The sequence below is a fragment of the Urocitellus parryii genome, chromosome 5 (assembly GCF_045843805.1).
Source record: "Urocitellus parryii isolate mUroPar1 chromosome 5, mUroPar1.hap1, whole genome shotgun sequence".
Lineage (NCBI taxonomy): Eukaryota > Metazoa > Chordata > Mammalia > Rodentia > Sciuridae > Urocitellus > Urocitellus parryii.
In genome coordinates, this window is record NC_135535.1 from 45,889,623 (window position 1) to 45,961,711 (window position 72,089).

The window sequence follows — 72,089 nt, forward strand, 5'->3', positions numbered from 1 at the left end:
TGTTTTTCCTATATGGCACTTATCATAACTCACAAGTATAAATTGACCCGCTGGTTTATTTGCTTTTTATCTAGGCCATACTACACTGTACAATCTACTGAAAGGCTGAGATTATATTTGGTCTATTATATACCCAGCACTTAAAATATATTTGTTGAACAGACGAAAGAACAAAGTTCTCCGAGCTGGTAAGATTCTTACTTTCAAATCCAGAACTTTCTGAAGACAGAGGCTTTGGTTTGTACTTCTCTGGATAGCTCACTGCCTCCTCTGTTTGAACCTTCATCTCACAGTCTTTCTGATGGAGCCAGATTGTCTTGCCTGCAAGCAGAGCTGCCTGGCACGTCACTGCTTCAGGCAAAAGCAGAGCCTTCCATTCTTGAAAACATTGTGTTATTCTGATTTCAGTGGACAATGTTTTCACCCTGCTGTCTGCTAGCTTAATTAGAACCTGCCCTCCTCTTGGGAGGGCTGCCTTGTGCAAGGTGACTTCATAATGAACAATGCTAACATTAAAGCATTCAAAGGATGTCAAATGGCTAGGAAAGCTGGAGGAGGATTTTAGTGGAGATAAAAGGGATAAGAAAGAGGGATGCTGACAAGTTAGAATGCAGTCTTTGGTTTTGCTTTGCTACTTTCATGTTAGGTTACAATACTACAGCAGGTTTAATAAAAGGAAGCACTGGCTTTTGTGCCAAAATACCTAGAAAGTCTAAAAAATATGGTAATGATACAAAAAAGTTGGTGAGTTGGGGAACAGGTTTTGTTAAAGGATGATTGTTTTTTAAAATTATTTTCTTTTATCTCTTTAGAAATTCCTTAGGAAAATTTAAAAAAATCACATTTAATTTTTTCTTTTATTCATTCAGTGTCTGCATATAGAGACACAACATTGAAGAAATGTAGTCCCTTGTTGACTTCATGCTAGAAGAGAAAATATAAATAGGCACCAAATGTAATAGAGAGTGCTTAAATTGAACTATGGGGATGTTATAGTTTGGATCATAAACATTCCCTAAAGAAGATGTGTTGAAGGCTTGGACCCAGTCTGGGGCGCTACGTACAATACTGGTACTTGTATTCTTTGGTATTTACCTAAGTGAGTTAAAAAACACTCTCCATATAAAAACTTTAACATGAATGTTTACAGCAGCTTTATTCATACTTGATAACACATGGAAGCAACCAGAAATAGGTGAAGAGAGAAAGAAACTCTAGTATATCTCTACAATGGAATATTAATCAAGCCGGGCGCAGTGGCACACACCTATAATCCCAGTGGTTTTCGAGGCTGACATAGGAGAATCACGCAAGTTCAAAGCCAGCCTCAGCAATGGGGAGGTGCTAAGCAACTCAGTGAGACCCTGTTTCTAATAAAATACAAAATAAGGCTGGGGATGTGGTTCAGTGGTCAAGTACCCCAGAGTTCAATCCCCAGTACCAACCAACAAACACCCCCCCCCATAACAAACAAAACAAAAAGAAAAAGAAAGAAATATTATTCAGCATTTAAAAAAGTGATCTATGAAGCCATTCTTAATGCAGTGATCTGAGTCTCAAGTTCCAGGCCTGCACTGACCTCAGGCATGGTCTTGCACACCATCACAGGCATGAATTTAAATGCATATTTCTAAGTGAAAAAAGCCAATCTGAAAAGGTAAAAGCTCTATAATTCCAACGGTATGGGTTCTGGAAAGGGTGAAACTATGGATGAATAAAAGACCAGTGGTTGCTGGGGTGGGAGGAAAAAGCTTATTCAGTAGACCACTGGGGAATTTTAGGGTAGTGCAACTATTCTGAATGATATTGAATTGGTGAACGCATGTTACTGTACATTTTTTAAGTAACCATACAAAGACTGAACTCTCAGGTAAATTATGGACTTTGATAGTAATGTGCCAACACTGGCTCATCAACTGTAACAAATGTACCACATCAATGTGAGATGTAATGGGAGAAAATGCGGTGGGGGTTGGAGAAGAGAGCTTTCAAGAATTTTTTCATTTCCATTCAACTTTTTTTTTTTTTTTTTTGGTAAAATAAAAGGACCCACTAGGAAGGCTTCCCTATGACCCCCAGTGAAAAATAATTGGACACAACAGCATCAAAATAGAAAGAAGTAATCAAAGTTGGTGGGATTCTCAGGGCTGTTCACATTTGAAATATCACTTCTATCTGGTGGATATACCTTGGGGAAAACACAATAGAGCTGAGGCTTTGACCCTGGGGATACCTGTGAGAAACCAGCCCTCTTCCTTGGCTCTTATCATTAACTTCTTAGCTTTAGCAGAATCCATGTCTTTGTTTTTTCCCTTCTGAAGAATAGTCTAACATGTTCCAATTTGGTCTTTTTACCAATTGTAAAATGAAGGAATTGTAAATATGAAAAACAATATATATATATATGAAATCTCATCTTATCAGACTTCTCTATAGCTCAGCAGCTGCCCATATTTTATATATATATATATATATATATATATATATATATATATATATATATAAAATCAGTGTCCAGGATATATATATATATATATATATATATATATATATATGTATATATATATATACTTCCACTCCTTTAAGCTGCCTAAGCTGTTGATGCCATCTATCTAAGCCTTCTCCTTCTCCCACACTCTTTCTGGAATACAGCATAACTTAAAATTCTCACCATAATTTCCCCTTGATTTATCACTCCATACTTTTGAATTTTGATTGGATTTATTAATTCAGTTAATACATGCTATTTCTTATTAATAACTTACATAACTATTATGTAAGATATGGATTCAAGTTGATATGACTACAGCCATCTTGAATCATAATTACTATGATTGTTCCAGAGTGACAATAGCTGGTTTTTCTTGCATAATTTCCCAGCAAACCAGAAATAAAATCATTAAAGTGGTATGTAGAGCATTCCAATGGGAACCTGGTGCCAGAGATGTGTCTGACTCTCTGTTGTAACTTAGGATGAACCAGGTACATTCCATCTAGGATGAAGTCACTTTTGCCCTGACCCATCTATAGGCTCCTCCTCCTGACTCAAATTGTGGGGATCCACTTGGTGTTGCTGCTATTAGTAAATACTTCTATCAGTAAGGCCCTCAATAAATTGTACTCCATGTGATCCTGGATCTGTTTTCTTGAGTCTTAGAACAACCTGGCACCTGGTTGTTTCAGAACATACAAAATTCCTAGTTACTATGGTATTTGAGAGAGATTTATGAGTGTCAATACAGAAACTCCGTATTTATATTTTTCTACATTGTACTAAAATCTAAGCTGGTAACTGCATTTATGATTTCTTACAGGCTTTATTTCCTCAATGAAAAGTTTAAATTTATGATACAACATCATAATATTAATTGTACATATGGTAAGAAATTCTTCCCTTCCTTTTATATGGGAAAATGTTCACTTCTCTTTGAAATTCCCAGTGGGCAGTGAAACTGTATAAACCAATATTATCCCAGATTTCTTTTATTTGCGCTTCCCTTTATAGCAATGATTGTTTCAAGTAAATAATTTCACTTTCATACTTCTCATTCCGTCTTCAGTCCTTTCCATTTAGGCTTGGTCCCCACTGTGTGGCTAAAACTGGTCTACTCTCAAACACAGCAGTAATTCCCATGCGGCCCCAACAAGTCTCATCTTACCAGACTTCTTTCTCTTTAGATCAGCAGCTGCCCATTTTTCCTTAAGACACTTTCTATTTCTTGCTTTTGGGATAGCGTGCTGCTGTTTTTCCTCTTAATTCACTGTTAACTGCTTTTCAGTCTTATGCATTTAATCTTCCTCTTTCGGACAACTTTAAATATTGGTATGCTGTAGGGGAAAAGTCAGAGTTCTGACATCATCTATCCAGGACTTCTCCTTGGGTAATTTTAATCCAATACTTTGCTTCTGAATATCAACCTTATGGCTTGGTTGCCCACGGTTGCCCAAATCTACATCTCTAATCCTGAAAATTTCCCTAAGTTTTGCATTCATGTATTGAGCAGGCCACTTGACATCTGCACTTGGACATCTGATGGGCTTCTCAAATCAGAACCTCTTCTCCTTCCCTAGTTTTCTATTTTGGTGACATCCATGTCAACCAAGTGGTTCAAGTTAAAATATGGATGGCATCTGTGTTCCCCACTTTCCATCACTATCAATGCTGATTTCATCTCTAAAGCTTATCCTAAATCCATTCCTTCCTCTTCGCTATTCTCATCCCAACCAGCCATTGTCATCTCCTTCCTGAATCACTGCAACATATCACTTTATTGTTCCAGACCTGCATTCATATCCAATAATTCTTCTATAAACTTCATTCTTTTTTTCTCTGGCTTACAACTCTGCAGGATCTGGACTGAAGGCCTTCCTCTCTGAACTCATACCAATTTCCTACTCTACACCAACACTGACCATCTTTCTCTAGCCTGACACATTTGTGCTCACCTTAGAGCCTTTGTGCTGTCACCTGTGTCTGTCTATGATGCCGCCCTAGGTCTGAGCATGTCTTGTGTCTTTTTTATCAGGCAGCTTCAGTTTAAATGTCACCTCTGAGAGGTTCCGCCTGATGGGAAGGAGTTCCTGCAGTTACCTGGTAACATAGGATCCTGCTATTACAAGGTGATTCCTTGTATAATTATTTGTGTATTGTTTGTTTGCTGTCTCAGGCTGATAGAATATATGGTCTGTTAGTGTGGTGTAGGTTTTATTTTTCTCTTGCAATGCAGAAGCACATAGTGGTGATTATAATCTTCCAGTCACTATGTTAGGAGTAGGAATACAGTGGTACATACAAATAGATGCTTATTATTATTATTATTAGTATTATTATTCAAAATCAATTCATGTATTTAGATAACTTTGCAGTTTATCTGTTCATTGAAGAAATATTTAAATGCTGACTATATTCCAGGCTCTCAATACATGGCAGTGAACAACAGAGAAAATACCCTGGACCTGATGTTTGAATTCCAGAAATGAAATCCAAAGGAAAATAATAGGTAAACCAATGTGTAATCTAACAAGGATAAAACATCTGTCACTGCAGAAGAGGGAAAAGAAGAAAGGGGAGAGCCCTGAAGGAGGAATACATTTAGAAAGTCAAGGAGTCCACTGGGGCTGCAGCAGCATGAGAGGGAAGAAAATGGGAGTGAGCACAGTGGGAGAGGCAGCCAAGGGCCCAGTTTATGTGGTTTTGGATTTTATTCTAACAGTGATGGGAATCCATTAGAGAGTTCAAAGCCGGGGAGTGACATAATCTTTTGCTGCACTGAGAATTGCTTTATGAACTGTTTTCTTCTCAGAAAGCTCCCAGGGTATTGGCTGAAAATACAGTGATTCTCGAGAAACTTGACATTTCTGGCTGATAATACTTATGCATCAGGTCCTATGCTACCAGCACAGAAATCCTGGAATATGTTCCCATATTTGCACATTCCATTTGGAGGGTCTTGGCCAGGCCAGTCCTTCTGGCTTAACAATACCTTTCTGCACTCATGAACAAAAAGAAAAAAGAGCAGAGTACTCACAGGAATTTCCTGGCTCTCTGAAGCTTCAAGTAAGAACATGGCATGATAAATTGGTATTCAGAAAGAGTTTGGGTCCTTTCTACAATGTGCAAAAACAAAACACAACAAAATAAGGAAGGGGACTCCTTTGGAATATTTTCTGAAGGTTTAATGATTTATGTAGGCCAAACAAATTAGAGATCAATGTGATTCTGTAAAGCAAAACAATCTCTGGGATTGGTTCTACCCCGGGGCATTCAAAAGACTCCCAAGAGTAGCTATTTAAAAACAAAAAAATTCTGACTTCCTCACATGGTTGACTTCTGGAGAGGCACTTTCTGAATCAAGTAGAGTGTTAATAAGTAAGAGAATTACTGAGAAGGTCAGAGAAGTAAGCATTAAATGTCTAACCATAAATGGAGAAAGAAACTAAGAGAGAGTTCTGGGAGAAATAGTCTTTTCACTACTGATTTCTAAAAAAGACTTATTTGGAGATTGTGTTCTTAAAGACATGAACTTTGATTTGATATGACTGAAATTGGGGTAGTGTATTTAGAGGAGGTGAAGGTAAACCAGGCTATTGTCCTCTGTCCTCAGAATAATGGTTAAGTGTTCAGTCATGGGTTTCCTGGTACATCTTTTATCTTCTCACATTAAGAGAAAATCAAGTTTTCTCAGTACTCAAGAAAAACTTAAAATAGGATTCTTTGTGGTTTGAAAAAAATGTTCATTTAAACCAGAGAATGAATTATTTTCTACCTGAGTTTATATGGAATATATTTTGTTGTTTCTTACAAAGGTGTAAAATGGAGGTTTGGGATTTTCTCATAAGTGATCTTTATAATGACTTCCTGTTATTTTATTGTCCTCTGGGAATCAGAAAAGCTGTGTGATACATTCTCACCATGTGAGGCTGAATAAATCTCTCTAATTTGGAATTAGTCACTTGTGAATCCTAATTTGTGTTATGTGTACAATGTCCATGTTTATTTCTGACTGGTCATGAGACAAGCCTGTGTAACAGTGTAACATTTTGTTTGGGTTCTTTCAGTTTGAGAACTTGGTGTCCCATACAAGTGTTAAATTTTGCCACCTTACTCTATTATTGTTATTATTTCACTTTTAAATTCTGTGTTGGTGGCCCCTACTTATTTCCCTACCTCTTAATCACTGTTAACTTGGAAACTAACCACATCCAGACGCTAATGTGTACCTTGTGAACTTGCTAAACAAAGGACCAATTCAGACAGCTCACAGAAAAACAGGTTGGCATTTAAACTTCAAACTTACAAAGCAAATACCCAGGCAAAAATTTGGCACAAAAATAGACTATTCAAGACTCCTGGGCTGGTGATCACAAGGCCCTGTTTTATATTCTTTATTCTCTTGTTGGGTGTTGTAGTCACTAGGCACAAGTCCTAATTTGAAGAGAAGAAAAAATAAAACTGACCTCTGAGAAATCAGCTAACAAAATAATAGAGTTGGACTAAGAAATCAATCAATCATAAGTAAAGAATTTTAGAAGTATCGAAAATGCAATTAAAAAAGTGATCTTGGAGGGCAGGCTCAATTACAATCACAGCCTGGTAAAGGAAAACCTTGTAAGTTATCATATGACCTTGTCTAGGGACAGACTGTGATCCCAGAGAGGAAGAGCTGAGTGGAGTACAGACAAGGTGACCTTGAGAAGGAAGACTTGGGGGAGGGGGTGTCTCAGCAATATGCAGGAGGAGGATGCTAAGACCACTGAGAGCTTACATGGGAGGGTTTGACTATTGGATTCTGGGATGGTTCTAGACTCAACAGCTTATCCGGTCTCTGCAAAACATCTACTGACCCTGAACTGAATTTATCCCCCAGACACCACCTGTGCATGCTCTGGCTTCTGTGACACTGTGTCATAGGGATAGGATTTTCTGAACAGGGCACTGTCTTATGCTGGATAAGTTTTGGGATACTTTTCTCATGAAAAAGCTAAGAAATTGACATTCTGGCTCCTGGAAAAGCATTTAAGATGAACCTTTCCAAACAAGCAGATCACCCATGGAAAGGGTGGCTAAGCTGAGCTTTGGGGACTATCAAAATAAGGACCTGACCCCAACCCTCACCCAGCATCTCTGGCTTTTTTACCTCAACTTCCCCAAACTATGGTAAATATAAAAGGAATATAATCACTGTAGTGAGGCCTAGTAAGAATGCACAGGCAACTCTAATCCATTAAGGTCTAAAGCTGCATTTTTAATCACTGCTCTATTTTGCCTCAATTTTTACTCATAAACACCAACCAATTTTGGTGATCTAGAATTTGTTTTTCTAAATCCACAGTTTCATGTTTTTCCTTATGAGACCTAAATGGATAGCTTTACATGTAGGTTCAAATAATGAATATTAGAATAAAAATTTCTATAGGAAAGAAAGAATGTTGGCTATTAGATAGTGGATACTTGCAACTCTAAGTCACACTTTATTTATGAGCTGGAATTAATATTAGTAGTTCAGTGTGCTGTTTTAAAATGTCCTGCACAAGAAGAAGGGGGACCATTCATGCTGAGTGGAAATGTATGAAGAGTTTTTATAAGCCAGGCCGTGAAGTACACTGGATAGGTTGTGCAGAGCAGTGAGCTCACAGGAAAGCAGAATGTTGATCTCAGGAAGGCTGGAATCAGATTAGAAGACAGCAGAAGCCAAGGCTCTGCTCCCATGAGAAGACCACAAAGCCCAGAAGTGGGCGACTTTAGTTTTCCAGAAATAAAAAAAAAAGGATTCCCAAAATGAGAAATACTAAAAGAGAACTCTTCACTCTAATTGTTTAGAATGCAGGACCTGATGCTCTTTCTACATCCCCAAGTACAGTGTAGAGAATTTTAATATCATTTTCTTCCTACTGTTACCAACCTTTGAGAAAATGAATTGATAATTCACAATGCCATTAAAACATATAGTATAAAGTGACAGTTATGATGGGAGGAATTATAAAAGAGAAAGGTATCTTTTCTCTAAAACACATGATCTGCTTTTTAAACTACCTATTCTGTTGAAAAGTACTTTGGGTTACTAGATTTTGGAAACTAAAACACAAAGAGAAATTATCATTTCACAACAGGCATTGTGAGAGCAGGGATTTTTTATCTTGTTTTGTAAACTGCTGTGTCTCTGCACCTACTATAGCCTTTGAAATATCATTTGTTGAATGAAGCTTTGAGTTTATCTTATAGAGGGGAAGATAATACCATGAAGAAAGTATGAACCAAAATGCTTGTTTTTTTGGATCAAATTCTGTTTCACTCTGTTTTGCGCTTCTGTAACAAAAAAAACCCTGAGACTGGATAATTTATAAAGGATAGATTTATTTCTGGAGGCTGGGAAATTCAAGGTCAAGGGGCCCACATCTGATGAGGGCCTTCCTGATACATCATCCCACAGTGGAAGGCAGACAGATAAGAATGTGTGTGTGTGTGTGTGTGTGTGTGTGTGTGAGAGAGAGAGGGGGGGGGTGGGGGAGACTGTGCACACAGGAGAGTGGGGAGGATGAAGAAATAGTATGAGAGAGGGAGGCTGAACTCCTTTTTCTAACAAACCCACTCCCACAATAATGCTGGCAAAGCCTTCATGACATAGTCATCTTTTAAAGGGCCACCTCTCAACCCTGTGGCATTGAGGGTTAAGTTTCCAACAGATGAACTTTGGGGGTGGATTCAAACAAGTCCCAAGTGTAAGTCTGATTTGTCTGGTGACCCAGAGAACGTACCATAATTTTATAGGGCATCCAATGGTCCTCTTCATATCGTGTCTTCTACCCCGAGCATAAAGGATCTCTCTTTCTCTTTTCTCTGCCAAAGTGTCCATGCTGCTAACTAAACCTAGTTTAATGATGATTCCCTCCCTAAAGAACTATGGGCTAGAGAGGGAATCACTAGCTGAACTTACAGGAGAGCTGGGCACTGTTAACACACACTTTCATTTCCAATGCTAGCTTCTATGGCTTCATAGAGAAGGATCTCTGACTTTCAGGCATAAAGGATCAAATAGGAGAGAGACACAAATAAATGAATATAGGATGGCAACTGCAGAGTCAAGGTCTGTTCAAATCACTTTAGTGTGAGGACTGAGAGGTCAGAGCCAGGGCAGCAGATGAGGAAGGGAAGCCTCTGCAGGCCAGGTGCCAGTGGAACTCAACACCAAAAGGTGTTTGTGATAATTCACCAGGTAGAGTCTGTAGAAAAGGGTATTCCAGGAAGAGGGAACAGCATGACACGGAGGCAAAAAAGACCACAGTATGCTAGAGGCCACTGAACTAATTCTGTGTTTATGGAGGCGTTGGGAGTGGAGGCAGCAGGGAACAGTTCTGCAAGTTGGGTGCCATGTGCTTCCCAAGGAGTTTGAAATTTTTCTCTTAAGTAACAAGAAACCATTCTTAGGTTGGCTTTTGATAAGATGAATTCTTGAGTGCTAGGGCTGGTGGGGAAGAGGCTATCAGGGAAACCTATTAGGATTCTATGGAAGGGATAAGAGAAGACGACCCAGAGATGGATAATGACAGTGGCTAAAGGGTGAGATGCAGGAAACAGGGATGAGGGAAATTTAGGAGCATGACAGACTATGGGGAATTATTGATGTGAGGTAAGAAAGAAAGAAGAATATGAATTGACTCGACAGTATTTAGCTTGGGCAAGTACCATGCAATTTGAACATTCACTGGGTAGGAAAGTTACAAGAAGGAACTGTGCCATATTGGTTTTGAATTGGACTGGGAGTTCTATTCCACAGAGTCATTTTCCTGTAAAAGCACATCCATTGATTGCATTTCAGCATTCAAGAATGATTTAACTACAGACTGTATTCTCTTTAAGGAAATTTTGTGTTCACCAGGAAATCTATTCCAAACCGAAGATAAGAGGTACTCACTAGATTTTTTTCAACAAAACAACATTTAAAAATGTTTTTCTTTTAATTTTATCTCTATGTGATATCTAATTGTTTGGGGACTACAGATTCTTTTGGTTTTCAACTGAAAACTCTTTTTTTCACTCATGGATTATCTCATATGCACTAAGAAGTGTATAAAATTATTTCAATTTCCTAGGAGGAAGCAGCACAGAACATGGGCAGTGTTAGTGATGATTTAAATATTAAGTCATTGTTATTTTTAGAACTAGTTCTAAATTTGGCTTTTAACACTAAATATTATTGCCAATAATGCATTGGAATATATTCTCTTATTGTTAGAGAATAGGATTTTATGTTATTGAAAGTTAGAAAAATATTCTTCTTTTGGAAGAAGTCCATGCTTGGGCTGGGGTTGTGGCTCAACGGTAGAGGGCTTGCCTGGCACATTCGAGGCCCTGGGTTCAATCCCCAGCACCACATAAAAATAAATAAATAAAACAAAGGTATTACTGAAAAATAAATATTTAGAAAAAATTTAACCATAAAAAAGAAGTTCATGCTTGCTTATTGTATAGAATTTATAAAGAGTTTAAGGAATTATTTCCTCAATGATTTTTTGAAATATAAAGTTTATTTTTTAATTTTTTTTTATTTGGGGAACTCCCTTTGAGAGTCAGGGTATGGAAACTGGTGTGACCCAGGTTGTTTATGCAAAGTGGTCTACACCTCCCTGATTAGATCAGAGATTTTTTGTCTTTATCTGGATACAGTTGCTTTGCATTAGCATTAGAAATAAACTGTAGAATCTACAGTCAACAGATCCATAGCTGCCTTTCCATTTAATTTTTAATTAACTAATTAATTTTTTTGGTCCAAGAGAATCCAGAATCCAGAAACTGAGTTAGTGGGATGGAGCTATTGCTACACATAATCTATCAGAAGAAAGAAAACACAGTGTCTGCCTTTAAAAGAAACCAAGCTATCAAGACAGGATATACACTATAACAAGAAACAATGGGGTAGTCAGAGAGTAGCTTTTGGGAATTTTATTTATTATTATTATTATTTGCATTGTAAAGAAATAAAGATGAAAACGGAATGATCTTACATTAAAGGCAAGGCTGCCTCTCCCTCTCCACCTCCTGCCACTGTGATGCAGTTAAAGCAGCTCCCTGGGATTGTTTTGAAAAAAAGTCAGAAGCTTTGGAAGGCAGATACATGTAATGGTTGTTTCACAATTCTGAGATTAATGATAAAAGGTTACCTAAGCTTGGAATTTTAGCACACATTTTACTGCATTTGGGGGAAAAAATTGTATTTTTGACAAAAATACAACGCAAAAATGAGTTGAGACACAATGTCCCTTTACATGAGAGCAAAAAGACCTATTTCCCTATGGTCCAAACAGAAGGCAGGAAAATAAGGCTGTGGTTTTCTGAAGTCTAACCACCTACTATCTTGCTGTGCCATTCTCCCCTCTGCTCCAACAACCCTCCCTTAACTTGATATCTGTTTACTTTACAGGAGGCAGTTTTTGAGAAAGGATCATAACTCTCCTGGCCCAGTTCCTCAGGAGCCATGACAAGCAAAAGCACAAACTCGCCTGGATATAGCCTTTGGGATATTTAAATGTGTGGATTAATTTTTTATCCATTTTAATAACTGGTTTTCTCTCTTTTTTTCCCCCTGTCTACTTTTTTGCTTTCTATTTATGCTCTGAGGCTGTGGACACAGGACTGTCTGCAGGCAAATAGTTCCAGAGCATACCTGAAGGACAATCTTCTAACGAATAGTTAATTTCACTGTATCTGGATTCCTGCTTCTTTTTCGAAATGGCAGGTGCGAGTCCCTGTGTAAAATATTCTATGTTTGTCTTCAACTTCGTGTTCTTGGTAAGTGTTTTTCTTTTAATTATCAATTTTATGCAAGAAAGGGGATCCTGATATAAATATCGTAAATAAGAAGAGACTCTATACTAGAGAAATAGGATGAGGAGGAAAATGTATTTTCCATTTATTTGTTTGGATTATTCTTTCTTTGGTTATTTCAGCAATTGAAAATAAGCCAATGACTCAAAAAAAAAGTGCACTTCAGGGTCTGTAAGGATAAACACTGCATAAATGTTTTGATATCGTTGCAAAAACAATCAGAGGAAAAATACCCCTTAATTAAAGGAAAATTATTCTTAGTTATGTATCAATCAGGGCTTTTCTGTTTAGGATTCTTTGGGGAAAATGTGCTTTGATTCACCGAGAGCCTATCTCCTGATTTTTTTCCTTTAACATTTGGGTTTGAAACAGGTGACTAACTAGTTGTGGGATGAGAGAGACAGGAGAAGAGGGTCATTTTCAGAGCCTCAAGGAAAAACAATGGATCTTGAAAAAATTTAGGGGAAAACAATAAAATTATTTAATCACAAAAAGATTAAACTAGGCTAGTGGATATGTTTGAGTATTTTAAAAGTTAGCATTTTGATGTGTCATCAACCTACTTTTAAGTGGCAGGGTTTGTATTTAGCAAATTATATTTCTCTTGAAAGCCTATTGAGGTAGACTAAGTTGTAAGTAAGTTGTAAGTAGCATCTAACATTGGAAAATGGAAAAACACGGTGTGAAAGGGTAGGCTGGGATGTTAATAATTGACCTTATCATTTTTACTATATGTAATACAGCTTTAAAACTGTCCAGAAGTAAATTAGTAGAATAGTCAAAGTGCTTAAATAAGAAAAATCATGTTGTATTCTGAATTGAAAAATAGATCATATGGTACAATGAGAATAGAACTGTTTTTGCTTTTGAATTTGGTTGTCTTTAATAACCAGAAAGCCAGTATCTATGTGTTGGTAAATTTATACCCTATTAAAATGATGATGAACTTTATTAAACTTAACTACATGAGTACACCTTTATTGCATAGAATAACTTTCCATTTAATGGTCAGTAGCCCTAATGAATACAGATGACATACTGGTAAATTAAATAAATGAGTATGTGTAAGTAAATAAAATAAAAAGAAGGTTTCTTCTTTCTTCTTTCCCTCAAAAAATGGGGCTGCTTCTAAAAATATGAAATGAAGTTCATGCACATATGTACTTTTAAACATTAGTTCTGATAAATTTCTTCCCTTGAAATATTTAAAACATTGGGAGTAGAATATAAAGAAGCAAATGCTTATGTTCTTTGGCTTAGTGATTTGTTTTTAGCTGATTTTTATGGAGAGTTTCCAACATTCACAAAAGACAAAATAGGCTAAGTGACCCCAACACCCAGCCCAGACAGCCTTGAATCCACAGCCAATCCTTCTCCATTCATACTCATTCATTTCCCCATCCCCTGCTATTTTGAAGCATATCTTAAATATATGCCACTTCATTTATCAATATTTTAGTACATATCTTTGAAAGAAAATACTTTCTTTGAAAAGTGTAGCCATAATATAATTATCATACTTTAAAAACTTTATGTGAATTTCTTAATCAATTCTGAAATATCTATCTAGGGCTCAAATTTCCAGTTGCCTCAGAAATGTTTGTTAGGATTCCGATCCAAATAAGGTCCATACATTGTGATTGATTGATATTTTTTTTTCATGTCATTTGTAGTTAATCTGTAGATTATCCCTCCCACATCATCTTTTTTCCTCCCCTTTCAAATTTTATATAGTGATGTGTGCTGTTTGGCTTATCACATTTTTCTATGGTCTGAGTTTTTCTGTTTGTGTACTTAAAGTGTAATTTAATATGTGTTTTTGTACAATCTGTAAGTTAATTTTTGCATGAGATGGTTTGATAAGTTTTAGATTTGTTTTTTTTTCTTTGTATAACTGCCTCATAAGCGATAATGTATTCTTTCATCAGAAAGATGTGTCACATTTTTGTAATGATGCTCAAGTGCTCCATTTTTAGTTCATTAAGAGATTAAAATTGCTGATATTCTAATTCTATCAAGTTTTCTTCACATATTAGCTGGAAAATTTTCTATAAGGAGAATATTCTCATTTACTGATTTACTTTTTGATTACCAATGGTACTCACTATGTGTGTGTGTGTTTGTAATTTAATTTAATTATGTGTGTATCATACATAATTAAATAAAAAGTAGCATAAATACTTCTTTCTTAATCTTCAGTTAACCGGTTTTCAACAGTGATAAGCTTGTCTTTAAGTATCCTTATGAAATAATAGGTGAATTTCATTATAGTTCTTTTCCTTATTGATGTGCCATTTGTTCCATGTTTGACCCTTAGGAGCTTCTTCAAGTTGATTTCTGAGTCTATTTGACACGATCCTAATAACTTTGGCAACTTCTTCATTATGTGGTATATCAACATGTTCCAAGATGCTTTTTCCTGCCCTGACTTGTAATCTGTTATTTCTCCAGGAAGTTCTAAGAATTGCAGTTGTTGTCTTCTTTCTATGATACAGAATATATGTGGTCCTTTTAAACAAACCAACTGTCAATATATTAATAAATGTATGGCTCCCATTGTAGTAAGATGTCCCAAAGCACCAAAACCAATAATAATCTTCAAATTCCAAAACAGTAAAAAATATGTCTTTCTTGCATAAAAGCAGTATGCAAAGTTGGTATTGGTTGTTAATTCCTCCTTTTTAAAATTAAATAACAGGAATTTGCAATAGATCTGAATGTTTTTTTAAAGAGAGAGATAATTTTTTAATGTTTACTTTTTTAGTTTTTGGCGGACACAACATCTTTGTTTTGTATGTGGTGCTGAGGATCGAACCTGGGTCGCACGCATGCCAGGCGAGCGCGCTACCGCTTGAGCCACATCCCCAGCCCCTAGATCCAAATAATAAAGACAATCTAGGATAAGAGTTTATCATAGATCTGGGATTATATATTTAAGACTGAGGTTCAAGGTCAATTGTAGAGGTCTATACCACATTGTCACCAATTTCCTGGAGGAGCTCCGATGGTTCTATGTTTGCCATATCTATTTGTTTCTCTGATAACACAAAGTCTTTCCCACATTGTGGAGTTCAGGTAGATGGTTCTAACTTCCTTCAGGGGCTCTTCCTGGCAGCACGTGTCTTGGGTTTTATAGTCTCTTTGAAAGAAATCTTGAAATGGAGTCTTTCAGCAAGAAAATCAAAAGCAACGGTTTTAAAGATCATTGGTTATTTATTAGCCAACACGTGACACCAGTATTTTAAATCAAAATCTAGGCAGTAGGAGGGGTGGTTTGAGGTTAGGGAATGTTCTTGTTTCTACTCCTCCATCTACTCTCAACCCAGAGTTCATGGTTGGAATTTTATGATCCTTCATAGAAAATTAGCAATTTGTCACATTCCTAATGCTCACTTAAGTAAAAATTTTAATGGTCCCACTGGTGTGGTTTTCTGGTAGATGCCCATGGCCTTATGTTTTCAAATGCATTCTTTTCTGATGTAACTTTCAAAATTAATTTTTTGCAAAGTAGGGCCAGATGTTGAAATATCTCTAAGATACGCATATGGTCATTTAAACTAATCATGCTGGTTTCTTTTGGGAGAGAACTTGAAATATGCCATATAGAAATGCAGGAATTTCTGTTTGTTAGAATTACTAATTGAAGAGAAATATGTAAATGCAAAAATCATTCCTAACCATTCATTCTAAAGTTTGCTGCAAATTAGAGAGTTCGAGGTGCTATAGATGATAGAGAAGTTATAGGTACAAAACCTATTTCTCTGAGTCTTATATTAAAAATGGATGAAATGTCCAAATTTATTTTGCTCTTCTCAGAAAGTCCAGGCCTTGGAGTATGGTAGATCTTTAAACTTTCTTAGGGTTTGGAGTAAACATGGAACATGGGGCTTTTTGCTTGAAGACACAGTAATATATGACTAGGGACTGAGTGGACAGTCTTAATGAGGGGAAATAGGATGAGGTAAGAGAGGCAAGATGAGAAGAAGGAGGCAAGCTGTACAGGCAAAGGTATTAGCAACTGAAAGAAGCCAAAGCATGAGGAGCCTTGGAGACAGCAAAAGATTTTTTTTTTTTTAAGATGGACACAATAACTTTATTTTATTTGTTTTTTTCCAGAATGCATTACAATTCTTATTACATGTATAGAGCACAATTTTTCATATCTCTGGTTGTATACATAGTATATTCACACCAATTCGTGTCTTCATACCTGTACTTTGGATAGTAATGATCATCACATTCCACCATCATTAATTATCCCTGCTCTCTCCCTTCCCCTTCAACCCCTCTGCCCTATTTAGAGTTCGTCTATACCTCCCATGCTTCTGCTCCCTATCCCATATGAATCAGCCTCCTTATATCAAAGAAAACATCCAGTATTTGTTTTTTGGGGGATTGGCTAACTTCACTTAGCATTATTTTCTCCAATGCCATCCATTTACCTGCAAATGCCATGATTTTATTCTCTTTTATTGCTGAGTAATATTCCATTGTGTATATTTGCCACATTTATTTTTATCCATTCATCTATTGAAGGGAATCTAGGTTGGTTCCAGGGTTTAGCTATTGTGAATTGTGCTACTATAAACATTGAGGTATCTGTGTTCCTGTAGTATGCTGTTTTCAAGTTCTTTGGGTGTAGACTGAGGAGAGGGACAGCTGGGTCAAATGGTGATTCCATTCCCAATTTTCCAAGGAACCTCCATACTGCTTTCCATATTGGCTGCACCAATTTGCAGTCCCACCAGCAGTGTATGAGTGTACCTCTTTCCCCATATCCTCGCTAACACTTTTATTGTTGTTTCTATGCATAATAGCTGCCATTCTGACTGGAGTGAGATGAAATCTTAGAGTGGTTTTGATTTACATTTCTCTAATTGCTAGTGATGATGAACATTTTTTCATGTATTTGTTGATTGATTGCATATCCTTTTCTGAGAAGTATCTCATCATGTCCTTGGCCCATTTATTGATTGGGTTATTTGTTTTTTTTGGTGTTTAGCTTTTTGAGTTTTATGTATATCCTAGAGATTAGTACTCTATCTGATGTGTGAGGAGTAAAGATTTGCTCTCAAGATGTAGGCTCACAGATTTGCTCCCAAGATGTAGGCTTACCTCAGATTGTTTTTGCTGAGAAGAAACTTTTTAGTTTGAATCCATCTCATTTATTGATTCTTGATTTTTTTTAAATTTTTTTTATTGGTTGTTCACAACATTACAAAGCTCTTGACATATCATATTTCATACATTAGATTGAAGTGGGTTATGAACTCCCAATTTTACCCCAAATGCAGATTGCTGATTCTTGATTTTAATTCTTGTGCCACAGGAGTCTTATTAAGGAAGTTGAGGCCGAATCCCACCTGATGGAGATTAGGGCCTACTTTTTCTTGGACGCAGGGTCTCTGGTTGTATACCTAAGTCCTTGATCCATTTTGAGTTGAGTTTTGAAGTGAATCTGGGAACCAGCATTTCATTGTCTATCATTGTGTGTGTGTGTGCTTTGCCTGGGCCCCTAAATTGAATGTGCTCAGAATAATTAAAAATCTGGAAGCAAAGTAAATATAACTCTAAGATAGGGGTATCTTAAAAATAATCAGACACAATTATATTTTATTCTATCAGTTGAAGATGCCCCAAGACAAAGACTTAAAAATGGCTGAAATGTGTGACCTTTGTAAAAACAGTGATTGCCTGACATTATACATTTAGCCTTGGTTGAACTGGGATGCTGACAAAAGGTGTAACAGCCCAGTGGCTGAAAAGAAACAAATCACTTTTCTAAATAGCAGTATTTTTATTATGGAGTGCAAATTTAGGAAATAGTTTTGAAAGAGAAGAGATACCTAGAAAAAAATATCAATTTAGTAACAATTACTGGAGCTTAACCCAAGGACAAATATAGCATTTACTACTCCATCTTCTAGGGAGTAGATACTTTTTTCTTAATTCATAGTTTTTGTTGTTTAAATCAGTATAAAAAGATCAGGGGACAAACCCTGAAGGTCATACTAGGGAAAGGGCTCAAAGAACCATTATGATTGATGCTCAAATAGAGGAGATGAAATAATTTAGTATTAATCATAACTCTGGAATGATCATTTTTGATAGAAAATAAATTTACTTTTAAAGTCAGTCAAAACATTTATAAATAATTTTGTGGTAATAGACTGTGATCTTTACATGTGAATTTCTCCAAATAAAATGAGAATGGTATATTTCTTTTTCTTTTTCTTTTTTAAAATAGTTTGAAAGAGAGAGAGAGAGAGAGAGAGAGAGGGAGAGAGAGAGAGAGAGAGAGAGAGAGAGAGAGAGGAGAGTTTATTCAATTTTGAAATCTCTAAAAGAATTTTGTCTAATTGTGAAGATTGAATTTGGGCAAAATGTTCTTGACTTCTGAAATCATTTGATACTCCTTTTCCATGCTGATGTTACTGACAAAGTTCAGTGGCTGAGAAGACTAAATGTTGCCACTTAATTGGCACATTTGGTTGATTTAATGAAATTTATATGTGGTTTACTTTCTAACTACTTTGCTAAAGTGAAGTAAACAGTAACACAAAGAGAGAGTTGGTATTTCAAAAAAGTCACACTCTTATTCTGTAAGCATTCTTAAAGTTTTCTATTTGACAGTTTAGTAAATACCAGTAAGCATGGTGATCACAATTAGCTACTAGGATAATTAATATTAATTTTAGTCAAAGCTAAAAGCTAGAGAGACTATCAAGACAATCAATCAATATAAGTCTATTTGTGAAAGAAGAAAAAGCAAATATCAGTTAGCAAATCAAACAACAACAACAACAACAAATCCAGTGGTATAAAATTACTGAAAATCTCAGAGGGTCTCATTATCATTTGACACAAATTCGCACAGCTTTATTAGCAAATAACTGCTAACAAGAGCACTTATTTCCATTAGCAAATGAAATTAGAATTTTGTGGAAGGAAGTGAGGCGTGGGGGAAGTAAGGGAGATTTTTTAAGTTCCAAAGCTATTTTTGTTTTTGCGTAGTTTGTATTTTAGGGTGTAAAATAATTGCATTGGTAGGTGATAAAGAGCTTTACCTTTCAATCTCATTATAATAATTTCAATTATTTTATAGAAGTTGAAAAATGCAGTAGGGGTAGATTGGTTATGAGTTGCCTTGAAGTTTTCCCACATGCCTGTTATCTCTCAGGATTTCAGTTTCTTTAACCAAAATGAAGATTTTGGACCTGGATAATTTTTGAGGTCATTTAGGGAGCACAGATTACATTCAGCTGCTCATTGAACCTCCCTACTTGGTAACAAGGCCCTTGACCTTATTTCCATTGCAAACTTAATAAGAAACCATTAACAGTGCTGCTGGAGGTTCCAGGCATATGGCTCACCCATACATGAAAACAAGGACGCTCCAAGGTCAGTGGGTTTTGGAGAACTCAGACGTTCCTTTGTCAAAGCACGGAAAGGTAAGAAAGTCTAGAAAGTCCTCCAAGTCTGGTATGTTACCAGGGCTGCTCTCAACATATCTATCTAATAATAAATCTTTGATTTTTTTTGAATCCACAAAATATATATCTTTATTTCTTAAACTCTGAAAGACAAGGGTTTTCCTTAACACTAAAATAAAATGTGTTTTCCATTTTATGTGTTGGCTTTGCTCCAAATTAAATAATCTGGTAAAGTCATTAAAGGAATTTAAGACTTTAAGTACTGTTCTCCATTGTTCCTTTACTCTGGCTAAGCTTTACTACCTAAAAATGCGTATTTTTAAAGAGTTTATTGAGGTTCAAAAAGTATTGGTTGATATACATCTTTGTTGCTTAACTGAGCATTTTGTCAAATATTCTACTGTTTCCTTTTGATTCCAACTTCAACCTCCCTCTTACATTTTGAATGAATATTTGGTAATTAGTTATTCCCATCTTTCTCTAAGATAGCTTTCCAACAATAAGCCCACAGGCACTCTAAGGATCTTTTATGTTTAAACTGTTGTGACTTATGTTTTTTTGTGTAATTATCTAGCAGAAATGTATGATTAGAATTAAATCATGAAAAATAGTTTTTCCCAAGAGATGACTTCTTGGCTATAGATCTATGAGTGGACTAGGAATGGGAAGCAGAGTTACTCTTGTCAAACTTGTGTATTATAATACTTCAGCAATTATCTATATGAATATTCCTTAGTATGACAGTTGTGTCTGTCAGGCTGTAGTGTACAATTAATGACAAACTATTGCAACCAGATGGATAAGGTGTTTGGAAATAGTGTTTCATTTTATCTTAATTGTAACACTCTTTGTTTTTTCCTGCAGCTATGTGGTATCTTGATCCTGTCAATAGCAATATGGATCCGAGCAAGCAAAGATGGACAAGGGGTAATATAAAAATAAATACAATGTAATCTTGCCCCCAAATAGTTTCTCTTATAATAATGAAAGCAATGGCAATATTAATAATACTAAATATTTCTGTAGGTTTTTCTTAACTGCCTCATGTAATTGTACTGATAATTTGATTTTATAATTCAATCAAAATTACTTACTATGTTCCTGGCACTGTGCATGGAACAAAGAAAGTAATTACTATGCATAGAATAACCTTCTGGAGAGTGGAAGAGGTGTTATCCCACAATTAGGAAGAGTTCAGTGGAAGTGGAGGTAGAAAGGGGCCAACGTGGAAATTTGACTCCTTCAGTATTTGTTTATGGCTGGCTTGACACAGCTTGGGGATGTAGACCACTGCTCCTCCTCCCCACCCAGAAGAACAATTTATATGGCACCAGGTATTGACAATCTTTAGCTGATTCCTAGGTGACTGGCCCCAAAGGAAAGAACATGAGAAGTACTCTTGGAGATGAATGTACATCAGTGTTGTAAAGGTAGCAGATCTGTCACAGCTAGCATCGAGGGCCACCCCTTATAACAACAGGGGGCTGATCATGCTAGTGCAACTCTGCAGGTAGCTGCACATGCCCAGCTTCTTGCTATTTATGCAGGATCAACATGACCACTTCCCATCACTGCAAGCCTTTCTATCCCTGGGGCAAAGCTCTTACTAACATTTCCACAGGTTTGAAGGAAGGTTAGTTCTGAGGGTTGATTCTGGCTCCAACCTTTGGACTCCACATGTGCTATTTCTGCTCCATACCATAGACTCATAGTGTGGGAGGAGGAGGGTGGAGGTGAGAGTGTGGGCAGATTGTTTTGTCAGTTCCCCCAATATAATACTTACAATGCTACCCTGGCACTATCTCCTGGGTCCCCTGTTCCCATTTTTCTTTTCCTTCCTCCCTCCTGTCAGGAGCAATCCTTTCCTCAATTTATTATTCTTACCCGATGTAAAGCAGTTGACTTGTTCTTGGTTTTTTTACGCTATTGTCACTATTCACGATTGCAATGTCTTTTCAAAAGTCTTCCTCTTACGAGGCAATTTGATGTCTATTTGATAGCTACAAAGATAATATGAAGCCAGTAATTATGACAATGCATTTTCTATTAGAATTTATTATGTGGTGCAACTAAATGCCTTTGGACACAGCCTGGTGGAAAAAAAGCAAATTAACATCTGTTTTGCTTCCTTTCCTAAAGTGGTTGAGTGGTTGGGTTTTCTGAAAATTTATTTAGTTTTTCTTCTTTCTCTTTTTTTTCTTTTTGTAATTTTCTTTCTACCCTGAGAACCTAGGGAATCATTGTGGCAATTAGCTGCTTCCTCATTCTGGGCTTCGCCTCGGTGAAGAAACTGGGTGGTGGGGTGGTTGTGGCAAGTAGTCGGTAACTCCCAAACTTATCATTTTCATTTATTACTTATTCAGATAAATGCAACTCTGACTGCCTAATGGCCTGGGTCTCTGATGTTTGGGTCCAAGGAGAATACTGGAAAGTGTGCAGAATCGGTTTGACTTTGGAGCTCATAATTGGGCACAGAGACTAACAGCCATTTGAGGGTGCTTTGGGTCCTTCAAAGATGTGTGTGCAGTCTGCATTTTATTTTATTTCATTTTCATGTTTCTGGTTGACAGTCTCTTTCTCCCAAGTGTTTCTGGTAAACAAACGTGGTGTTTAGTCTGTAAAGGAACTGCACACATTGAACGTGTTAAAGGAGAACTGTTGTCCTTGAGAGGGTGTGACTCCACATCTGGGGAGGGGAATGTACTAATGGGGCTCGACAGCATCTTTAGTTACATTTTGACTCTTATGCTGTCGGCCTCTTACCCCGAACGAAAGTCTCAATTGGCCAGAACAACATTAACCCGCCTGACATGGGAAATTGTTTTGATTTACATTAATCTGAAGTCAGTGACAAAGAATGGGGACCGAGAGAAGATTTGATTTATTACTGGAAAAACAGAGGCAGCCATTTTAGAAGAGAAAACATGGGCTTAAACATGGGCTTAAGGTTTTCCGGGAGGTGGCATCTCTTTCTGCTCAAGTGTCTCAGAGGGACCTGGTTTCCTCAGGATAAATTTTGCACCACGAGGCAAAGTGTGCTGGTAGCCATCTTGTACCAGCAGATCCCTTCTACTCTAAAGATGACACCCAAATGCTCCTCTTTCAGGCCCAGCCATCCCATTTCCTATAGAAAGCCTCCCCTTGTCTTAAGATACACATAGACTCAGTGCTCACCCAAGACAGCTTTTAAAAACCTGCTATGTCTCTGTGGGAGCAAGCATCTCAACTGGGATTTCTACTTCATTCTTTATAACAATAGCCACTTGGTGAGCTGGACTTGGAATAGTGACTGACAGGCAGTCAACACAGTGGTTTTTTTTTTTTTTTTTTTTTTTTTTGCTCAACTGGCTGTGGTTCACTCTGCATGGTCTGTCCCCAGAAGTTCCAGTACAGGTGTAGGTATTTGGCCTATTCTTTCTAACTCTGGGCTATGTATACTAAGTTCTAATAACCCAGCTAGAGAGTCTCCATCCTTCCGTGTGCCTTAGGTTTGCCTGTACTGGCTGCAGTGTTCTGAAGAGCAATATTTGATAGTGAATTCATATAGCTACTTAGGTTTTTATTCCTTAAGGCTGCTTTTTGGTCCCATCTATTTTGACCCAGATGTCATGCCTGTTTAATTAACAAAAATGATTTTCCTAGCTCCAAATCATAACAATCAAACAAACAGAAAACCCCTAAAACAAACAGAAATCTTTAGGACATAACCAAACTTTCAAAATATGTAAATTGAAACATTATTTGTAAGCATAGACTTTTGGAGACAAAAGAGTCTTTGGAAATCACAGACCTGACCCACTTCCCTTTTATAAATGGAAAACGGGGCCCAATGAGTTAGTTGACCATCCTAGGGTTACAAACCTAGTGATTTCCTAGGCCTCTGATGGGACTATAGAGCTTCTTTTTAATGCTTTTATCATTTCTATACATTTCTTCCTACTCATCGTTGAATAAAGGTTTTCTCTAGGCTTAAAAATTAAGCCTTTAAAACAAAAGAATTATTAGTAGTGGCAACAGTTATTTTTGTACTGACTGTTAAGGGAGGTGTGACCTGTGGGCTGCATGGCAGATTCTGGGAGGCAGACTCTTTGAGTGGGTGGAGGGACTAGTGCCCTTCCTAGAGACCATCTAGCAGACAGCAGCCGTGGTGGTCATTATAGGAGACAGATGGACTACCCGCCTCAAAAATGTTAACATCTGGTGTAAGCTGTCACTCTAATTGTGATGGGCTACTGGACATATACCTGGAGGACATTGGTAGACTGAGGCTAGGAGTAATGAGAGTGGTGAAGAGGAGGGTGCTGTGCTGCCTGCCAGGTGAACTGAGTTATGGCGGATATGTAGCCCACCTACCATGAAAGGCCCTAGGATGTTTGCCTCTCATCTGAATACTTAACAGTAGTAGGTAAAATAGAGTTTCTAGAATATGCCTTCTAGGAAAGAGAAGACAGAATTGATATTCAATATCAAGTACTGGACTTTTTTTTTTTTTTAATCAAGATGCAAAGCATTTTTATGAACCTGAAAAAGTCCCTTATGTCCCCTTCAGTGAAGTCTCGCCTCCTTCCTTCTTTGCTCAAAGGAATACACGGTTCTGATTTTCATCACCATGGATTCGCTTGTTTTGGAACTTTGTATGTATGGAATCAAAATAGTATTTACTCTTAATAAAGGATTCCCCCCCCCCACACACACTCAACACAATGAGTCTGAGATTCATTCCTATCGTTGTGTATATCAGCGATTTGAAGAACATGGGCTTTTTGAATTAAAGTAATTAAATTCCCCTAAACACATGCTTTATAATGCTAGTTTATGTATAAAATGCAAAATATGTGAATCAAAAAAAAAGAGTGAAAAGTAGCTGGTCTTCTAAGCTTTGAAAAACAGTTTTTAAAAACCGTTACATTTCTTCCACCCAACTTTTAACATTATTAGAAAAAGATAAGGCTGGAAACATTATTCAGAAAAGTGGCAGCTTCATGAAATGTATGAGGGTTGATTTTTGTTTATTTAGTTTATGGAAATGTTCCAAGGGCCTCCATCCGGGTCTTGTACATAGTTGGAACTCAATGGATATTTATTGAATGAACATGAACATCAAGGAAAAGAGTTTCTGTCATTAATTTCTCTCTCTCTCTCTCTCTCTCTCTTTGTTTTTAATTTCCAGGCTATTAATTCTGGGGACAATGGGGCTAACTCCCATTCTTCTGTGAATATGTTGATTGCTGTAGGTGCCATCACCGTAGTTATGAGTTTCCTGGCATGTTATGGTGCTCTAAAAGAGAATCGCTGTATGCTTCTTTTGGTGAGTTCTCCAGACATTCCAACTCTCAGATTCTTGAGGATGATCTCCTGTCCCCATTCTCTGTCAAAAAAGACTTGCCAAGATTGATGCAACTTTAACTTCTGTTTTGAGGTTTGATTGTAGACACTAATGTGGTTTAGATTTGGCTTAGCCTGGTTTAGATTAGAGGACGTTCTGAGAGGGGGTATATTTTAATCATCCATCCATTCATTCGTTCACTTTGTTTATTCATGCAACACGACTGCATAGTTGTATGTGCCAGAGAGTGTGCTAAATGACATATGAGATCTAAGGATAATTAAAACCCACTGGGGAAGAGTAGTCAGTAAACAAAGAGCTGTAGTGTGGGAATGGTCGGAAGGGCAAGGATGTAAGAGGGAGTTTTCAAGCCAGAGGCAGAGGTGACTGAATGGTGACAGGGTGATGACATTTCCAGGAAGACAGCCTGGCAATCCAGAGCTGACAGGTTTGGGCAACTGAAAGGCTTTGGGTGTGGTGGGAGAGTGGCAGAGGCTATTTTCAGTCAATGATAGGAAATGACTCTGAGTGGGAATTATGGCCAAATCTTATTAAAATGCCCACATGCCAAGCTAAGAAAATGTTAAGGGAGAGAATCAACTTTGTCACTTAGAAAATTTCCAGGAAGATAGAATGGGTTGTGATAACTCATAGGCATTCACTTGTCTGTTGGGGGGGGGTGGGGAATACTGGGGATTGAACTACTAGGATGCTTTATCACTGAGCTACCTCCCCAACTTTTTATATTCTTTTGTATTTTAAGACAGGGTCTTGATAAATTACTGAGGCTGACCTCAAACTTGCCATCCTCCTGTATCAGACTCCCAAGTTACTGTGATTATAGGCATGTGCCCCTACGCCTGGCTACACAATCACTTTAAACATATATAGTAGAAAATAATAGATGAGTATGGTAAAAATGTTTAAAGAAATCAATTGTTTATCATATATAAATCTGATATAAGCATTTATCAAAGAGAACTTAAAACTTATTTTTCTAATAAAATAAGTATTGTGTCAGTCCTTGAAACCCTACTTTTAACTGTTTATTGTTAGGGGAAACAGAAACAGAGTTTAATAGAACTCTAAGAGCATCTCAGTGTTGTTTTAACTAATAAGGCCTCATTTGCAATTTGAGGACTTTAATTACTTGAGAAGCTTGTTTAAGAAAAAACAAAACATTAATCTGGGAGCCTGTATCCTTCAAAATTATGATTCAGCAGATCTAAGGCAGATTTCAGGAATCTACATATAAAACAAGATGCCATGTAATTGTGATGGTGGTGGCAATACTGTTCTGAAGCCAGCTCTGCATGTGTTTGTAATTGATGAAGAAAGCAAAGGAGAAATAATAGTCTAACAAATTCACTTATGTTTTCAAACTGTCCTTCCTTTAATATCATGCGGATACCAATTGTCCTATAAAGTAAGTTTTGTTTGAACCACTTTCTTTGATCAGTCTTTGAAGCAAATGTTCCTGAGTAGTAATGGACCCCAAATTTGGAGCTTGATACAAAGGGTGGAGGAAATAAAGATTGTGGCTAATATTTCAACTGCTATCTGATGCAAGTTGTCAAGAGTGTGTCATGCTGAAATGTCCTAGATGTTACTAGATGCACTGAAGGTAACAGATATTACTTTTTTCTTTTCTTCTCTCCAGTTTTTCATAGGTTTGTTTCCGATCCTGCTCATGCAGTTGACAGCAGGTATCCTAGCAGCGAAACTCAAACCTGAGGTGTGTACACAGAGAATATTTGATAATTTTGGAAAAGTCTAAAAATTTGAAACACTATCTCTGATACGAATAATCTAACAATACTTCTCAATTTTCAGACTCAGCGTGCTCTGAAGGCAACTCTCCGCGAAAGTGCACAGCTCTTGAGTCAAACAAATGAAGAAGGAAGAAAATTTCAGAAAACCATGGTTACATTCCAAAAAGAGGTAATTAGAATTCATATGTCATCTGGGCAGCTGGGCATAGTTATTCCATGTTGGTTTCACTTTTTAAGGTGTATTTCTTAAAGGTTGAATACCCCCCCCCTTTTTTTTTGCAGATTTTAGCTGATCATTCTTGTCACCTTGCAATAAGAAAAATTCAAGCATATTTGTATTTATTTTTTTCCCAGATTCTTATGAAGTTTTGAAGTAGTTTAGGACACAGAGTAGGAAGATGGGTTTATGGCAGATTATGACAGTTTATGACCCTTGATTGGGTAAAAACCATAATTCTTTTAAACAGTAGCATATCTGGGATATTTCTCAGTCTCTCTTCCTCCATAAGATGATAATAGCTAACATTTTCACTGCTATTTACTTTGTATCAGATATTATATTTAGTAGCAAACAATACAACAACCCCAGGAGATGGTGTTTTAGAATGTTTTGTGTTGCTGTAACAAAATACTTGAGGCTGAATACTGTATAAAAGAAGATGTATTTAGCTCATGGTTCTGAAGGTTCAAAAGTATGGCAACCTCATCTGCTCATCTCTGGTGAGGGCTTCATAAAAGTTGGTGCTACACTGGTAGGAGCATATACAGAAGAGATCACATGATGAGATAGGAAGCTAGAGGCTAGCAGGTTCAGTTTTGCTCTTTTTATAGCAAATCATTCTCTTGAGAACTAGTTCACTCACTGAGTGGGGCTGATCATTCTTGACCCTTACTAGTAAACTGACCTTGGACAAAATGAAATAGAGGCTTCTGGGTTAGGTCCTGAGTCATATTTGCTGCCCACTGTTCCTGGAATGTAAGGTCTCAGTGCCAGCTGTGGGTTTCTAAATGTTCTGTTGGAATATGTTCTTCTGATGTGCTCCCATTTTTGTGTAGAAATCCTGTGCCTGAAGCTCCTTGTGTTGGTAGTTCTATGCTTCTTTCTTATTATCCATTCTGTTTTTCTTCTTTATGTTCTTATCTGCTTTTGGGAAAAGGGTCCTACCCTAAACTCTAACTGGGTGACCTGGGGTATCCTATACATGCACAGAAGTTGCAGAGGCTGAGTGGTTTTCTCTTTGAATTTCAAGAATTCCCCCAAATACTGTATTAACATTGTATGGAATGTGTCCTTCTTGGGTTCTTGGTGATGACTATTCATCTAGGGGTGTTCTACCATTCACTCTATCATACAGGTTTTGTTCAGCTGTTATATTACTACTTTCCAGCAAGTTCCGATCAATTTCTTCCATAACTGTTTACAAACTGCTTTGTCTTGATGTTGAGATCAGACATCAAGACAAGCTTTAGCTTTTCTGCCTCCTACTTGGTCTCCTCTATTTCTCTATGCCTCCCAAAGGACACCTAAGGCATATTGTACAAAATATGAACTGACCTGTGAGTGTATTTAGGAGATTTAAATTCTATTTGACATGCAGTGTCCATATCAATTAATATTATTCAAGATTATGAGATCAGAAAACATAAGCAATTAGTCATGTCTACCATGGGAACAGGAAAGTGGTTCCCCCCACCCCCGCCAAGAGTATCCTCTTTGCTGATTTTGACTTTAGAACCACCTGAAATTGCTAGCTCTTTGTCATAGGAACATCATCTGAGTCTTGTGTTTGTACAGTTCAGTCTTTGGGCCTAATTACAAGGCTTTATATTTGCCTCAGTTGAATTTGTTAGTTTAAATCCATTTTTTGAATCAAATTTGAAACTTGATTCAGTCTTCCAGCATGTTAATCATCACTCCCATCTCTATATCAACCATAGTGTTGAAGAAATGCTTTCTATGTCTTTATCCAAATCTTTGATAGCAATGTTGAACAGATCACATTTAGGTGAGAGCATAACAGACACATCAACAGATGACAAAAATAAAATTATAGCAGCTAATCCATATTATTAAGAGCATTCTATAAGCCAGGCACTGAGCTAACACCACTTCATATCTTCATATGGATTTTCTACAATTTATGAATTAGATGTTTTTATTAGGAATTGTTCTTATCTGAATTTTCAAATTAAGAATCTATGACACAGAGAGGTTTAAATAACATGGGTAACATGATCACCTACCCATTAAATGGGAGTGCTTTCAATAATCTGGCCATTTCAATGCCTCAAAGTCTGGAAGATCAGCCAGTGAAGGTTCTAGTTTCTTTAGTCAATTTTTTTTCCTTGCCATTTCTGCATGAAGATTCTTCTCCCTAATAGATTAGTTAGGAGCAAGATGAAGGATAATGTCTTTTATCTTTTTCATTTAGTAATATTATGTGCCATATGCCCTGAGTGATTGGGCTTATCACTTCCCTTTTTTCTTCCACAAACTTGGCCAAACTTGATGCCGCCTTTAGTGTTTTGTCATGTTTCTGTCTATGCTGGGCCTGAAGCTTACTGACATTATTCTAAGAGCTCCAGCTTGCATTTGTACTTCCCTCAAATATTTAAAAGACGCCTATGCAAGTTCATCTCAGCGAGGGCCCCTGGAGCATGCTCATTGGTCTTTGAAATACCTCTCGTCCTTTTCCTCCTATCAAAAGTGATCAGAAATCATGGGATAAAAATCATAATTTTAACACTTCTTATCTCTTTTGAGCAACAGTTCTTTAATGAGACCTTAACTCTCTTGTGAAAACTTGGAAACTTCTTTGCTAAAAATCTAGGATACCTAGACCTAACTCTGCTCTCTTTTCTGTCTAGAAAAAAAAAATTAGAAGGCAAGTCTTTACTTTTTAAAAATCAGTTTTCTAAGTTCCTTAGACTTTTGCATCTTAGCTCAAATTTTCCTGTTATTACTTAATTAATAACTATTAAGACCAAAATGAAAGATTCCTTTATTTCTGCTTCTATATTCAGAGAACTGGGCGAGTTGACTTACTTTATATTTTAGCATAAGAAACATGTTCATAATGATATTCAGAAGAATATAATTCAATGTATTAAAAATGTTTTTAATCTCTCAATGACTGTTTTTATTCTACTTTTCATTGAACAGTTTAAATGCTGTGGTTTGATCAGTGGACCTGCTGATTGGGGAAGTAATTTTGAAGAAGCTTATGAGTCATGTAAATGTTCAAATCCATCAGATTCTTGTATAACTTATACAGGAAGATATGTTTATAAACAGGTGGGAACTAAATCAAACTTATCACAATAAGTGGTTCTGTTATTTTATTTTCCCAATGAAAATCTCTACAAAAATTTGAAATGCAGCAAGTACAATGGAAATCATGATATGAAAATCTCAGGAATTACTCAAATAAAAAGGAAATACTTACTGAAAAATAAGAGCAGAGCTGGACTCAATAGTGCATGCCTGTAATCCCAGTGGCTTGGGACACTGATACAGGAGGATCACAAGTTCAAGGCCAACTTCAACTATTTAGTGAGGCTCTATGTAACTTAGTGAGACCCTGTCTCAAAATTAAAAACAAAAATTTAAAAATGGCTGGGAATGTGCTCTGTCCCTGGGTTCAATCTCCAGTACAAAAAAAAAAAAAAAAAAAAAAAACATAAAAAGAAACAGATATTAAAAAAAATAAAGTATTTCATTAATTTCTTCTATGGGTTTGGTATTATTTAAACCCAACTTTAGTAGGTCAAAGTAACATTTTACATGTGAAAGCAAAGTACAAACTAACATAAAAGTTTATTTTGGCCTGTTTTTGGTGACCTTAATCATTATTCTCTTTTTTCCCCCCTATTGTAGACTAAGTTCCAGAAATAAATATTTTCACTTCAGCTTGTAAAATCAGGCCTCCCCCCACCCTCCCAAATCAAAGGTTTCTTTTCTCAAGAAACTGTACATGTGTAAAGAAAGGATGTGACATTTAAGGGTTTAGGTTCTGAATGTTTAATGTACCTACAAATTTACCTATTGCAATTGAGAAGTTGCTTCAGATATTTAAAGTCAATTTAAAAGACGATTTTTAAAAAATGTGTTTTAGATGCCATATCTATGTGACTTGTGGATATTAATATGTATTTGTCATATTTCTTTTCTGAATCAATTCATCAAATATTTACAGACTACCTATGTGCTAGCCTTTCTGCCAGCCAGTTGAAATCTATTCTTGAACAGGGTACAATGTTTTACACATGGATGCTCAAATTAGGAAGAGAGAAATGTAATCAGGCAATTTCCATTTGAGGGACTGTTGGTATTGTGGGGATAGAGGAAAATTTGGGTATTATGGACCCAAACTAAATTAACATTTGAAGTTCAGGATATGTTTCACAAAAGGATGTGACATATGTCCCTCACCAAAGGGCTTTTCATAAACTGTTCCTTCTGTTTGGAAGGAATGCATAAAAAAGTAACAGTTGATATTAGTGTTTCATTTATTTGCTGTTATTCTTCACTGCCTATTATGTGTCAAATAGACCCTTGCTAGAATCAGACATGCTTCAGGATCCTCTAGCAAGTTATAATCATTTGGGGAGAGAGATACATAATTATTATGATTCACAATGAGTTAATGTCTATAATATCTGAAAATTATTTTCAGTCTGGTATTGTTTGAGCTTAGTGATAGCTCCTGAGATTAATATATTCAAGGAAATGAAGTATCTCAGAAAATTTTCTCCTTCTACTACTGATCTGTGTCATTGATCTTATTAGAATAATAGAGACTGTTCTGAAGAATTTCTAGTACTAATATTTCAAAATAACTGATGGGGGAGAAATTATTTGCCAGACTACCATATTACTATGTCTTTTCATCATCAAAGTAATATTGCTTACAAATTTTATTCTTATTTTTTATGTTCTTCCTTGTCCTTTATTCCCTACCTAATTTTAGAGGCACAATATCTTCAAAGAGTAGGAAATAAATATAGTGCAAATGAATGTAGTTTCCACTTAGGATAATGAGGAAATGACTAAATTCAATTGCAAATTGCTGTCTCCTATAAATATTAAACTCAAAGATATTGTGCCTCAAGGTTTTGAAAAGCCTATTTTTGAAAAGTATTATCAGGAGAAAAAAGAAAGATAGTCCCTGTAAATTCACACAACATTCATCTGAATGTAGGTTGATAGCTGCCCCAGGTTCCCCAAAGGAAGGTCAGAAATTTATAAAATACTTGCATCTGTCATATGTCATTTGCAAGAAGTCTGGAAAAATATGAAATCTGGAATGTCCATGATTCATAATTCTTTTTTCATTCCAGTTTGCCAAGATAGCTTCCTTATCTTGGGGAAAAGGGAAAGAAAACCCCTCAAGTATAATAAGTGTGACTCAGTAGATACTATCATTAATCTCTCAGTTAACCCTAAATGACATGATAATCTCCTCAAATGCTTACTGCTTTGGATTGGATGTGCATAGAGAAACCCACTAAATTCAGGATGAAGGGAAAAGATAAAAGCCCATTGGAGAACTTTTATTTTATAAGTAGTAATATTTTATGAGCCTTTTGTACACATATGACTACCATAGGGAAGATACATTTTATGGCAATACGGGCAATACCTCTACTACACTGTGTAGTATTTTTCCATTTTAAAAATTATCCTTATGGTTTATAATTGTTGGAATTTTTAAATGTGGTCTGAAATTATTTGAAATTAGAATTGCATGTTAATTTGAATAAGCATCAAAAATACAGCAGAGGGCTGGGGCTGGGCCTTAGTGGCAGAGCGCTTGCTTAGCATGTGTGAGGCACTGGGTTCGATTCTTAGCACCACATATCAATAGATAAAATAAAGGTCCATTGACAACTAAAAAATATTTTTAAAAATATAGCAGAGAGATCACTTTCTAAATGTCTTATCTAACATAATAGCATAATGGCAGACATAATTTTTACCTTCTAGGAGATATCAAAGGATTTTAAATTTTTTGTTTTAAAAAACATGATTAGCTACAACTTCACCCAAGTACCTCTCTGCTGCTGATTAAAAACCTAAAATAGCCAAGTGTGGTGGCATACAACTGTAATCCCAGTGATTCAGGAGGCAGAGGAAGGAGAATCACCAGTTTAAAGCCAGCCTTAGCAAAAATGAGGCACTAAGCAACTCAGTGAGACCTTGTCTCTAAATAAAATACAAAATAGGGCTGGAGTTGTGGCTCAGTGAGTTTAATATTCCTGAGTTCAATATCTCTGGTAACAACAACAACAACAAAAATCTCTAAAATATCTGAAGTTAGGATAAAATTTATTATTTATCATGTTTACAAGTTTTAAAAATTATAATTTTGGGAGATATTTGTGAAAAAAAAAACACATGGTTTATCATTATCGACCCCTAGGTTCAGCAACTCAAAAGTTGAAGCAAAGTTTGCTCCTCAAATTCTTTATAATTTAGGAAGATATTAGTATAAAAAGTTGTTATTTATAATAAAAGATCCTCGATTCAGTAATTACAAAATTGAGCAGAATTTTGCTACTCAGATGCTTTTTAGTAGATGAACAAATCACAGGAGTTGTAACCTTCCAAAGCAAGGGGGTTAACAGGGAGGGAAGCAATAATCCAATTGCTTTAGGTTGAGTGTGATCCTTGGGAGCAATATAAAAAGTTGACCAAATGAATAAAAATCTTAAATAAATAATTATTAATTAAGGTCTACATTTTAACAAAAGGTAACTTTTTTTTTTTTGAACAGACATGTGAACCAGTTATAAGAGCCTCGGTTTCAAACCACCTTGATGTAGTTATTGGACTATCATTTGGATTGGCAGCTGTCGAGGTACAGTATAATCTTGCATGATTTACTCTCGAATCTATTGCTTGTCCATTAGTTCTTCCAACAAATATTTATGGCAAGCCAAACTAAAAACAAAAACAAAACAAAACAAAACAAAAAAACAACAACAAAAGAAACAGATGCTTTAGGAAAGCATGGGGTACCAAGTGCCCAAGGGCCAGCATCTCCCTAAATCAGCCTTGAGTCTGATGGGGGAGGATTAGAGCAGGGCCTAGGCTGCTATTTCTGAATGATCCTTCTATTGAGGAAAAAGTAGAATTAATTTTTATGGGATTCTTGATCTTAGATAACCTTTCCCCTTTGAAAAACAGCATAAGGGTTAAAATTTCCTGAAGTGAGAAGGAAAACCACCAGGATAAAACAAAGAACCAACCTTTATAACTTCTGATTTCTCATCATGATTTTGAAACAAAATAAAAACTGAAATCAAGTGTGGAGAGCTGTTCTCCTGTTATTCCATTCTAGAGAAATCAGTAAGTTCTAAAGACCAGGGGCAATTGCCTCTGATTTTTCTCAGCCTCAGTACTGTAAATTCACTTGGAGAAGTTTTCAAGGAAGCTCTGACTGGGGCCTAGGTATTATTCTCAGCAATTTAATTATTGATGTTGAAAAAAATATTCTGCGTAGAAGACATCTTGATGAATTTTCTTGGCATGGACTTTCAGAACCTGAGAAATGCTTTTTACATGGCCTAAAAATCTTTGCCAACAGGATGAAATGAAACTGTTTCTGAGAAGCATTTTTGGAATTATCCAGATCTTAGGTAATTTAGATATCAAGTGAGTCAAATTCACACACAGTCCTATTTCAGAGATTAGCAAGAATTTACGCAATGTAAGGTATCTCCTGGTGAATGCCTCTGAGGTCTGAGCTCCACCAAGTGCTATTTGCTTCACTCTTAAGAAATATCCTGCAGCATCCCTTTAGACTTTGTGATACTTTCCACCTCTTTCCCATGCCACATCATTGTCTGACAGGAATTTTAGTGGAGATTAAAGCGATTTAGTGTCTTACATGGTCATTTAGGTTATAGGTAGAATTTCTCAGCCAACTATTAGACAAAGGGTAGGTATTATTAGCAGCAAATTGGACTGTTGACTATTACTTTCTTACAAAGCAAATGAATAGATCTAAACGTGAGGCATCCTCTATTGTAGGATATGGCTCTCTTTATTCCTGTCTGATGTGTTATCAAAGTCAAGTGGCAATATGCATTAGGTCTATTTCTTGTGATTCTGCCTTTGGTTTCCTTGCTCTATATTCTGAGTTTATGTTAATTTAGAAATAAAAGCTAATGTCCATAGAGGTGAGTGAAGACACATTGATACTCACACTTGTATAAACAAGCAGCAACATGCACATATATCTTAATAGAATAGAATTAAATGCATGATTGAGGACTGGGGTGTTGCTTGGTGGTAGAACATATGCCTAACATGTGCCAGGCCCTGAGTTCAATACTAGCACCAAAAGTAGGTCAGTGAATAAATGCATGAATGAATGATTGGGAGCATAGGCTTATAATGAGGTATTGAATATTGAATATTGGCCCTATTATTAAATTTCATGTTAGACCCAACTTCAGATGATTGATTATGACTGGCTACAAGTCACAGATGATTTTAAGAAGCTTCTTGAAAGCAAAGCCAAAAATAGATAAATAAAATATGGACATAGTCAGTTGTGAAGATTGGTGTCTCCCATATCCAAAGCATTGCCAAGACTTTAGATGCATCTAGTGGAAAAATAAAATTACAAGAGGAAGAGAGCATTTCAATATTTTATGAAATTGGTGTAATCCATGTACTTGTTACATGTTTAGATATTTCATGGGTTTTTCTGTACAGGAAAATACCTTAATAAAAACCTTCAATATAGTAATTTATAGGTATAGAGTTTTAGTCAGCTTTTTCGATGCTGTGACTCAAAGGACCCAAACAGAACAACTGTACGGGAGGAAAAGTTTATTTCAGGGCTCACAGTTTTAGAGATCTCAGTCCATAGACAGCAGACTCTATTCCTTCGGGCTCAGGGTGAGGATGAACATCATGGCAGAGGGTATGGCAGAGAGAAAGCAGCTCACATGATGATCAGAAAACAGAGAGAGAAACTCCACTAGTCAGATACAAGGTCACACCCCCAATGCCCACCTCTTCCAGTTACCATTCAGTTATTCTCATTGGGATTAATTCACTGATTGGGTTAAGGTTTTCACAACCCAATCATTTCTTCTCTGAATTTTCTTGCATTTTTCTGACACATGAGCTTTTGGGAAGCATCTTACATCCAAACCATAACAGAGTTTATATATGGTGCTATCACAAAATATGACACTTATTCATTTTTAGTTAGATCAGTTAAATTAAATATGATTTCCAGACTATCTATAAATATGCCAAATGTTTGATTCAAAGAACGTTTTGCAACTCTTTTGTGATATTGTCATTTTGTGTAGTTTCTCAATCTAAAGCCTGCCTTCCCTCTTTTGTTTTAAAGAAAACAAAAACCATTTTTTATACTTTCTCCATTTTATTAAAAAAGAAGCTTTAAAAATAGCCTTTTGTTGTCCAGTCTGTAAAAAAAAAAAAAAAAAATGTGCCCTAAAATGTCCTATGTTCTTAGTCATTAGGACTAATTGCCTAACATTTAGGTGCACTGCCTCCTGCTTCTCTGTTTTTCAAATTCAAATTTAAAAAGACACAAAAATACATAGAAATTTTCTTCTACTAAATCTTTTAAATGAAACAAAGTAATTATCTCCCTGCAGAAAATAAATTCAGACCATTTCCATGGGGAAATATGGGGACAAACAGCCAAAACCTTCCCACCTTTAGACTTCTGCATAGAATTTGATGGGGTGGGTCATGGATTATAAAAGACTTTGTTAAGACAATATACCCTAGGAGTTCTTCTCAGATTGGATGCTAGGAATCTATACAGAATGCTTTATTGTATTAAAAAAATTATCCCTGAACATTTTTTAAAAATTTCTCATTAGATTTAAATAACCAGATTATCTCTCTCCTTAAAATGATAACAGCAATTTATAAGCCTAGAAAAAAGATTAACACTTTTTTCTTCACTTTCATTTAAAAAAATAAAAAGCCATTGAAAACTGTCAGTCATCACATTGAAAATTATCCTGACAGGAGGTCCTAAGAAGAGAGTGGTTAAAAGAAAAATTGGTTAGCTTGCTTCAGAACATGGGAACCTATGCATACCTCTTGGGAAGTTTGTCATGAGTCTGAGCATACAGTATAAAATGATGGATCTCTTTTATTTGCTATTTGTTTGGAAAGATCATAAAAGTTCTTTACAGAGACAGTGAAATGCAAGAAACCATCCTTGTCCTCCAGATTTCAAAGTTTGGGATCAGGTAAAAGAATTTAGTCCTGAATTTTGTGACATTCTCATTGAAAATCATTACTTCAGAGAATTTATGTCTGTTTTCTTTCTAAGAAGGAAGAAATACCAGGCAGCCATTCTCCTTTGAATTACATTTCCACTAAGGTATTAGTTAGCAAAAAGTCTCACGCACAGTAGGAGTGTTTGAGATGACTCAGCATAAGGGCACCTTGCCCTCCCTGCTACCCTTCAAAGGGAACTGGTAGGGAGAAAATTTGAGATTTGCAATGCACATAGGTCCTTTCTGTCATTTCTACATCAAAGCCACCACATGCAAGTCACCAATTTAGAGCAAGTTTTGGGGTCCCTTATTCTTGGGAGAGATAATGAGATGGAAATTATGCCCCATATTTTCAGCTGTATTTTGGCACTTCAAAGGAAATTCCTGAATTAAGTGATTCTCCCCATATTTTAGAAATTTTTTTTAAAGTTTCTTCATTTTTCTTCTTCTAGGCAATGCCTAAAACTATGGCGAGAGAAATTCTAGACTTGATTTTTATGCAGATAATCTAAACCAGATGACCATAGCTTTTTTTTATGTAAGCAATAGGTATATTTAGGCCTCAGGTCCCAAAGTTACAGGGAAAATGCTTTACAGAAAGACATGAATGTTGGAGAAAGGGGAAGGGGTCCTTTGGTGGTAGTTACTACTGCACAACTAAATAGGGCTGTGGAAGACTGAATGGTAGAAACTCCTGATTAAGACAAGAACAAAACCTCAGAACTTTCTTAGTAGTCTCCTGTCCCATTAGAGTCTAATTTCCCCAGAGATTCAGTAAGACAGAATTTTTTCAAATATAATGTTCTTTCTGTTTGTTTAATAATGTCTCTAGAATTTTGCCTTAAAATTTCACATCCATCTCTTCTTTTATTCTCTAGGTACTTGGTATGGTGTTTTCTATGATCCTGATTTGCCAGATTGAAAAAAGATGAATTTGTTCATGGATATGATAAGCTACCATCAGTTCAAACCCTTTTGCAATTTTACTTTGGCTTTGTGACTTTAAATATATGAGTGTTGTATATGTCCAGAGCAGCTGTCTTACTAAAATGCCTCCTTTAACTATAGATATCTTCCATACTTATTGAATATATTTAAGATTTTAGGGTCATAAGATAAATGATATTAATATGTATTTTTACTCAAAATAAAAATTACATTAGTTGGTGCTTTTTTGGGTGTCTGATCATGGTGTTCAGGTGGCTCTATGCTTATAATGTTCATCTGGAGCCACCCAGTGGAATAACCTTCATTTCCAAGTGACAGGGGCCATAGAAACAAGACTCTTGTGATCTGTAGCAGGCATTAGTGACAAAATTGAACTAAGTTGGGAGTTAAAATGATTGAGAGTGTTCTGGCTGAGTTGCTACCACTTTTCCACTATGCGTCACTGACTGCTAATAGTGCCTCTCTTTTGCTGCCTACATTGTGGGGACAAGAACTGAGAGCTCCCCTCCCAACCGTTGAATCTCTGGAATCTTTCTGGATCTTCCTCCCATGTACATCGGTTTTAAATACTTTTCTTTCAAGATCTCAGAGATACTCTTAAAATTCACTTGTTATTAACGTATACTATATATATTATATTTAATATATATAGTATATAAACAAATCTTAAGTGCATACCTTAAGAATGTGAATAGGTATATACCTGTGTAGACACCATCCAGATAGAGATGTGAAACTTTTACAGCCCATCTTCTCCTTCATGCCACATCCAAGTGGTGTGCTGAAGCTGGCTTATGCCAACTTGCTCGAGCAGATTGTACGTATATGTGCTCCAAGTCTCCAGTCTGGGTTCAGTGCCATCACCTTGTTAACTCGTAACCCACCATAATGGGAGTATTAACACCAAGAAAATTGGCAAATGGTATAACATTTGGGCTCTTATTGTTATTATTTTAAGAGATGGTTGGTAAACATATCTATATACTCCTTCTCTTAGAAAATAGCTTCCCCACTGTAACTACTCTTCTGAGGACCATTACTATAGATTCATACTGCCTAGTCTTAAACCTCCTCTAAAGGAAATAATAAATCATGCACTCTGGATTATTTTGCTCAGCATTTTGTCTGTGAGACTCATCTATATTATTGCATGTACCTATAGTTCATTCTCATTGCTATGTGTAATATTCCATTGTATCTGAATACATCACAATATATTTATCCATTTTTATGTTGTTGGGCATTTGGTTGCTCTATTATGAGTAAAGCTTCTATTAACACTTTTTACATGTCCTCTGATACATATATGCATTTCTGGATATATATGAAGAGTGGAACTGTTTTTTTATATGTGTTTAGTTTTAATAGATTCTGCTATGAAATTTTCTAATGTGGTTGTAATAATTTATACTCATACTAGAAAAGTGAAATGTTAAGGGGTTATTCTCAAACAGGTTAGAGTGATGGCCAAGAACTGGTAATATGGGGGAGCCCTGCTGAGTTAGGACCTCTTTCTGTGCTTCTTTATTAATCATGAAAGATAACAATGCTTCCATGATCACATTCTACCTTCCAGGAACTAGACCATAAACTGTTTTTATGACCTAATTTCTTCTCATCACATCCTTATGACCTTATGACATAAATACTGTTATTATCCCCATTTTGCAGGTGAGAACATTGAGGCTTAGAGAAGTTAGGTAACTTACCCAGACTCGGTAACTGGCTGAACTGGTATTTAAACCTTAAGAAAGCTTTAAATCTTGATTGCTGATTATGTTGGCTTTCCCATAATCTACCTGTCAATAAAATTGCCGTATTTTGTTATGATTACCTGTTTATATGTGTTTGCCTCTAATATAATGAAACTCCTTGAAGATTGTTTCTTATCTGTGTTTATGTCTTCAGTGCACAGCACTTGGCACAATTATAATTGGCACTCTGTAAATTGAAGTTAAAAATAATATGTACTGAGAGCTTACTATATGTTTAAAAGTATTCTAAGAACTTGGAACAACTCTTTTAGCCAGAATAAACCTCTTACATTAGTGCTATTATTAGACCCATTTTAGAGACAAGGAAATCAAGGCATGAAGAGATGCACTTTTCTTAGATACTGCAGTTAATAAGGGAAGGAGTTGTGATTCAGTCTAAGTGACTCAAAACCTGTGATTCTTATGTCTTATCATTTTGTCTGCCTTATAATGTTGAGAGTAAGAAATTTACCTTTGCGCGCTGGGGATGTGGCTCAAGCGGTAGCGCGCTCGCCTGGCATCCGTGTGGCCCGGGTTCGATCCTCAGCACCACATACAAACAAAGATGTTGTGTCTGCCAAAAATTAAAAAATAAATTTAAAATTAAAAAAAAAGAAATTTACCTTTGCACAATGTCAGACACATTAGAAGCTCAATAAATATTACATGGTATCGATGGTATAAAGAACTTTGCCAGTTGGCATTGAAAGGAAACAAATCTTCTGGCCCTTTCAAACAATGAAACTTTAATGCAAGGTCCTGTCAGATTGAGTAGCTAGAACACAGTCTCAGCTGACTGACTGGCTTAAACAACAGAATTTTTTTTTTTTTCTGTAAAATTTTAGAGGCTGACAATTCCAAAATCAGGGTGGAGGAAAATTTAGCTTCTGATGAGGCTTTTTTTTTCTGGTTCATAGACAACTCCTTGCTGTGTCTCCACACAAGGAAGGAGGGGAGAGAGCATGCTCTAGGGTGTCCTCTTATAAGGATAGTAATCCTATCAACTCAAGATCCCATCCTTATGACCTTATTTAAAATTAATTACTTCTTTATTCCAAATTCTTCCACAGTAGGGGTAGGCTTCAATATATGGATTTTAGAGAAACACAACTCATTCTATAGCAACTTCTTACACAGGTGTTGGAAAAAGTGAGAAGCCAAATGGGTTGATGAGGTAAACCAGAGATTAGCAAAGTAGGAAGTTGCTACCACCCTTAAGTCTGGAGAATCTGAAGTGCTATGAGAGCCCAGGATCCAGAGCCACCTGGTGGGAGATAGGGCCATGGCAGGGACCTCAGTCTTCTATTAGGACTTGCCTAATAGAAGTAGGAGCCAGGATGGGAACTTAGCAGATATTACCAAAGGAAGAGAGGAGAGAGAGAGCGCAGGGAGAAGAGGCTTCTTCCCTCTTCCCCACTCACAGCTTTTGCCAGAACTCCCATTGGCTGCACTCCAATGGAAGCCAGAAGACAAAAGAGCCTGGGAACAAAGTTTCCCAGACCTGGGAATAACAAGGGGTAGACAGGGAGCAGAGGGAAGACTTGCCATAATGGGAAACAGGCAAATGGGTGCTGAACTTTTTGAGAAAATGGTTAGGAAAATTGTGGAAAGAATAAAAGAGATTTAGAATTTTCATGAGAAATTGTGCAAAGTTTTTTGAATTCTTCCTCTTTTGGCTAACGTTCATGGCATTTTAGGGATAGAGAGGCTTCAGAATAGTTGACTAAAAGGATGTCTTTTGTCCCTCTGGGAATATTTTATAATGTCTGGAAACAGTTTTTGGTTGGGTTGTTACAATAATGGGAGGGGCAAGGGTGGGTATTACTGGTACCTGGTGGAGCCAAGCCAGTAATGCTACCAAACTTACCATGCACAGGAATGTGCCCCACAACTAAGAATTGAGAATCGTACAAGAATAGAAATAATTCCTTCCCAGGAGACAGCACCATGCATATGACTATGGAAGGTGAACTCTAGAAGGAGCCAGAACTCACAGACCAGCATGTGAATTTGTGACCTTTGTAGGTCACTTGAGTGACCTCTTCTTCAAATGAGAAATCTTATTAAGATATTTTAGATTCCCTACCATTACTTGATAATCTCTGTGTAGTAATTTCTGAAGTGTGTTTAGTTTCCTGTTTAGGAATTGAAAAACAAGAATATTAATTTTCTCCCTTACTTTGCTGCGGTTTCTACATTTGAGAGAAAACATTTGACCCTTGACTTTCTAAGTCTGTCTTAGATGATAATCTCCAGTTCCTTCCATTTATTGGCAAAGCCATAATTTCATTCTTCTCTATGGCACAACTCCATTGTGTGTGCCTTTTCTTGATCTGATCATCTGTTGACAGGCACCTGGACTGGTTTTATAACTTGGTGGAGGATTGGATCTCACAAACATAGAGGGAAGATCAGTGGCGTAGAGGAAGGAGATTGAGGGGAAGGGAGAAAAAATGGAAAAAGGAGGAAATTAATGAATTTATAAAATAACACCATGTATAAGTATAAATGTACAACAGTGAATTCCACCTTTACATGTAAAGCATCAATTAAAAAAAAAATAAACAAATAGAAGACCAATAGAGTAAAGGAAGGAGAATATGACTAGGGGAGAGAAAGAGGAAGTACTGGGGATTAAAATGCAGCAAGTTAAATTCTATGTATGTATAAGTATGTCAAAATGAGCCCCACTATTATGTATAACTATAATGCACAATTAAAACACTTTAAAAATGAATATTTTGTATGATGCTTATCTAGATTTTAATTTCACCTTTTAGTACTAAAGGTGATTATGATGGAAGATTTTACTTTTTTGAAGGATATTGGGTTCATATTTAAGAATAAATTCTTTCTTTACCTTCATCCTTCTAAGATCAAACCAGAATATTAAAAAATATCAAATTTGATTAATTGACAAGAACAAAATAAAAGGAAATCCTCATCAAATTGATAATTCAATGTAAATGGAATTTTTTTCCAATTCAGAGAAATATAGGTTTCATCCTCATTATGTTTAAGACTGTACACTTTTATTATTTAAGATATATGAAATTTACATTAAAGCTTGGCATACACTTCTCAAACCTGTTCCCTTCTTTGCTTCTCTGTCACTAACATGCTATCTTACATTTCATAATCTCTTCTGAGGAGATAGGATCAGGATCATTGCAATAATTTTTTTTCTGTGCTTGATATGGAACCCAGTGCCTCACACAGGATATGTAAATGCTCTAACATTGAGTTATACCCCTAGTACTTCAGTAATCTCTTCATGAGCTTTCCTTCTTCAAATCCATTCTTTAACATGAACAATGTATGCTACATGCATGTGTGAAAATGTTACGGTAAAACCATTAATTTGTACAATTAATGCATATTAATAAAAAATCCAAGAGGGAAATTCATTTCTTGGAGTTCTTTCCTCAAAAAAAGAAAAAACCAACAAATAAATGAACTCACACTACGCCTCAAAAATCTAGAAAAGGAAGAGCAAAACAACAGCAAATGTAGTAGAAGACAAGAAATAATTAAAATTAGAGCAGAAATCAACGAAATTGAAACAAAAAAAAAACCATTGAAAAAATTGATAAAACTAAAAGTTGGTTCTTTGAAAAAATAAATAAGATAAGCCCTTAGCCATGCTAACGAAAAGAAGAAGAGAGAGAACTCAAATTACTAACATACGAGATGAAAAAGGCAATATCACAACAGACACTACAGAAATACAGAAGATAATTAGAAAGTATTTTGAAACCCTATATTCCAATAAAATAGAAGATAGTGAAGATATCGATAAATTTCTTAAGGCATATGATTTTCCCAGATTGAGACAGGAAGACACACACAATTTAAACAGACCAATAACAAAGGAAGAAATAGAAGAAGCCATCAAAAGACTACCAACCAAGAAAAGCCCTGGACCGGATGGGTATACAGCTGAGTTCTACAAAACCTTCAAAGAAGAATTAATACCAATACTTTTCAAGCTATTTCAAGAAATAGAAAAAAAAGGAGCTCTTCCAGATTAATTCTATGAGGCCAACATCACTCTGATCCCAAAACCAGACAAAGATACTTCAAAGAAAGAAAACTACAGACCAATATCTCTAATGAACTTGGATGCAAAAATTCTCAATAAAATTCTGGCGAATCGAATACAAAAACATATCAGAAAACTTGTGCATCATGATCAAGTAGGATTCATCCCTGGGATGCAAGGCTGGTTCAATATACGGAAATCAATAAATGCTATTCACCACATCAATAGACTTAAAGACAAGAACCATATGATCATCTCGATAGATGCAGAAAAAGCATTTGACAAAGTACAGCATCCCTTTATGTTCAAAACACTAGAAAAACTAGGGATAACAGGAACTTACCTCAACATTGTAAAAGCTATATATGCTAAACCTCAGGCTAGCATCATCCTAAATGGAGAAAAACTGAAGGCATTCCCTCTAAAATCTGGAACAAGACAGGGGTGCCCTCTATCACCACTTCTATTCAATTTAGTTCTCAAAGTACTAGCCAGAGCAATTAGACAAAAGAAATTAAAGGCATAAAAATAGGAAAAGAAGAAATTAAATTATCGCTATTTGCAGATGACATGATAATATACTTAACAGACCCAAAAGGGTCTACAAAGAAGCTGCTACAGTTAATAAATGAATTCAGCAAAGTGGCAGGTTATAAAATCAACACGCATAAATCAAAGGCATTCCTGTATATCAGCAACAAAACCTCTGAAATGGAAATAAGGAAAACCACTCCATTCACAATATCCTCAAAGAAAATAAGATACTTGGGAATCAACCTAACAAAAGAGGTGAAAGATTTATACAATGAAAACAACAGAACCCTAAAGAGAGAGATAGAAGAAGATCTCAGAAGATGGAAAAATGTACCCTGTTCATGGATAGGCAGAACTAACATCATCAAAATGGCGATATTACCAAAAGTTCTCTACAGGTTTAATGCGATGCCAATCAAAATCCCAACGGCATTTCTTGTAGAAATAGATAAAGCAATCATGAAATTCATATGGAAAAACAAAAGACCCAGAATAGCAAAAGCAATTCTTAGCAGGAAGTGTGAATCTGGAGGTATAGCGATACTAGAGTTCAAACTGTACTACAAAGCAATAGTAACAAAAACAGCATGGTACTGGTACCAAAACAGGCAGGTGGACCAATGGTACAGAATAGAGGACACAGAGACTAATCCACAAAGTTACAACTATCTTATATTTGATAAAGGGGCTAAAAACATGCAATGGAGGAAGGATAGTATCTTCAACAAATGGTGCTGGGAAAATTGGAAATCCATATGCAACAAAATGAAATTGAATCCCTTTCTCTCGCCAGCCATAAAAGTTAACTCAAAATGGATCAAGGAGCTAGATATCAAATCAGAGACACTGCGTCTGATAGAAGAAAAAGTTGGCTACGATCTACATATTGTGGTGTCGGGCTCCAAATTCCTTAATAGGACTCCCATAGCCCAAGAGTTAACAACAAGAATAAACAAATGGGACTTACTTAAATTAAAAAGTTTTTTTCTCAGCAAGAGAAACAATAAAAGAGGTAAATAGAGAGCCTACATCCTGGGAACAAATTTTTACCCCTCACACCTCAGATAGAGCCCTAATATCCAGAATGTACAAAGAACTCAAAAAATAAAAAAATAAGATAACAAATAATCCAATCAACAAATGGGCCAAGGACCTGAACAGACATTTCTCAGAGGAGGACATACAATCAATCAACAAGTACATGAAAAAAATGCTCACCATCTCTAGCAATCAGAGAAATGCAAATCAAAACCACCCTAAGATACCATCTCACTCCAGTAAGATTGGCAGCCATTATGAAGTCAAACAACAATAAGTGTTGGCGAGGATGTGGGGAAAAGGGTACACTTGTGCATTGCTGGTGGGACTGCAAAATGGTGAGGCCACTTTGGAAAGCAGTATGGAGATTCCTGGGAAAGCTGAGAATGGATCCACCATTTGACCCAGCTATCGCCCTTCTTGGACTATTCCCTGAGGACCTTAAAAGAGCGCACTATAGGGATACGGCCACATCAATGATTATAGCGGCACAATTCACAATAGCTAGACTGTGGAACCAACCTAGATGCCCTTCAATAGATGAATGGATAAAAAAAATGTGGCATCTATATACAATGGAGTATTATGCAGCACTAAGAAATGACAAAATCATAGAATTTGCAGGGAAATGGATGGCATTAGAGCAGATTATGCTATGTGAAGCTAGCCAAGCCCTAAAAAACAAATGCCAAATGTCTTCTTTGATATAAAGAGAGCAACTAAGAACAGAACAGGAAGGAAGAGCATGAGGAAAAGACTAACAGTAAACAAAGACGAATGGGGGGAGAGAAAGGGAGAGAGAAGGGAAAGCTTATGGAAATGGTAGGAGACCTTCAATGATACACAAAATTATAAGAGGTTATGAGGGGCAAGGGGGAGGGGGAAAAAGGGAGAGAATTGAACAACAGCAGAGGAGGCAGAGAGAGAAGATGGGAGGGGAGGGGAGTGGGGATAGTAGGGGATAGGAAAGGTAGCAGAATACAACAGTCACTAATATGCTATTATGCAAAAATGTGAGTATGTAACAGATATGATTCTGGAATCTGTATTTGGGGTAGAAATGGGAGTTCAAAACCCAATTGAGTCAAATGTATGAAAGATGATATATCATGAGCTCTGTAATGTTTTGAACAATCAATAAAAAAAAATAACCTGAAAAAAAAATCCATTCCTCACAGTGCTATAGAAGTGACATTTTAAAATGCAAATGCTGTTATGTGATATTGCTATCTCTCAAGTTTGGAGAATTGTTAACTGTCTTCAGCTGACTATGAGGCCCTTCATAAGAATCAAGTCCCCCTTTCCCTATTCATCTCCACTCTTCTGAATGCACCCTGTGAGCCTTCAGCTTTCTGCTCTTGTATCATTTCTTCATATCTTTTCCATGCTATACTCTATGTCGCTTATGACCTTCATATTCATTTGGTTGGATTCCTTCAAGGTCTAACTTAAATATTTCGGGATATAATCAGGGGACTAAGTTAATTCTTTCATTCATCTGCCATTTCCTATAACATATTTAAACATCATTTATCCTAATATATTTTGGCTAGTATTTTTGGTTTGAATTTTATTATAAGGTCGCTGAGTAATTTTGGGCTTCTGAATTGAATTTGTGCCCCAGACTCTACCATGGTACCTCATATATATTAGTAACTCATTATCATTCATATTACCTGGTCCATTTGAAGATAAATACCCAGTCTATCCTTATGAATCTCTTCCACTGAAGATCAATATATTTATTTATAATAAAAATAATAACTAAAACATTTATTACTTAATATATGTCAGATACTATTCTAAAGAACTCACATATATTAACTCATTCAATTCTCACAATTCTGTTATTAAATTATTATTTTTTCAGATGAAGAAATTGAAATGCAGAGAGGTTAAATAATTTGCTAAAAATTAATTAGAGTTAAGATTCAAACTCAGGCACCCGGCTCTACAAGTTACATTATTAAACCACTATGCTATAATGCATCTCTTGGGGGAATAAGTGATTTGATTGAGAAAATTTTAGATTCTTTCTAGAGTAGCTGAATCTCTGAAACATTATATGAATGAGAATTTGGTGACATATTGCGTTAAATCCAAAGTGGTTTGCTTTCCTCCACCCTCATACCATTAGTCTACCCCATCCCGAAGGTTTATCACATTATATTTAAAATATTTTCTTCCATGTCTGCCTCCTTTATCTGGTTGGAAACAATCTGAAACAAGAACAAATAGCTTTTTTCATTTGTGGTCTATTCATACATAGTATGTTCATTGGTAAATGTTTGTCCAACCAATGCTTACTGAATTAATAGGAAGAAATGCTGTTTAGATTTTTTAAAAGACATTAAAATTGCTACATCCATAACTGAAAGTTGATAAAGTATCACTTACAACCCATTAACTTGACTACAAAAGATGAGATTAGAGTATGAGTTTGTTTAGTTACCAATTTTATCTCTCTTTGATACAATGAATGGTGATTAAGAAGTATAGAATCTGGAATCAGATTTAGTAGGACTCAAATCATGGCTTCACCATCTAGTAGCTGAGTGATCTTGGACATATTACTTAGTTTCTCTGAGCCTTATCAAAAATCAAGAATAAAAATAAATCTCTATAGAGCTGTTATGAGATTAAATGAGACATCACAAGCAAATTATTTAGAAGGTAAGTACAGTTAGTACTCAATAAGTGTTAATAGGTATAACATCATCCCTATTATAAGAATAATTTCACTGAGGATTTGTATTTAAAGACATATGTATCAGGTTTGGTTTTGATTATGAAGCTTCTTTACACTTCAAAGAAAGTTTAGGTCATCCACAACTTTATCTTCAAAGCCCTGAGATTTGAAATAAGTTTTGACAATAGGTCTTCTGCAGAATGATAAATCCTGAGCTTAGAATCTCTTTCCAAGGCTGCTATCCAGCTATCATGTTAAGTAATGGAACCTAAAAGAGAACAGGGACGGTGGGCCAAGAATTGAGCCCTGCAGAGAATGACACACAGCAAGTGAAAAGGGATGTAATCAGGAATCGTGATGATGTTAAACAGCACCCATCAAGACCAGCAGAGAGTCAGCTCCCTCGGCTTTGCTGGCACAGTGAGACCCAAATAAGTCTCATCTACTGAATACGATCTGAGCATCAGTTGCGGCAAAGCCAAGTGCAATAACTAACTGAGGGAAACATGACTTTGCACCTGGCTCTCAATATTTACAAGAGTAATTTATGACACTATTTCAAGTGAATCCAATAGAACATGTTGTTCTCTGCAGTAACAATGAATCTTGAAAACAGGTTAAGGTTCATGTCAAAATTGGAGATGAAAGTTGTCAGGAATGTGATAAACAAGCAAGAAATCACTAATATATTCATAACAAAAAAACCATAATAATTGGCAATCAAATGTTTTTTAGTAACCAAAATAAAAACCCTGATTAATATGGAGACAAGAAAGTCAAATAAATCAATAAATACTCAGAAATAAGATAAGAATCCAATGTGCTAATGAGCATTAGAACGTGGCCAGTATTTATTGAATGAAGAGTGGGAGAGTCTCCTGAGTCTGGAAGCCGGTGTCTGGCTTGTAAGTCAGGCCATGGGTGTGGCTCGGTGGCTAACTCTTCAATATTTTGTCTCTTTAATTATCCCTCAGTGGCTCAAAGATCTTAACGTTGGAATGCATTTTTCAAAAGATCTAAAGATATAAATAAAAACCCTTAGATAGAATGAGGGTGTTTCTGAAGGAAGAGTCAACTTTCTTCCCTGGGAAGCATCCAGCTAGAAAATGGCTAAAAATATCATGGAAACATCAAATATTTGAGAAACGTAAAGCAGACTTTTATTTTTCCTACGACTCAACTTCTTCTTACATGTAATTATCCTATATCTTTAGGGTCAAGTGGTAGCAATTCTTGTCCAGGCTGAAGAATGGGGAAACAAAATACTCAGCCAGGAGAGAGGGAAATGAAGGAAAGGGAGTTAGGGTTATGAGACCACGAAGTCTCCAAAGAAAAATGACTCTTTGGATAATACTTTTCTCAGGTTCATGGATTACATTGCAGTGTTGGACTGAGAGAGAGATAGAAGGGTTTAGGCAGCCAAGGCAAGATGGCCAGTAAGGAGGTGGGGGCAGGGCCTGAGCAAAGAAACATGGAGGGGGTCTTCTGATGAAGTCAACTTCCCAGTTAATGAAAGTGCTCATGGACACAAGCAGGGGACCCAATGAGACAGACACTTCCTACTCATGCTCCTAAATGGAGGATCCAATAGAAAAACAAAAACAGACGTGTGGACAGAGCGGGCACCAATCAATAATAATGAGGAGGACAGCCTGGACAGGGGAAGGAGATAAGGAAAAGAGGAAATTCCAAAAACTATCAAAAGAACAGGCCCCAGCTCCCTCACTGGATTCCCACCTCTGGGGCCCCTTTTCTTTGGAGAAGTCTATTTCTGTCGATTTTGCAATAAACCTGCTGCTTGCTTGCTATCTCTGTGTCTTATTCTTCAATTATTTGCTGAATAGAGACCATGAGCCCAGCACCCCTGGATGGTAACAGGATTACCTGTTGTTGTGGGGAAAAATGTTGGTTAAGATAATTAAGTTTCTTATATAAAGTGAAAGACTACACCATGTAGGAGAGGACATTTATTTAGTAGATACCAATTATTGGTCAGGCTCAAGGCTAGCACTTCACATACCTTGTCCCAAAGAAATATCCCAATATTAATGCCTGGATACCACCCTAGAGATTTTGAATTTATTTGTGATTACAATTTGTATAGCAGAGGTTGAGAACTGCTATTTTTGCAGGGGGCGGGGGAGCGGTGAAAACTCATGATTGTTTTTTATTACCTTTGTTTTCTTGCGCTGCTGAATTCCATTCTAAGGCATGTTCTCTTAGAATATCTGCATGTCAACCTACACTAACAGAGTGACCCCGAAGCAAACCAAGTCACTCTTACATATTTTCTCACTCTTGAAACTGTGTACAAACCTCACAATTGCAGGGTTAGTTTTTCCATGGGTTCTTCCTTGGCTCTAACTTCAGAGTGGAATTTGGAGCAGCTTATTGACTGCTGCTTTTCTAGAGACTGCCTCTGGTAACTTATAGCTATTATTTTCCAGTGTCCTAGAGTATGTATGGGATTCATTTACAGCAACAGAAATCATTCTGTCTTTCAACTTCTAATGTGGAATGTTTGTCTCTTTCTTAAGACTTGAGTCTTTGCTTTGGGTGTGCCTGTGGAGTAAGATGAAACAGTCTAAATAATAAAGCCTTTTAACATTTGCTTAGAATGGTCTAGTGGTGCACACCTTTCCTGGTATTGGAACTATAACTCTCCACCACCTGTCCCCCATTCCCAGATGTTCCTCTTTCATGCCTTTACTGAAGCCTGCACAGCCCAAAGATGACTTGAGTGAAGCTGCCCACTATGGTTTGGATATATGTGGCCCAGTAGCCTCCATGTTAAAGGCTTGGTCCTCAACCTGTGGTGCTTTTGGGAGGTGGTGGAATCTTTAAGAACTGGGACCTGGGTTGGGGGGTGTCTTTTGGACAGTTGGAGCATGCCCTCAGAGGAGATTATGAGATTCAGGTTTCTTCTCTCTCTCATTCCTGGCTAGAGAGGGGAATAGGCTTCCTTTACCACATGATCCCAAAGTGATATGCTGCTTTGCCACAGGGCCAAACGCCTTAGGGTCAATCGACCATAGACTGATACTTTTAGAACTCTAAGCTCAGACAAAATTTTCCTCTTTTTAAATTACTTCAAGTGTTTATTTTTTGTCTATTTGTTTTTGTTTTGTTTTTTACAATAGTAGAAAGCTATCACACTGCCCATATATATAGTCCTGCCTCCATGAAACAACCACATGTCTGTGGACAAAACAACCATAAGCCGCAGTCACTTTGCCAAGAGAGTGCTGTAATAGTAAAATGTCAACCACCCAATCATAAAAACCTTAGGTGAAAGGAAGATTTTACCAACCAACAAGGGAGCCATTTCCTACCCACATGCTCATGGTCATGAATCCAATCCCTGTGAGTTGTCTCTTGACAGGTTATTTTGGTCTACAAATTCTACTCCCAATTTTATTTCTCAGTGTTCAAAGCACATCTATCAAATGTCTTCAAATATTGCTCCTCAAACTGTAAAATCCTGCCATGGAACAATTATTGCAAGAGATATGCTGACCACGGAGGAACTGAAGAAGCGAAACCAAGCAGTTCTCAATTATTCATCCCCAACTGACTACCAGGTGAATCATTTTGACTAGGACAGGGAGGGCAGTAGGGTAGGCTGGTGTTGGGGTGAGGTGTGTAAGGCTTAGAACTAGACTAACACTCCTTAGACATTGAAGAAATAGTATGGGGAAGAAACACTTTTCTATAATAATGTTCATTTAAAAGAATGTTTTATAACTGTATTATTTTACCTTCTAATTGAAGTGTGAAATACATGTGTCCACAAATTCTCTACTACTCCTACCTTCAAAGGTAAAGCTTAATTCTGCTCCTCCTGAGGTGGGTCAGATGTAGTGACTTACTTTAGTGAATAAAAAGTGATGGAAATGGCAGTAAGTTGCAAACTAATCATAAAGGCATTGTGTTTTCCTCTTTGTCCTTGAACCACTTGCTCTGGAGAAAGCCAGCCACCTCGATGTGAGGACACTCAGGCAGCTCTATGGCAATGGGTGACGAAGTAAGGGACTTGCCCAGAGCTAGTGAGGGAATGAGGCTTTCTCCCAATAGCTGAATGAGTACACCGTCTTGGAAGCAGATCTTCCAGCCCCAGTTCAGTCTTCAGTTGACAGCAGCCCCATCCGTGAGAGGCCCTGAGTGGGAAGTACCCAGCTAAACCTCTCTCCATTTCCTGGACCCAGAACTAATATAATAATTAATTATGTTTAAGCCTCTAAGTTCTGTATAATTTGACAAGAAAACATCAATAACTAGTATAATAAGTATAAAGATACAAGAATTTTCAGAAACTAAACACCTAGTACACGGATCAAAAAACAGAATGTGACTTGACTTTAGAAGACCCTTTATATTTTCTTACAATCACTACCCGCTTCCCTGAATAGTAACTATAAACCTGACTTCTTACAGAACAGGTTTGGGGTTTTCCTCCTTTTATTTGCACTTTTATGTAAATTATATTTAACAACACTGCTACTTATGTCTGGCTTCTTTCACTTAACATTAATGCTTATAAAATTCATCCATATTATTTTATACCCTCAAGAGTATAGAATAATATGTTATTCTATACCCTCAAGAGTATAGTATAATAAGGATGAATTTTATAATTTGTATGTAATTGATTTTCATTGCCATATATTTTTCCAATGTGCATATAAAATTACATAAAATGCATATATAAATTTACCTATCAAAACATACATTATTTACTGAATTTATTTAATTATTATTAAAGCTACATTTAAAAATATAGTTTTATTAAAACTATAACTACCATTTGATTTCCATCTGGAAAGGAAGAAGTTTGCTTTTGGCTTTAGATTCAGAGGACCTGACTTTGATATTCATTTTGGTCAATTATTTTTGGGGTGTTTGTAATAAAGTGAAAGTGATAAATATACAATGTGTACCTATATATTTTTGACACATATATTAATCTACACATAAATTGTATACACTCATAAATATATGTATTTAATCTACAAGGGAAATAATGAGAAAATCATATAGTTATCTCTAGAAATACTAAAAATGCTTTGAATGAAATGAAATACTCAAGACAGAAAATAATTAATAAAGTAAAAAATCTAATCGAACTCTCTCAGTGCATATGTCAGCCTCACGATTGATATCTTAATGGGAAAACCCAATAAAATCAATGTTAAAACTGATGTAAAAACAACAGTGTATTAGGAATTTCTAGAGAAACAGAATCAATAGGCTATATATAGACATATAGGAGGAGAGTTATTATGGAAATTGGTTCATATCATTATGGGAATTCCATGGAGAACCAGGAAAGTTGATGGTATAATTTATTCTAAATCCAGAGGCCTGAGGATCAGGGGCCCCAAAGATGTAATTCACAGTCTGAGACCAAAAACCTAAAAAGGGTATAGGGGGAAGCATTTCCTCAATCAGAATCTCATCACATCTCTATATTTAAAAAGACTATTCAGTGAATAGAGGAAGAGGTTACATGACACTATGGTGGGTGGGGAGTCAGACAAAAGGAGAATGTGGTACTATAATGACTGTTCCGCATCGACAGTCAGACTCACAATACTCAGTATACCTCACTGAAGTACCAAATTTATTCAACTTGAAGAGAAGGTTCAGGACAAAAAAGGATATAATATCAACAACATATCAACATACAGTGAACAACAACAGCATATCAATAACGGGGTGAAGGTCTTGTAACTTCCAATGTGTTGCTCTGCATTTGAGACACATGTGGTCATCAGAGATGAGGCTGAGCTGGCTCCCACCAGCCTCTGCTCTAGGAAACCAACAGCTCTAGCTTTCATATATACTTGAGGTGTGCAAGCCCAGGTAATGGAAGGTGTGCTAGCTTCCATTCTTCATGGTAGTTACATCTCTTCATACCAGTTTCTTATCCCTTGATAAATATGTTAGAAAAGGAAGTACAGGTGCTGGACACTACACACAGTCTTTCCCCCATGGGATTCACATTTATCTGGATCTGGTATAGATGAACCAACAATTCCTGAGTTAACATTGAAAGGAAGATCACATCAAGAGTCAAATGCTCATATCCCCGAGGATAAAGTCAAAATAGAATCAGCTGTTAAATTTTTCCCTGTGGGGCCAAACATTCTACTATACAGATGGCCTGGACTTTTTAGAAGGTCATGAAGGAAAAAACAAACTGGGGAAGGATGCTCAAGATTTTAAAAGACAGAAAAACAACAGCAATGGCAACAAAAGCAGTGCCTGAGAACTGTATTCTGATTCTAATGAAGTAACTACAAAATCTTTTATGGCACAGTTAGGGAAATTTGAATATTGAATATATTAATATTAGATGATATAGATGATATTTTAGATGATATTTTAGAACCATTCTTGCCTTTAATCTAGGTTAAAGGCAAAAACATGTTTATTGTATGTCTATTTTTATTTTTATGTGAGTTTTAGAACATTTTCTTAATATAAACCTGGAGAAAATAATTTTTAAAGGATGATAATACCAGATTACAGACTGATATAAAGTTGAATGAATTTACAGTGGTGAATGAGAAACATACTGGATAGTAGATTTCAGTTTTTCTCCTTAAAGTCATACCCAGTTAGGATTCTTTATTAAGAGAATTTAAAAAAATGATTACATGGCATTAATTATATGCTTAATTCCCTATAATTTCACTCAGTGAATATTCAGCAAGGCAACTGATTATGGATATCTTTTATCAACATGAGTTTGGTTTTTGATTCTTTACATTATTTTGTTTCAAATTGTACAATTAAAAAATTTCAAACATACAGACAAGAAAATAGTTAAACAGCCTTCCAGTATTAAAATGCATAATTCAATTAATATCTGCCTTATACAAAAAATAAAAGAAGAGATGTAAGCACTGCAAACAGAGCTCCAGTCTCATTTCCCCTGCCTCACACGACTTCTCTCCTGCTTACTTCCCCAGAAATAATTGTCTCCAGAGGTTATTGATCTCACCTATGTTTTTAAATACATGTATTCATAACCATGTAGTTTGAGGTTTAGACAGGTAAATGGTGTCAATCCACCCACATCCTTTTGTCAATGAATTTTTGAAAAATTCCACATTGTGACTTTGAGATACATATTCAAGGAAAACCAATTCATTCTGTTAGAAGACATTGAATTCAATGGCCACAGTTTACTCCCCCAAGGACAATCACTTATTTCTCCTTTTTTTTTTTGAATAACTGATATGCTGTATTGGACATCTGTACAAACATCCACACCTCCTCATTCATGTAAACAATAGTTTTTGTTGTCTTTGTACTGAGGATTAAACCCGGGGCCTTTACCACTGAGTTACAATGTTTATTTCTTATTTTGAGATAGGATTGTATTAAGTTGCCCAGGCTGGCCTAGAAATTGAGATCCTCCTTCCTCAGTCTCCTGAGGGACTGGGAATATAAGCATGGGTTCCCATCCACACCCTGCCCTGGCCATTCCTGAAATACAATAATAGTTTAATAGGAGAGGAACTGGTAGCTACTTAGGAATGCCTATCTCCAACCTGATAAGTTGCTTTTTAAAATCATGTTTTGTTCATTGCCCACCAATAATGATTTGTGTTTTGATAACTAGATTTTTTTCTTTGGAATTTTATTATATTTTATGTTTCTAATTAGTTATACGTGACAGTTGAATGTGCTTCGTTGGATACATCATACATAAATGGAGTATAATTTCTCATTGTTCTGATTGTACATGATATAGAAAAACTCTGACCATGAAATCATATATGTACATAGGGTTATAATATCTGATTCGTTTTATTATCCTTCCTATTCCTATAACCCCCACCCCTCCTTTCACTCACCTCTGTCTAATCCAAAGTACATCTATTCTTCCCTAGTCCTGCTGGCCCACTTATTGTGAATTACCATCCGCATATCAGAGAAAAATTCCTTCTTTGCTTCTTTGGGATCGGCTTATTTCACTTAGCATAATATTCTCCAGCTCTGTCCATTTACCTGAAAATGCCATAATTTCATTTTTCTTTAAGGTTGAGTAATATTCCATTGCTTTTATATATATATATATATATATATATACACACACACACATACACACACACACACATACACACACACACACATACACACACACACACACATACACACACACACACCCCACATTTTCTTTATCCGTTCATCTGTTGAAGGGTATCTAGGTTGGTACAATAGTTTAGATATTGTGAATTGAGCTGCTATAAACATTGATGTGGCTGTGTCAATGGAGTAGGCTGATTTTAAGTCCTTTGGGTATAAACTGAGAAGTGAGATAACTGGGTCAAATGTTGGTTCCACTCCGAGTTTTCTGAGGAATCTCCACACTGCTTTCCATAATGGCTGCACCAATTTGCAGTCCTATCAGCAATGTATGAGTGTATGTTTTCCCCCACATCCATGCCAATATTTATTGTTGCTTATATTCTTGATTATTTTCTTTTGCTGTTAAGTTTTTTTAGTTATTTACAATCCTGGAGATTAATGCTCTCTGAGGTGAGGTGGTAAAAATTTTCTCCCATTCTGTAGACTCTCTCTTCACATTTTTGATTGTTTCCTTTGCTGAGAAGCAGTTTTTTAATTTGAATCCATCTCATTTATTGATTCTTGACTTTACTTCTTGTGCTTTAGGAGTTTTGTTAAGGAAGTCAGATCCCAGACTGACATGGTGAAGATTTGGGTCCTTGAAATTTTATCATTTAATTTTTAATCTCTTTAAGGGCCTGAAATGCAGTTAGAATTTCTCAAAGATGCTTCATGTATTTCTACTAGTTATGTGGAGGTCAGAATGTATGTCGTCTGTCTGGTCTGAAAGGCTGAAACATTCTCTGTTTATTTAAAGTGGTCCTGGGTTGGCAGTATTTCCACATAACTAGTAGAAATAAGCTAGTGGGTTAATTTCTTCTTCACTTTGACATCAAGGGAAAGCCCTTTAGAATGTTAACTAAATGTGGAAGTTTTCTTTTAGGCTATCTCCTCTCCTTTTTGGTCCATGAAGCTATCCAGGTAGAACCTGAAGTCCTTAGGACTCAGCCAAACTCCCACAGGTTAAGGCTTGCTTTGGAGTTCATTGCATCATGAGATTCTAGCATTCCATTATTTTTCCCCTCTGTGTTACTTTTTTTTTTTTTTTTTTTTGGTTGTTGATGTTGGTCAGTTTAACAAAGCTTTTAAGATAATTTTTAACATTTATGTTTATTATTTTTTGGCACCAGGAATTGAACTCAGGGGCACTCAAACACTGAGCCACATCCCCAGCCCTTTTTTGTATTTATTTAGAGACAAGGTCTCACTGACTTGCTTAGTGCCTCACTATTGCTGAGGCTGGCTTTGAACTCACGATCCTCCTGTCTCAGTCTCCCGAGACGTTGGGATTTTAGACATGCGCCACCATGCCTGGCTTATGTTTATTCTTTTTTATTTTAATATTTATTTTTTTAGTTGTAGTTGCCAATACCTTTATTTTTTTATTTATATTTGGTGCTGAGGATCTAATCCAGGGCCTTGCACATTCTAGGCAAGTGCTCTACTGCTGAGCCACAACCCTAGCCCCTTATATTGATTCTTAAAAATTAAATTTAAATTCAAAATATCTAGTCTGTAGTTCTCCAAACCCATAAATCACAGAATCTCAGTTAGGTCTTTGGTTCAATTGTAATTTCTTTTAGTGTGTGTACATAAAGTAAACACATTTTCACCTCTTAAATAACTAACCAAAAGTACCAGCGCCATTTATTAATTAATCTATTATTTTCCTACCAATTTGCAATGTAACATGGAAAACTCATGAATAAAGATGAGATAGATATGTTCCTAAGCTTACTTTTTCATATACTTGATTCTTATTGGTCTCCTATTATAGTATAGTACAAATACTACATGTCTTTGTAATTGTAATATTATTAAAATATGAATCCTCTCTTTTCATATTCTTTTGGTAGAGACTTCCTCAGAACAAAGTAAAATAACATGGCACCATTAGTATCAATGTGCATATTCCACAACTCTGTTAAAACACTGTTGCAGCTCTAGACTGTACAAATAGAATGCCCAATCAAAAGATACATTACCTTATGGGGAAGCAAAGAGCTAGCAAGTAAAGAAGAACTAACAATATGTATATAAGGCAACACTTCCTATATTCTGGGCTCAGTCTTTGAATACGAATCTGCTGGGCCAGTGCTGGCCAACAGTGTTATGCTGCTTCCTGCTGAATGCCCTGGTGTACGGTCTCTGTGTAAGAATCCCACAACATTCTTACACAAAATTGTTTTATCTATCTTTTGACTTTTAATTCTTTTGTATGAATTATAGGATGAATTTTATAATTCCAAGAAAGGAGTATCATTGGGATTTTGCTTGGTCTTGTATCTAATATATATATATATATATATATATATATATATATATATATATATATATTAATTTGGAAAAAAATATTTTAACATCATTATTATATTAAAATTTTCCACTTCTCTCTCTTTATTGTTTTATGTCTTACAATAAAATTTGACAACATGTCATAAGGATTCAAAATGTCTTTGCACCTATAATAGTATAAAACAGCAGAACATAAAATAAGTATAGATAAAACCACAAAGTTGAGCATATATATTAACAAACATTTTTCAGTAACAAAAGATGCAACAAAAAATAAATAAACTTATAGAAAACTTGACTAACATTATTGCTCATCTTGCTTTAATTGACATTTATAGAACATCATCCCCAACAAATGCAGAATACTCATTCTTTTCAGACAAATATGAAACATTTGCCAAAAAGACCATATGTTTGGATTCATAGTAAATATCAATAAATTGTAAAAGTTTGAAATCATACTGGTTTACTTCTCTAATCACAATGAAATTCAACAAGAAATCAATAACAACAACAAAAGTCATAGAGAATTCCTGAATGCTTAGAAATTAAGCAACATATTCTAAATGACTCATAATTCAGAAAACTAATGTAGCAATTGAAAATATTTTGAACAAAATGGAAATAAAAACATGATATGTCAAAGTTGATCAGATGCAGCCAAACCAATTCCTGAGAAATTTTCCACTTTCAAGATGCTGTAGAAAAAGAGAAAATTAAATCCTATAGTAGAAAGAAAAAAAAATCAAAGATAAAAGAAAAGTTTGGCTCCAGAGTTTACTCAACAATAAAAGAGAATAAAATCATTGCGTTTGCAGGTAAATGGAGAAGATAATGCTAAGTGAAGTTAGCCAATCCCCAAAACACAAATGCTGAATGTTTTCTCTGATACAAGGAGGCTGACTCATAGTGGGGTAGGGAGGGGGAGCATGGGAAGAATAGATGAATTCTAGATAGGGAAGAGGGGTGGGAAGGAAAGGGAGGTGGCAGGGGATTAGCAAGGATGGCGGGATGTGATAGACATCATTATCCAAAGTACATGTATGAAAACACAAATTGGTGTCAACATACTTTATATACAACCAGAGATATGAAAAATTGTACTGTATATGTGTAATAAGAATTGTAATGCATTCTGCTGTCATTTACTTTTTTAAATCAATTTTAAAAAGATAAAAGAATCAACAAAATAAAAAGGTAGTGTTCAGTAGAGAATACCAAGAAAGAAGTTGCATTATTGAAAGAATTAACAAAATTTATAAACTCCTAACAGTATTGATCAAGATAAAAGAGAGAAAAATACTTCATGATAAGGAACAAAAAGGAAGATAGCATTAATGATCCTTTAGCTATTAAGAAGATAAAAAGAATTTTATGAGAAGATTTGATTACTCAATTAAAAAGAACATATTTCTTGGAAATCATTTATCAAGCTACCAAAAAGAAAGAAAGAAAGAAAGAAAGAAAGAAAGAAAGAAAGAAAGAAAGAAAGAAAGAAAGAAAGAAAGAAAGAAAGAAATAGGACCTATAAACTATTAGAATTAATAAAATTAATTTATCAAGGTTAATGAATATAATATAAACAGTAATTTTATTTTTTGTATTCTAGCAACTATAGAAAAATGAAATAGGAAACTGTACCTTTTACAGCAGCATCAAAAACATGAAATATCTTAGACTAAACCTAATGAAATTTGTAAAAAAGACTGTGATGAGAGCTAGGAAACATTTTTAGATGAATTTTGCATGCCCTAAGTAGGTAGAGAGCTAAATTGTATTCATTAATATATCTTTTTGTTTATCATGAAAAATAGCATCATAAAATATCCATTCATTCCAAATTGATTTATAGGTTTACACTAATCCAATAAAACTTTCAGCATATTTTTAATGAAAATTTATCAATTGATTCTAAAACTTTGGTGAAAATTCAGGGACTAGAAGAACCAAGACAATGCTTGAAGACAGAGTTTTAAGACTTATACTGCTAGATATTAAAACTTATTCTAGTAATACAGTAATTAAGACAGTGTGGTACTGGCACAAGAATAGACAAACAGACCAATGACATAGAATACAGGCCAAAAACATATCCATTTATATGAAATCACCTTATTTACAGTGACACTCTGTCACAGTTCAGTGGGTAAACAGATGGTGTATCAGTCAGGGTTCAATCAGGAGATAGAAACCACACCAGTACAACAAACCAAGAGAATTTAATATAAATCATTGTTCACAGAGTAAAAATGTTATTAGCTACCAAACAGGCAACTGTAGGGTGTGACAACTTCAGAAAGCAGTTACCACCCATCTGGCTGAAGGATCAAAAGGAAAAGCTTTGAAAGTGAGAGAAAGGGCTTGCAAGCTGATGCTCAGCTGGTGGTATGCTTATAATTTTGAAGGAGGAGACTTTCCGGACTGGGTCCTAGGCCTTACAGGGTTGAAACATCACCTGGGGTGCCACTCACAGAAACCATCAGTCATGGAAGCCCTCAGGGCAATGAACCAAACAAACAGCAAGAAATAGGCCCCCTTCTTCCCCTGCAGCATTGACGCCTTCTTCCAGCAACCTTTGTTGGTCGAAACTAGAAGACAAACCCTAGCAAAACAGAAATGTAGTTTGCACTAGCAACAGATAGACTGGAGGCTTTGGAGCTGAAAGAAAATAATCTAATAACTGGCACATGCAGTCTTTGCAATAAATGTTGTCAGAGCAACTGTATTGCCATGTTGCAAAAAAGTGAATTTTAACCACTGTTTCAAATCATATATAAAAATTAATTCAAGATGTACCACAGACTTAACTGGGAAAGAAGTTAAACTACTAGAAGACAACATGATATTTTCATAACCTTGGGGTAGGTACAGATTTCTTATATAGGTTAAGAAGCTTTTAACTTTAAAACAATTGACTAATAAAATATACTCTGAAAAAATTACAAACTCATGTTTACAAAATGTCACTATTAAAAGATGAGCCAAAGACTCCGGAAAATAGTTAAAATACATTTAAATGATGGAACAGAATAAAAACCATTTAATTACAATGAAAGGAGAGAATGAGAGCTATAAAAGCAGTCACTAGTCTGTAGACATTTTACTAGACAGACATTATCAAAGTGTGAGCCAAATTTTAAAGGATGAACAGTCTAATAGCATTTAGCTTAATTCATAATGGTTTTACTTCTTTAGAAAATAATTATAAAGAAATAAAAATTTATACAATGGGTAAAAGTTGCCATTTTATTTGAAAAGTTTTGACATTTATTTCTTCACCTTTATTTTTTTGTTCCTTTCTGTCTCTTTTCTTTCCTTCTTAGACAACCAATATGCATATGTTTGTATAGATGTTGTCCTATAGGTCATTAGAACTCTGTTCTGGTTTATAAACCTCTCTCTCTCTCTTTTTTCCTCTGCTCTTCAGATTGAACAATTTCTATTGAGTATTTCTTCTGCTGCTTCTTATTTGAGACTTTCTAGTGACTTTTTTTTTTAAATTTTGGTTATTGCATTCTTTACAGAATTTTAATTTATTTTGAAACATTTTATGACATTATTTAGAGTCCTTATTTGTTAATTCATTGTTGCCATACTTCCCTTTAGTTATTTAAACATTGCTTTTCTCAGTTCTTTGAACATAATCTTAATAGTTGCTTTGAAGTCAGCTAAATCCATTATCTGGGAATACTCAGGGACAAATTCTGTTGTCTATATGTTTTCCTGAATGTGGATTATGCTCAGTTTCATATTTTTTGTTGAAAAATTAATATTCATGATAACACATTATATCAGTACTGTATTCTGATGTATTTATTCCCTGAATATTTTCACTGCTGCTGCTGCTGCTGTGTGTGTGTGTGTGTGTGTGTGTGAATAAAAATTATGAAACTAATTTACTGAAGCTAAGTTATTGAAATCTTTCTCTTGTGGTGTGTGACTATTGGTATTTCAGGCTAGATTTCCCCCCTCTTATAGTCTGTTTGTATTTTGAAATCTGACTTTTTAGAGGTTGTCTTTATGTGTTTATATCTTAGTTATCAGCCAACCACTGGATAGAACTTATGCTAAAACACCTCAAGAAGTAAGGCTTCCAATCTCTGCTTTTAAATCCATGCATCAATGTTCTGTATTTTGAACAAAATGGTTACCCATATATATATATGCATGTGTAAAATGTACTGAGCTCTGTTCTTAAAGTGTGTGCACTTTGCTGCAGGTAAATTATGCCTGAAAATATTGAAATAAAAATATTTTATTGTTTAGGTCAAGGATAGGCTAATTATAGCCCAAGGGATGAATCTGTCCCACTTCCTGTTTTTGTAGAGAAAGTGTTATTACAACATACTTATTTGCATGAATATTTCCCATTTGCTTGATATGGTCTCTAGTTACTTTGCATATACACTAGCAGAGTTAAGTACTTACTTCAAAGACAGTATATCAGGTAAAGATGAAATAACTCTTTGGCACCTTAAAGTTTGCTGACTACTAATCTAAACTGCTAAAATTTGGAGAAACATAATCTAGCCTATCCTGAACAACTCAGTTATTGGATCTAGGAATGGAATGGTACAACAGTGAAGAATAAAATAAAAATAAATTATGTCATAGGTTTGGGGGTAGGTGATAAGTGACAGGGAAACTTACTAGAGAATTTGTATGTGATGATCTATTTTATTCAGTGACTGAATATCCCATTTACATAATAATTTTTCACATAGATAAATATTCTAATTGTAAAGCAGAAAAGGGCACACAAGATCAGGAACCACAGAATAAGAATGAGGCACCAAAAGAAGGTTTATTAAGGAGCGCTCTGGGGCAAGGTTCACTGGTCTGTGAAAGGGTGAGGGCCGGGGAAGTCACTGGTGGGAAAGGCAAGAATAATGCTAATAAGGGAAACTGGAGGTAGGAGGGCCTAGGCCATTTAAAGTGCAGCTACTGACAGCAGGTTAGAAGAATTGAGTTTAAGGGGATCTTGTCTATCGTGGGTTGATCAGTGCTGATTGAGTTGACAGGGCGATTGCTTCCACAGACAAAACCATGGTGGTTGGGGTCCATTGCCATGTCAGCTTCTGACTGGCCATTTCAGGTCTCCTCAGCCAGGTGGAAAGTCCCTGCCCACCGCCACCATGAAAGGGGAAGGGAAAGGAAGCCTGTCACCTAACACTAATAAACTTGTAACTCCCAGGGGAAAAGGTTGAAAGCATAATAATGTATATTGGTTGCTATTGTCTGCATTTGGTATGCTCTTAAAATAAAGAAATGATATCAGGAAGGAATTAGTAAGTTTATATGCAAGAATAAAACAAAATAAAATAATCCAGATATTTGAAGACTGGTAGGATTATAAAAGGCAACTAGTTTATTGACAAATTATTAATAGTGGGGCAAAAAATATTTTGAAGGACAAAAGGCTGATTACAACTCATCCTTAATGGCAAGGGCTAAGCAAGAGGCTAAAATGGACTTTAAAAAAAATTTATTTATCTCACACCTTTATCACAGCAATGGAAGTCTAATACATTGCTGGGAGCCACAAACAAGTCAAGATGGCACCTGGCAGTATACTAGGAGGAGTGGTTTGAGAAGTAATGCCAGGGAGCCATTAAGATGATGTTAATTAAGTTAAGCTATTATTAAGATGAGGTAACACTATCGAGACATTAAGATGATAGAGATTCCTTATTGGCTAATTGCTGTATCTAGATGATGTTAATTGAGTTAAGCTGTGTATAATTGTTAAGATGCTGAGGATTGCTGTATCTGGATGATGTTAATTGAAACAAGCTGTGTATAATCAGTTAAGGGTATATATACCTCTACTGTCCTGTAATAAAGCGGCTCTCGCTGTATTAACCTTCACAAGTTGCTTGTCACTCCCCCTGGCTATTTTGCCCAGTCAGCCAGACTGCGGCAATATATAAAATCAATACCAAGATGTGGGGTTGTTGCTATGACTAGACATGATTAGATAGTTCAGGAGCCTTTGGAATTGGTCTGGAGGAGGAATTTGGAATTTGGAAACATTTTGAGGAGTGGGATAGGAAAGTCTAGAATGCTGTGAGCAGAGCTTGATAACCAACTCTGGAGAAGACACAGAAGACTAGGTAGAATACTGATAGAAATGTGGAGAATAAATGACAAGCGCATGAGTTTTCAGATGGAAATAAGGTAGCTATTGGGAATGATGTTAGAGGCCATTTATGTTAACATTCTGGCAAAGAATTTGTCTACATTTTGTTTATGCCCTCAGACTTTGTGGGAGGCTGAGATTAAAAGTCAAAAAGTCATGAACTAATCTGATAAGAGACAATTTCCAGTTCTCACAGCCTTCAGGCAGTGGTATGTGCATTGCTGAATGCTGTTAATCAGATTTATAGCAAGAATTAGGAGCAAAAATCAGAGTGGAAAGATTTTAAAAACTTACAATTCGACCAGAAAGAAAGTGCATTTAAAGTTGTGACAAAGGAACGTGTGATGGCTAAAGAGATCAGCACCATTAAAAAGAAGCCAAGTGCCTTTTACCAGGACAATAGGAAAGATGTCTCCCAGGGATTTTAGAAATCAACAATATTCCACCCACTCACTGCAAGGCTCAAAGACATTTGTTTGGGCAAAGAACTCTAAGGAACTTCCCCACTCCCTGGGGATTCCTTTCCCCATATTCTGCTGTTCAGGCCCTCAGAGGCCACTGCAATCTTGGTCCAAGAAGGCCCAGTTATTATTGCTCAATCTCATAGCAGACCTTGGCATTGTCCACATGCTGGTTTCATAGGCATGCAGAGTTCAAGAGTTGTGAGGTCATGTTAAGCTTCCACCAAAGATTTCAGAAGAAAGCATGAAAGGCTAGGCATCGTGGCAGGTTCAGAATCCATGAAAGCAGCACATAAAAAGGCAATGCATGAGTCTGTGAGATTAAAACTGAAGCTGACATAGAGGCCCCAGGAAGCTATGGATACTGGGAATGTGAGACACTTACCCCAGGGAGTTGAAGGCAGTGAGTAGAGCCAGCCCCAAACATTGCCAAGTAAGTAGCAGCAAACAAGACTATAGTGGTTGTGATGCCCAAGATCTTGAGAGTCACATTCCAACAACATATGTCCCAGATGCTGGACATGGCGCTAACAGGTTTTAGTGTTTGCCCTGTCTTTAGTCTTGCTTTAGCCTGATTTCTCCTTGTTGTTTTTCTGTTTCTTCTTTTTGGAAAGGGAATGTTTACTCTGTGCCATTATATCTTGGAAGTAGATAACTTTCCTTCTTGATTTTTACAGGGCTTCTCAGCTTGGTTTGCTTTGAGTTTCAGAGGATACTGGATTTGGACCTTTGAGAATTGCTGGAAACTTTAACAATTTGGTGACTTGGAGATAAACTAAATGCATTTTGTACTATCAGGTGGGCCTTTAGGAATATTGTGGTTTGTATCTTAAACACAAAGGCCATGTGTTGGAGGCTTAGTTTCCTGTGGTAAAACCTGCAGAAGGTAAAACCTGGTTGAAGGAAGTTAGGTCATTGAGGTGTGCCTTTCAAGGGAATATTAGGATTCTGATCCACCCTCCCTTTCTTTCTCTCCACCCCCTCCTCCAGCTTCCTATCTGGCACCTGGTAAAGAGACCTCCCTTGCCACGTGGTCTCCAGGATGATATGCTGCGTCACCACAGGTCCAAAGGCAACAGGGTCAAAACCTCTGAAACTGGAATCCAGAATAAACTTTTCTCCTTTTAAGTTGATTTATTACAGGTATTTGTCACAATGAGGGAAATCTAAGACAAGAACCTTATGGCTTTCATGCCCATTATTAAAACCTACAAGTCAGTTAATATTTTTTAGAGGAAAGATCCAGTTAAGGGAGTGGTACTCACATAATAAAATACATCTCAGGAAAAAAGGGTGATTTTCTCATTGAAGTTTGATAAGCACATAGTACTTGCAATTACAATTAAATGAAGAGAAATATAGGTCAGAGGGTAAGAAAGTAAAAGAATACTGCAATCTAGGAACTTTCTATTGAAAAAAACTGTGAGTGTAGATTTTTGGTATAAAAAAATATGACTAGAATTAATAGAAAACAGACCACTAATGCTTGAGACTGACATAATTAGAATTGAAAAGGGAACTGCTTAAGACTTGAGTTCCAACATCTAGGGAGAAGAAGTGGGACAGAAGAGTTGTTCAACCCCAAAGTAGACCATATTTCTCAATTCCTGTTTCAAATGTGACTGAGGAGAATGTAAAAGGGAATATCTCTGAGGGAGAAGAGTCAGGGACTATGATCAACAAGGAACTGGCATCCCCATACAGAGATTGTTTAATTTGAACTTTACTATAATTGGATAAGACTTAATTCTGGACATGGGAAGGAGAGGAAAGTCAATATTTGATAGGTAGATGTTGGTAAATGTTAAACTATTTTTGGTTTTCTTTCTTTCGAGTACAACTAGTTTGTACAAAACAACTAAATTTAAAAGTGAAGAACATGTTTAATAAAAAAATAGGTACTGAATTTCTTTTTCAAAAAGAAGTAAATGAGATGTAATATGAATATTCTTTACATTTATCATCTACTAGAGTGATCACAGTAATTTGTATGACCACATGAAAACTAAAAGATACACATCTGCTGAATAAATAGTAAAAGTTATGTTTGCATATCACTCTATAAAGCATGATTTTAAAATTTGTATCAAGAGAGTATTCTTTTAAATTAAATTCTTCCTCTTTTGATTCCAAGTTATCTAGGGTAAGACATAAAGTGATGGCTGTTAATGGATTGTTTTCATTAACAAACATTTTAGAGTAATAAATTAAGCTTGTTTGATATCAGTTTGATTGGATTCATCAAATAAATAGAAATGTTAATTTTAATGATATTTTCCTTCCAGTTCATGAGTAACTTTTTTCAATAAAAGCTTCACAGTGCATTCATGTGAAGGTAAAAAAAAATAACTAAGATTAAAGTTAATGTTTGAAAATTTTCAGTAGTGAAGATAAAATAATTTACTTTGGTAGTGATGACATGAATATAAGTTAATATTGGTGAAGCATAACATCATGATAAAACAAAGTTCCTACTTAATTAAAAATCTTATGTATTAAAAATGTACTGAAAATTTGTTGCAACTCACTGATAATTCATAATGACATGAAAATACTGATCTTGCCTCCTTCCCATTCCTTCTCCCCTTATCACCTTATAAAGAGTAAAATTTAAAAATCCTGTAAAAATCCTGTTATACTACAATGTTTTCCTTTAAGATAAAATAAATACTTTCTAAGATGAATTTTATAATTATCTCAGTATATGAAACATTCCCATATAAAATGATGCGTTCAAATTATAGCTAGAAGCCACAATTTTAAAAGAAAGCCCTTTGTGGCATTATATTCCTGATAAATTTCATAGAGAGTTTACTTGCTACTTCTATGAGCAATTATCTTTCAAGCATAGTCATTTTATGACTGTTTAGAATTATTTATAAAGCTAAGTTACAGGTCAAGTAAAACTTTCCACAAACTGTGCTGTCATGGTTCATTTATTACCATTGTCTGGAAAACTTGACTCTTTGAAAGGGGATAAAAGGCTCAGGAAATAAAAATAATTCCATTTTTCCCCTTAATAATCTTATCAATGAGAGAAAAGGAAAGCTAATATTTTTAAGAATTGAAACATTATGCTCTAACTCATAAAAGGAAATCCAAGACTATGAAGACCATCTTGGACCATAATTGAGAAGGTAGAAAATCTTTTTTCCTACATCTTACAGAATGCTTTCAGAACTTTTTCCTAATGCCCTCCTTTGCATGGCTTCCTTCCACTCTCTTCCTATGCTGTAGCCACACAATTGGAGACTGTTTAGAATTTCAAGCCTAGTGTATTTATTATTTTCTATTGACTGCTTTTATCTTTCAAAGTGTTGAAAAATAAAGCTGGGATCCTTAAATAAGAAATGAATACTTGCTTAACTGAGATCTAAATAAATGGGTTTTTACCATTTCTGGTACCATGCTAGGGTAAAGGAAGGTATATGGGGGCAAGAGGACTTTCTCACACTGCTGAAATCACATGTTGGCTTCCTATCTACTTATTTATGGTTGGAATCACAAGTTTGTCACTAGTAACTAGCAAACAAGTGTGAGCACATATATACTCACTGGAAAGCCAGCTGTAATTAGATTTATGAACATCTTGTTATCAACTTTAGTCAAATATAACTAGATTACAATAGAATGAGGATAAGCTGAAGTCTTGCTTTCTTATGACAGAATAGAAGTGGTTTTATTTATTTAGTTTTAATGTGAAGTTTAAAGCACTTTAAAGGCTATAATGAAGAAAATATTTAACTCCATTTTGCAAAAAATAGAAAGATAATGGTATTGTGATATCATTTAAGGGACAAAGAAAGGACATTAGGTTACAAGCACATAATAGGAGCACAGCATGCTTGTGGATGATGTTTATGTGAGGGAAACTATTTTCTCCAGATTTACTCTAGAACAGGAATAGGCAAACAATAGCTTGTGGGACAAATCTGTTACACTGTTACCCATTTTTGTATGATCTGTGAAGTAAAAATGTTTTTTATATTTTAAATAGTTGGTAAAAGAACAAAGAACAATATTTTAAGCAACTGGTAAAAGAACGAAGAATAATATTCATATAATATGAAATTATAGGAGATTCAAATTTCAATGATCATAAATAAAGTTTTATTGGAACACAAACACATCCACTCAGATATGAGTCTTTGCAACAGAGACCATTTGTCCCATAAGCCAAAACTAATGACTCCTAGATTCATTTTTCTTAATATTTTACTTTATTTATTTCGTTTTAATATTTTTAGTTTATTATAGTTATTTATTTAGTTTTTTTTTAATGTGGTGCTGGGGATCGAACCCAGTGCATCACACATGCTAGGCAAATGTTCTACTACTGAATCACAACCCTGGCCCTGCCTGATTCTTTATAGAAAAAGTTTGCAAATGTTTCCCTGTTGTACTGCATGATTTGAAGAAAATAAACTGAGGAACAGCTTCCAAATGTACAACACTCTACAGTAAAAATAGAATTCTTAACCCAGAAAAACTGATTTGTGTAAAGGTTTTGGTTTAGTACATTTTGATGTTTTGAAACAAATTCAAGATGAATATTTTTATGATTTTTTTCAGAAGCATAGAATTTATAGTAATATCTTTTTCCTTCAGATCTGATTTACATTTAAAAAAAACTTCTGGTCATTACATTAAAATGTAGTTTTCCTTTTATTTTATTGAATTTCTTTAAGGAACTAAGTGAAAGATTTGTAAAAATATTGTTTCTGCTATTGAGGAGCTAGGAGTCAAGTTGGAAAGCAGGCATAAGAGCAACAGCTTAAAATTTAATAATAAAAGTGTTATAACATAGTTCAAAACTTTATATAGACTTTCCTCCTTTCAATCTATCTTTCACTTGGCTTCCAAAATTATGTAACCAATGATGCAAATATGCTCATACTACTCCCACTCCTGAGCATGACATCCTTTATCCTTCTAGTCCTTGTCGAATTCTACTGTTTTATCCATTGAACATTTTCATCTTTTCCCAGTGTTATGTTTTCTTAATATTATGCTTTCCATACATTGTATGTTCTTTTGATTTTTAAGCCTTTGAATTTCCTTTCTATTATTTTTTCTGCCTGGGGCTGATTTTCCACCTGATGTCTGGGAGAGGAATCCCTAACCAATTAGAGCATTATATGCCCTAGCCCCTAGTGATAGGCAGAGACTTACTTCATATTCAAGCCAGTCATGTGAAACAAAAGCTAGGATTCCTGATGGAGTTACTAGGAAAAAGTGTACTTTTTCTGCTGTAGCTGCTAAACTTATAGGATATAAGCCAAAATTCTAACTTCTTAGTTCTATGACTCATTTTTTTTCCCTCAATTCAGTTTGAGTTTTTTCATTTGAAATAAAAAGGATTCAAATATAGTAGAATTCACCAAAAGTTGACTTTAAACTAGATAAGGAAGAACAAATCTGAGTTCATAGTAGAATATGTGGGAATGCAGTTTTCACATAGATCGGCACATATATAATGTTTGCTTTTCAGCATGAAAAAATTTTAAAAAATTTATAAGCCTTGCAAATCCCTGTTCAGAAAGAGGGTCTGCAATATACTTAACTTAAAATTCCTCCAGGTGTCTATCTCTGCAGAAAAATAAAGTCTTGACTAATCAATCTGATAATATTTGATTTCAAATTATACTAAAGAGCTATAGTAACAAAAAATGCATGGTACAGGCATAAAAACAGATACATAGTAGAAGACACAGATACCAAGTAACACATTTATAGGCATTTGATTCTTGACAAAGTTGCCAAATATCGATTGGAGAGAAGACAGCTTTTTAAACAAATGGTGCTGAGAAAACCATTTACCCATATGTAGAAGAAAGAAACTATACCTTTATCTCTCACTTTGCACAAAAATCAATTCAAAGTGGATCAAAGATTGTAAGAATTAAACCAGAAACTACACAACTCCCAGAAGAAAATGTATATAGACACAGGCAATGACTTTCTCAATAGGATCCCTAAAGCTCAGGAAATAATGCTATGAGTTAATAAATGGGGTGGCATAAAATTAAAAAGCTGCACAGCAAATAAAACAATTGGGGATGTGAAAAGAGGTAGGAGATGGAAAGGGAGAATGGGGATTGAAATGGAGTAAATCAATTCTATGCATGAATGATTTTTTTTGTCAAATACAACTTCTATGTGTAACTATAATGCTCTAATAAAAAACTTAAATAGAGACTGATATGACTCTAATGATACCTGACTCCACGTTTGGTGTGCTATAGTCTCTGGAGGAAACTGAGAAATAGTACTGTCACTACAAAAAATAAAGGGTGCCCACCGTGATTGCTATATCCAACAAAATTATCTCTCAGAATTGAAGTAGAAATAAAAAATTTCCATGATAAGCAGAAACCAAAACAATTTATTATCACTAAGCCAGCACTACAGAACATACTTAATGAAATATTATATGCACATGCAATGACAATGAATTGCCATTCATTATATGCACCTGCAGAGACAAATATGAGTCAAAATATGAATAAATCTTGCTAAAACAATAGTCAATTGAGGATAATCAAGTTTAAATTGAAAATTAGAAATAAATCAAAATTCCAGGGAATACAAATCATCTCTCCAAAGTAACAATGAATTTAAATGCTGAAAACTCTCCAATAAAAAGAAATGGATTGGCAAAATAGATTTAAAAACAAAGATTCAACCCTATGTTGTTTACAAGAGTCTTGCCTTACAGGCAAAGACATCCACAGACTGAAAGTGAAAGGATTTTAAAAATGTGCCATGCAAATAGATAATGAAGGCAAGCAGGGATAGCTATATCTTATAAAGTACAGTTCAAGACAAAATTAATCAGAAGAGAAAAAGAAGGTCACTTCATGCTGTTTAAGGGAACTATTCAACAAGAAGATATAGTGATGCTAAATATTTT

General features: G+C 35.7%; 1 protein-coding gene across 1 annotated transcript; it reads left to right on the forward strand.

Annotated features, from left to right (window-relative positions):
• Positions 1-19,696: 19,696 nt before the first annotated feature.
• Positions 19,697-38,204, forward strand: Tspan8 (tetraspanin 8). Its single transcript, XM_026386649.2, has 8 exons — positions 19,697-19,773; positions 20,620-20,682; positions 24,926-25,063; positions 26,742-26,816; positions 26,915-27,022; positions 30,017-30,148; positions 33,630-33,713; positions 38,016-38,204. The coding sequence occupies exons 1-8, from the start codon at positions 19,702-19,704 to the stop codon at positions 38,067-38,069; spliced, it is 726 nt and encodes a 241-aa protein (XP_026242434.2). The 5' UTR covers positions 19,697-19,701; the 3' UTR covers positions 38,070-38,204.
• The last annotated feature ends 33,885 nt before the right edge of the window (positions 38,205-72,089 follow it).

Bases quoted from the DNA above. Each gene is read 5' to 3' on its own strand.
- Tspan8 (XM_026386649.2), top strand. From the start codon at position 19,702: ATGAAAACAAGGACGCTCCAAGGTCAGTGGGTTTTGGAGAACTCAGAC. The intron at 19,774-20,619 runs GTAAGAAAGTCT...TTTTTCCTGCAG, and splicing joins CTTTGTCAAAGCACGGAAAG to CTATGTGGTATCTTGATCCT. The intron at 33,714-38,015 runs GTACAGTATAAT...TTTATTCTCTAG, and splicing joins TTGGATTGGCAGCTGTCGAG to GTACTTGGTATGGTGTTTTC.